At 45.5% G+C, this 60,948-nt stretch overlaps 3 protein-coding genes across 5 annotated transcripts; 2 read left to right on the forward strand and 1 right to left on the reverse strand.

Annotated features, from left to right (window-relative positions):
- Positions 1-20,892: 20,892 nt before the first annotated feature.
- LOC149441881 (uncharacterized) lies at positions 20,893-25,529 on the forward strand. The gene is made up of 7 exons (XM_089656799.1): positions 20,893-21,039; positions 21,126-21,249; positions 21,366-21,463; positions 21,552-21,779; positions 21,859-22,065; positions 22,164-22,298; positions 23,831-25,529. Exons 1-7 carry the CDS (start codon positions 20,935-20,937, stop codon positions 24,608-24,610), a joined length of 1,677 nt encoding a protein of 558 aa, XP_089512925.1. The 5' UTR covers positions 20,893-20,934; the 3' UTR covers positions 24,611-25,529.
- Positions 25,368-34,779, forward strand: LOC149441882 (uncharacterized). The gene is made up of 3 exons (XM_089656800.1): positions 25,368-25,487; positions 33,657-33,720; positions 34,646-34,779. Exons 1-3 carry the CDS (start codon positions 25,368-25,370, stop codon positions 34,777-34,779), a joined length of 318 nt encoding a protein of 105 aa, XP_089512926.1.
- A 2,235-nt stretch (positions 34,780-37,014) lies between these two features.
- On the reverse strand, positions 37,015-56,530 carry LOC149441883 (uncharacterized). Of its 3 annotated transcripts, XM_089656792.1 has the most exons (8): positions 56,456-56,530; positions 46,922-46,974; positions 44,417-45,214; positions 44,234-44,323; positions 44,079-44,144; positions 38,363-38,427; positions 38,200-38,265; positions 37,015-37,821 (listed from the first exon to the last, which is right to left on the reverse strand). In XM_089656792.1, the coding sequence occupies exons 3-8, from the start codon at positions 45,117-45,119 to the stop codon at positions 37,321-37,323; spliced, it is 1,491 nt and encodes a 496-aa protein (XP_089512918.1). In that variant the 5' UTR covers positions 45,120-45,214; positions 46,922-46,974; positions 56,456-56,530; the 3' UTR covers positions 37,015-37,320. The 3 variants fall into 3 exon arrangements, with proteins under 3 accessions (XP_089512918.1, XP_089512920.1, XP_089512919.1); XM_089656794.1 differs by lacking the exon at positions 38,200-38,265; XM_089656793.1 differs by lacking the exon at positions 56,456-56,530 and having other exon boundaries at positions 46,922-47,342.
- Positions 56,531-60,948: the final 4,418 nt, after the last annotated feature.

The raw sequence follows: 60,948 nt of genomic DNA on the forward strand, positions 1-60,948 counted from the left end.
CCTCAGTGGTGTACCCCGAGATTCAGTGTTATTAGTGGGGTACCCCAAGGTTCAGTGTATTAGTGGGGTACCCCAAGGTTCTGTGTGATTAATTGGGTACCCCAGGGTTCAGTATTATTAGTGGGATACCCCAAGGTTCAGTGTTATTAGTGGGGTACCCCAAGGTTCAGTGTTGGGACCCTTATTTTTAATATATATATATATAAACAATATGGGGTGTGAGATTATAAATCCCATTTCAGTCTTTGCAGATGACACCAAGCTGTGCCGGGGAATAACGTCCTTACAGGATGTCTCCAACTTACAAGCCGACCTCAATGCTCTGTGTAATTGGGCTATTATGGGGCCAATGAGGTTTAATGTTGATAAATGTAAGGCTCTGCACTTGGGGGCTAAGAATATGCATCATACATACTAGGGGGGGACAACTGGGGGGGTCAAAGGTGGAGAAGGATCTGAGGGGGTCAATTGTGGAGAAGGATCTGGAGGAGTCAATGGTGGAGAAGGATCTGTGGGGGACAATGGTGGAGAAGGATCTGTGGCGGACAATGGTGGAGAAGGATCTGTGGGGGACAATGGTGGAGAAAGGTCAGGGGGACAATGGTGGAGAAAGATCAGGGGAGGTCAATGGTGGAAAAGGATCTGAGGGACATTGGTGGAGAAGGATCTGGAGGTCAATTGTGGAGAAGGATCTGGGGGGGTCAATGGTGAAGGATCTGGGGGGCCAATGGTGGAGAAGGATCTGTAGGGGTCAATGGTGGAGAAAGATCAGGGGGACAATGGTGAAGAAAGATCAGAGGGGTCAATGGTGAAGAAAGATCAGAGGGGTCAATGGTGGAGAAAGATCAGGGGGTCAATGGTGGAGAAGGATCTGGAGGGCAACTGTGGAAAAAGATCTGGAGGGGTAGAGGTCAGTGGTGAAGATGGATCTGAAGGGGGTCAATGGTGGAGAAGTATCTAGGGGGGTCAATGGTGGACAAGGATCTGGGGTTCTTGTAGATCACAAGCTTAATAATGGCATGCAATGCAAAGCTGCGGGTTCTAAAGCGAGCAAAATCCTCTCTTGTATAAGGAGAGTTATAGACTCCAGAGAGAGATATCACCCCCCCTCCCCCGGGTACAAATCATTAGTAATACCTCATCTGGAATATGCAGTTCAGTTTAGGACACCAATTCACAAAAAGAACATTGGGGAACTGGAGAAAGTACAGAGAAGGGCAACCAAACTGATACGAGGCATGGAGGAGATCAGCTATGAGGAAAGATTAGAGGAACTGAATGTATTCTCTACTGAGAGGAAGAGATTAAGGGTAGATATGATCTCCATGTATAATACATAAGGGGGATATGATCTCCATGTATAATACATAAGGGGGGATATGATCTCCATGTATAATACATAAGGGGGGATATGATCTCCATGTATAATACATAAGGGGGGATATGATCTCCATGTATAATACATAAGGGGGGGGATATGATCTCCATGTATAATACATAAGGGGGGATATGATCTCCATGTATAATACATAAGGGGGGATATGATCTCCATGTATAATACATAAGGGGGGATATGATCTCCATGTATAATACATAAGGGGGGATATGATCTCCATGTATAATACATAAGGGGGGATATGATCTCCATGTATAATATATAAGGGGGGATATGATCTCCATGTATAATACATAAGGGGGGATATGATCTCCATGTATAATACATAAGGGGGGATATGATCTCCATGTATAATACATAAGGGGGATATGATCTCCATGTATAATACATAAGGGGGGATATGATCTCCATGTATAATACATAAGGGGGGATATGATCTCCATGTATAATACATAAGAGGGGATATGATCTCAATGTATAATACATAAGGGGGATATGATCTCCATGTATAATACATGAGGGGGGGATATGATCCCCATGTATAATACATAAGGGGGGATATGATCTCCATGTATAATACATAAGGGGGGATATGATCTCCATGTATAATACATAAGGGGGGATATGATCTCCATGTATAATACATAAGGGGGATATAATCACCATGTATAATACATAAGGGGGGGGATATGATCTCCATGTATAATACATAAGGGGGGATATGATCTCCATGTATAATACATAAGGGGGGATATGATCTCCATGTATAATACATAAGGGGGGAAATGATCTCCATGTATAATACATAAGGGGGGATATGATCTCCATGTATAATACATAAGGGGGATAAGATCTCCATGTATAATACATAAGGGGGGGTATGATCTCCATGTATAATACATAAGGGGGATATGATCTCCATGTATAATACATAAGGGGGGGATATGATCTCCATGTATAATACATAAGGGGGGGATATGATCTCCATGTATAATAAATAAGGGGGGATATGATCTCCATGTATAATACATAAGGGGGGGATATGATCTTCATGTATAATACATAAGGGGGATATGATCTCCATGTATAATACATAAGGGGGGATATGATCTCCATGTATAATACATAAGGGGGATATGATCTCCATGTATAATACATAAGGGGGATATGATCTCTATGTATAATACATAAGGGGGGATATGATCTCCATGTATAATACATAAGGGGGGGATATGATCTCCATGTATAATACATAAGGGGGGATATGATCTCCATGTATAATACATAAGGGGGGATATGATCTCCATGTATAATACATAAGGGGGGATATGATCTCCATGTATAATACATAAGGGGGGATATGATCTCCATGTATAATATATAAGGGGGGATATGATCTCCATGTATAATACATAAGGGGGATATGATCTCCATGTATAATACATAAGGGGGGATATGATCTCCATGTATAATACATAAGGGGGATATGATCTCCATGTATAATACATAAGGGGGATATGATCTCCATGTATAATACATAAGGGGGGATATGATCTCCATGTATAATACATAAGAGGGGATATGATCTCCATGTATAATACATAAGGGGGATATGATCTCCATGTATAATACATGAGGGGGGGATATGATCCCCATGTATAATACATAAGGGGGGATATGATCTCCATGTATAATACATAAGGGGGGATATGATCTCCATGTATAATACATAAGGGGGGATATGATCTCCATGTATAATACATAAGGGGGATATGATCACCATGTATAATACATAAGGGGGGGGATATGATCTCCATGTATAATACATAAGGGGGGGGATATCATCTCCATGTATAATACATAAGGGGGATATCATCTCCATGTATAATACATAAGGGGGGGATATGATCACCATGTATAATACATAAGGGGGGGTATGATCTCCATGTATAATACATAAGGGGGGATATGATCTCCATGTATAATACATAAGGGGGATAAGATCTCCATGTATAATACATAAGGGGGGGTATGATCTCCATGTATAATACATAAGGGGGATATGATCTCCATGTATAATACATAAGGGGGGGATATGATCTCCATGTATAATACATAAGGGGGGGATATGATCTCCATGTATAATAAATAAGGGGGGATATGATCTTCATGTATAATACATAAGGGGGATATGATCTCCATGTATAATACATAAGGGGGGGATATGATCTTCATGTATAATACATAAGGGGGATATGATCTCCATGTATAATACATAAGGGGGGATATGATCTCCATGTATAATACATAAGGGGGATATGATCTCCATGTATAATACATAAGGGGGATATGATCTCTATGTATAATACATAAGGGGGGATATGATCTCCATGTATAATACATAAGGGGGGGATATGATCACCATGTATAATACATAAGGGGGGGATATGATCTCCATGTATATTACATAAGGGGGGATATGATCTCCATGTATAATACATAAGGGTAGATATGATCTCCATGTATAATACATAAGGGGGGATACGATCTCCATGTATAATACATAAGGGGGATATGATCTCCATGTATAATACATAAGGGGGGATATGATCTCCATGTATAATACATAAGGGGGGATATGATCTCCATGTATAATACATAAGGGGGGATATGATCACCATGTATAATACATAAGGGAGGATATGATCACCATGTATAATACATAAGGGGGGATATGATCTCCATGTATAATACATAAGAGGGGGTATGATCTCCATGTATAATACATAAGGGGGATATGATCTCCATGTATCATATATAAGGGGGGGATATGATCACAATGTATAATACATAAGGGGGGGATATGATCTCCATGTATAATACATAAGGGAGGATATGATCTCCATGTATAATACATAAGGGGGGATATGATCTCCATGTATAATACATAAGGGGGGATATGATCTCCATGTATAATACATAAGGGGGGGGATATGATCTCCATGTATAATACATAAGGGGGGATATGATCTCCATGTATAATACATAAGGGGGGATATGATCTCCATGTATAATACATAAGGGGGGATATGATCTCCATGTATCATATATAAGGGGGGGATATGATCACAATGTATAATACATAAGGGGGGATATGATCACCATGTATAATACATAAGGAGGGATATGATCTCCATATATAATACATAAGGGGGATATGATCTCCATGTATAATACATAAGGGGGGATATGATCACCATGTATAATACATAAGGAGGGATATGATCTCCATATATAATACATAAGGGGGATATGATCTCCATGTATAATACATAAGGGGGGATATGATCTCCATGTATAATACATAAGGGGGGATATGATCACCATGTATAATACATAAGGGGGGATATGATCTCCATGTATAATACATAAGGGGGGATATGATCTCCATGTATAATACATAAGGGGGATATGATCTCCATGTATAATACATAAGGGGGATATGATCTCCATGTATCATATATAAGGGGGGGATATGATCACAATGTATAATACATAAGGGGGGGATATGATCTCCATGTATAATACATAAGGGGGGATATGATCTCCATGTATAATACATAAGGGGGGATATGATCTCCATGTATCATATATAAGGGGGGGATCTGATCACAATGTATAATACATAAGGGGGGATATGATCTCCATGTATAATACATAAGGGGGGATATGATCACCATGTATAATACATAAGGAGGGATATGATCTCCATATATAATACATAAGGGGGATATGATCACCATGTATAATACATAAGGGGGGATATGATCTCCATGTATAATACATAAGGGAGGATATGATCACCATGTATAATACATAAGGGGGGGTATGATCTCCATGTATAATACATAAGGGGGGATATGATCTCCATGTATAATACATAAGGGGGATATGATCTCCATGTATAATACATAAGGGGGATATGATCTCCATGTATCATATATAAGGGGGGATATGATCTCCATGTATCATATATAAGGGGGGGGGGATATGATCACAATGTATAATACATAAGGGGGATATGATCTCCATGTATAATACATAAGGGGGATATGATCTCCATGTATAATACATAAGGGGGGATATGATCTCCATGTATATTACATAAGGGGGATATGATCTCCATGTATAATACATAAGGGGGGATATGATCACCATGTATAATACATAAGGGGGATATGATCTCCATGTATAATACATAAGGGGGGATATGATCTCCATGTATAATACATAAGGGGGGATATGATCTCCATGTATAATACATAAGGGGGATATGATCTCCATGTATAATACATAAGGGGGATAGGATCTCCATGTATAATACATAAGGGGGGGATATGATCTCCATGTATAATACATAAGGGGGATATGATCTCCATGTATAATACATAAGGGGGGATATGATCTCCATGTATAATACATAAGGGGGGATATGATCACCATGTATAATACATAAGGAGGGGATATGATCTCCATGTATAATACATAAGGGGGGATATGATCTCCATGTATAATACATAAGGGGGGGGATATGATCTCCATGTATAATACATAAGGGGGGATATGATCTCCATGTATAATACATAAGGGGGGCTATGTTCTCCATGTATAATACATAAGGGGGGCTATGATCTCCACATATAATACATAAGGGGGGATATGATCTCCATGTATAATACATAAGGGGGGATATGATCTCCATGAATAATACATAAGGGGGGATATGATCTCCATGTATAATACATAAGGGGGGGATATGATCTCCATGAATAATACATAAGGGGGGATATGATCTCCATGTATAATACATAAGGGGGATATGATCTCCATGTATAATACATAAGGGGGGGATATGATCTCCATGTATAATACATAAGGGGGGATATGATCTCCATGTATAATACATAAGGGGGGATATGATCTCCATGTAGAATACATAAGGGGGATATGATCTCCATGTATAATATATAAGGGGGGATATGATCACCATGTATAATACATAAGGGGGGATATGATCTCCATGTATAATACATAAGGGGGGGATATGATCTCCATGTATAATACATAAGGGGGGATATGATCACCATGTATAATACATAAGGGGGGATATGATCACCATGTATAATACATAAGGAGGATATGATCTCCATGTATAATACATAAGGAGGATATGATCTCCATGTATAATACATAAGGGGGGGATATGATCTCCATGTATAATACATAAGGGGGGGGATATGATCACCATGTATAATACATAAGGGGGGATATGAACTCCACGTATAATACATAAGGGGGGATATGATCTCCATGTATAATACATAAGGGGGGGGGGGTATGATCTCCATATATAATACATAAGGGGGGATATGATCTCCATGTATAATACATAAGGGGGGGGGTATGATCCCCATATATAATACATAAGGGGGGATATGATCACCATGTATAATACATAAGGGGGGGTATGATCTCCATATATAATACATAAGGGGGGATATTATCTCCATGTATAATACATAAGGGGGGGATATGATATCCATGTATAATACATAAGGGGGGATATGATCTCCATGTATAATACATAAGGGGGGATATGATCTCCATATATAATACATAAGGGGGATATGATCTCCATGTATAATACATAAGGGGGGATATGATCTCCACGTATAATACATAAGGGGGGATATGATCTCCATGTATAATACATAAGGGGGGATATGATTTCCATGTATAATACATAAGGGGGGATATGATCTCCACGTATAATACATAAGGGGGGGATATGATCTCCATGTATAATACATAAGGGGGGGGATATGATCTCCATGTATAATACATAAGGGGGATATGATCTCCATGTATAATACATAAGGGGGGATATGATCTCCATGTATAACACATAAGGGGGTGATATGATCTCCATGTATAATACATAAGGGGGGATATGATCCCCATGTATAATACATAAGGGGGGATATGCTCTCCATGTATAATACATAAGGGGGGATATGATCTCCATGTATAATACATAAGGGGGGATATGATCTCCATGTATAATACATAAGGGGGGATATGATCTCCATTTATAATACATAAGGGGGGGATATGATCTCCATGTATAATACATAAGGGGGGGATATGATCTCCATGTATAATACATAAGGAGGATATGATCTCCATGTATAATACATAAGGGGGGGGATATGATCTCCATGTATAATACATAAGGGGGGATATGATCACCATGTATAATACATAAGGGGGGATATGATCTCCATGTATAATACATAAGGGGGGATATGATCTCCATGTATAATACATAAGGGGGGATATGATCTCCATGTATAATACATAAGGGGGGATATGATCTCCATGTATAATACATAAGGGGGGGATATGATCTCCATGTATAATACATAAGGGGGGATATGATCACCATGTATAATACATAAGGGGGGGGATATGATCTCCATGTATAATACATAAGGGGGGATATGATCTCCATGTATAATACATAAGGGGGGATATGATCTCCATGTATAATACATAAGGGGGGGATATGATCTCCATGTATAATACATAAGGGGGGATTGCTGTAGGAAAGTCCTGGATTCTTTCTTGGATACACAGAATATAACTGGATAACATTTATAGGGATGGTTGATCCAGGGAATATCCGATTGCCTCTCGGGGGATCAGGAAGGAATTTTTTCCCCTGCAGGAGCAGATCGGATCGTGCTTTGCTGGGTTTTTGCCTTCTGGTGGATCAGCTGTGGGTGTCGGATTATATCTTTTATTTTTATTGGTACAACTAGATGGAATGTCTTTTTTCAGCCAGACTAACTATGTAACTATGTAGGTCCCACACCGCTGCCTCCCATCTCCTGAGACTGCACTCAGTGACTTGGGTCTGAGACACTACAGACATATCCCTCCACCCGGCACAGCCAGCAGATAACAGAGAAGGTCCCCTGGAGGAGTCAGGCACAAGGCAGGAGACCCCAGTCACATGTCCTGGGTGCTACATTATGCAATGCTTAGAGTAAAAATGAACATTTTTCTGCCAGCTGAACCCCAGAACCTCCATAAATCCAGTCTAGATACATAAATTGTGTCTGCAGCACAGAGAAGGAAGATTATCCGAGAGAAATCCAGGAATACAGGACGGGGAACACAGCTCAGGAAAGTGACCAGGGGATTACAGGCTGATATCACCCAGTCCCCGCCCTACTCTGGACCAATCAGTGAGCAGTATGGGTGGAGGAATGGATTTAGTGTTCATGACCCACCTGTGCTGATCTCTGTAGGAGTGTCCTCCTCTATAAATGTCCCCGTTATTCCATCCTCCTCCATAGACTGCTGATCATCCCTCACATACGCCTCTTCTTCTTCTGCTTTCACCTCAAATTCTATATCGATTGGATCTCCACTCTAAATCAAGGAAATGAGAGAAAATATCATCTGTAAAATGTAAGGTCACATAAACAATCCACACATTGTCTCTATGAGTCCATGTTCTAGATGCTCTATCCAACCAACCTTGTAATGGTGAGGGATGGTGTGACCTTCCTGTGTGGAATCCCGGGAATACAGAGGACGGGGACATCTCTCTGGTGGGTTCCTGGTATTAGGTGGCTCCATCATATCCTTGTGTCCTTCTGAAAACTCCTCCATCACTCCATACTCCTCATCCTCCTCTTTATACTCTTCTTTAACATCAATATTATCATCCCCGAGGATTCCACTCTGAAAGATATAATAAAACATTCATTGTAACAAACATGCTGTGTATAAATCACAACTACCAATAATTGTCATCATCTACCTGATGACGGTGAGGGATGGTGTGACCTTCCTGTGTGGAATCCCGGGAATACAGAGGACGGGGACATCTCTCTGGTGGGTTCCTGTAGCTGGATGACTCCACCATGGTGTCTTGGTACAGATCTTTGTGTTCTTTTAGAAGCTCTGACTCCTCCATCCCCCCATCCTCATCCTCCTCCTCTTTTATCTCTTCTTTAACCTCAACTTTAGAATCTCTCAGGTTTCCACTCTGAATATATAATAAAAATGACATCAATGGTAACAATGCAGATAATGTACAGATCCTAATGATACTATCAGTGATTGTTCCTCATCTACCTGATGATGGTGAGGGATGGTGTGACCTTCCTGTGTGGAATCCCGGGAATACAGAGGATGGGGACATCTCTCTGGTGGGTTCCCATGACTGGATCCATCTACCTGATGATGGTGAGGGATGGTGTGACCTTCCTGTGTGGAATCCCGGGAATACAGAGGACGGGGACATCTCTCTGGTGGGTTCCCATGACTGGATCCATCTGTAGGAAACACACACACTGACTGAATCCATTGTTTCTATGTGTTTATCAGATGATGGGGGATCTAGGTGGATCCTCCGTACTGCTCTCTCCTTTACAATAAAGTCTCCTCTTACCCGGTGATGTGAGGGGCGGCTGATTGTCCATCATGACGTCCTTGTAGAGATCCTTGTGTCCTTCTAAATACTCCCACTCCTCCATGGAGAAATAGACAGTGACACCCTGACACCTTATAGGAACCTGACACACACAATGATACAGTCACCATCCAGACACATCCCTTGTCTGTTACTGGAGAATGTCCCAGAATTCCCGGCACCGCTCACCTCTCCTGTCAGCAGCTCAGTGATCTCTCTGGTGACTTCTAGAATCTTCTTCTTCTTTCTCTCTTCTATCAGGGAGGGAGGTGGAGGCAATGTGATGTCATATGATCTCCAGACTTCACAGGAGGAAAACTCTACATCTGAACACAAATAGTCACATCAAATGATATTCCCAGAATCCTCCTCACCTCTCCATTCAGGTCTCCATTTATTATAGCCCCACTTGACTCTGGATGGAGGGACATTGGGAGGAGGAGCTGTGAGGAGGAGCTGTGAGGTCAGTGTGATGTCATAGGATTCTCTGACTCTGGATGAAGGGACATTGGGAGGAGGAGCTGTGAGGTCAGTGTGATGTCATAGGATCCTCTGACTCTGGATGGAGGGACATTGGGAGGAGGAGCTGTGAGGTCAGTGTGATGTCATAGGATTCTGCTTCTGGATGGAGGGACATTGGGAGAAGGAGTTGTGATGTCAGTGTGATGTCATAGGATTCTCTGACTCTGGATGGAGGGACATTGGGAGGAGGAGCTGTGAGGTCAGTGTGATGTCATAGGATTCTCTGACTCTGGATGGAGAGACATTGGGAGGAGGAGCTGTGAGGTCAGTGTGATGTCATAGGATTCTCTGACTCTGGATGGAGGGACATTGGGGAGGAGCTGTGATGTCAGTGTGATGTCATAGGATTCTCTGCCTCTGGATGGAGGGACATTGGGAGGAGGAGCTGTGAGGTCTGTGTGATGTCATAGGATTCTGCCTCTGGATGGAGGGACATTGGGAGGAGGAGCTGTGAGGTCAGTGTGATGTCATAGGATTCTCTGACTCTGGATGGAGGGACATTGGGAGTAGGAGCTGTGAGGTCAGTGTGATGTCATAGGACATAGACTCTGGTTGGAGGGACATTGGGAGGAGGAGCTGTGAGGTCAGTGTGATGTCATAGGACATATAGACTCTGGATGGAGGGACATTTGGATGGGGAGATTTGAGGGGTCCCCTATATGAGGCTCCTGTATAAACCAAATCATAGTTCCTGGGTGCGTCCTACCTCTCCTAAACTGAAGAGTGAACTTTGACCTTACCATCCAGAAATCTGTCCGGAATCTGTGGAAGTAAGCTGTCATGTGATCAGGTGACGTGCGGAGGAACGGAGTGTAAATAGCAGACAATTGTCTCCAGAGCCCCTAATGGTGGGGATGGATTTGGCGGCGTGCTGGTGCCAAGTTTCCTCCCCCCAGGGTCACTGCAGGTGTGGAGAAAAGCTATGTAAGAGGATATGGAGGAGAGATGAGGAGGAGATCCAGGAATCAGGAGAAAGGTCAGGGCAGGCAACAGACAAGTATGAAGACGAGGCGGTTGGCTGCACAAGCAGTGATGTAGGGGATAAAATCCTTTATTGGAATCCTTTACACACAATGTAGTAACACATGACAGCTCCAGGACAGAGCAGAGGAACAGAACACGCGTGTCACACCAATACATGCTTAGTCATTACTGATTCTTATTTGTCCAGAACAGCTTTAAATAACATGTAACAGCTGATAAGGATTTGTCTGGAATCCGGGATAACAAAGTATACAACAACATGACATCATTAATATCATGACACATAAAGTGACAACAATCCCTGTAATATATGTGGTTCCTCGGACAGGTCACAGATACAGTCATGGCCGAAATTGTTGGCACCCTTGATATTTTTCCTGAAAATCAAGTATTTCACACAAAAAAGGTATTGCATTAACACATGTTTTGCTATACACATGTTTATTCCCTTTGTATGTATTGGAACAAATATAAAACAGAGGCAGAAAAGCAAATATGACATAATGTCACACAAAACCCCAAAAATGGGCTGGACAAAAGTATTGGCACCCTTAACTTAATATTTGGTTGCACACCCTTTGGAAAACATAACTGAAATCAGTCGCTTCCTATAACCATCAATAAGCTTCTGACACCTCTCACCCGGAATTTTGGACCACTCTTCCTTTGCAAACAGCTCCAGGTCTCTCTTATTGGAAGGACACCTTTTCCCAACAGCAATTTTAAGATCTCTCCACAGGTGTTCAATGGGATTTAGATCTGGGCTCATTGCTGGCCACTTCAGAACTCTCCAGCGCTTCTTTGCCATCCATTTCTGAGTGCTTTTTGACGTATGTTTGGGGTCATTGTCCTGCTGGAAGACCCAGGATCTTGGACGCAAACCCAGCTTTCTGACACTGGGCCCTACAGTGCGACCCAAAATCCTTTGGTAATCCTCAGATTTCATGATGCCTTGCACACAGTCAAGGCACCCAGTGCCAGAGGCAGCAAAACAACCCCAAAACATCATTGAACCTCCACCATATTTTACCGTAGGTACTGTGTTTTGTTCTTTGTAGGCCTCATTCCGTTTTCGGTAAACAGTAGAATGATGTGCTTTACCGAAAAGCTCTATCTTGGTCTCATCTGTCCACAAGACGTTTTCCCAGAAGGCTTTTGGCTTACTCAAGTACATTTTGGCAAACTGTAGTCTTGCTTTTTTATGTCTCTGTGTCAGCAGTGGGGTCCTCCTGGGTCTCCTGCCATAGCGTTTCATTTCATTTAAATGTCGACGGATAGTTCGCGCTGACACTGATGCTCCCTGAGCCTGCAGGACAGCTTGAATGTCTTTGGAACATGTTTGGGGCTGCTTATCCACCATCCGGACTATTCTGCGTTGCAATCTTTCATCAATTTTCCTCATCCGTCCACGACCAGGGAGATTAGCTACAGTGCCATGGGTTGCAAACTTCTTGATAATGTTGCGCACTGTGGACAAAGGCAAATCTAGTTCTCTGGAGATGGACTTGTAACCTTGAGATTGTTGATATTTTGCCACAATTTTGGTTCTCAGGTCCTCAGACAGTTCTCGTCTCCTCTTTCTGTTGTCCATGCTTAGTGTGGCACAGACAGACACACAATGCAAAGGTTAAGTGAACGTCTCTCCTTTTTATCTGCTTTCAGGTGTGATTTCTATATTGCCCACACCTGTTACTTGCCCCAGGTGAGTTTACAGGAGCATCACATGCTTGTAACATTCTTATTTATCCGCAGTTGTGAAAGGGTGCCAATACTTTTGTCCAGCCCATTTTTGGAGGTTTGTGTGACATTATGTCGAATTTGCTTTCTTTCCTCCCTTTTTTTGTTTTGTCCCAATACACACAAAGGGAATAAACATGTGTATAGCAAAACATGTGTTAATGCAATACGTTTCGTGAGAAATACATGATTTCCTGGAGAAATATCAAGGGTGCCAACAATTTCGGCCATGACTGTATATGAAATGGAAACCAGCATGATAAGGAAGGATGAGTGACACCTTTTATTTGTTCAGTCCAAGCAGGGAGGTGGAGTCACCCACAATATAATGAGACAATAAATGAAACAATCCTACATAAACATGATAACATCCCACTCGGCACTCAGCCCTGGAGGGAGGTGTCTGCAAATGACAAATCCAAATCCTTCCATTTACATAGAACATGAAAGCCTGTATTGGTGTGACGCGTCTTCTGTTCCTCTGTCCTGTCCTGGAGCTGTCATGTTATTACTACATTGTGTGTAAAGGATTCCAATAAAGGATTTTATCCCCTACATCACTGCTTGTGGGGCCAACCGCCTTGTCTTCATACTGCCCCTGTGACCACGGATCGGGCCGGCACCTACGTGTCTGTGGAGGGGTCATACACATTCCGCACTCACTTACAGGCGTCTTTTTGTTTTTCCTGTAAGTCAGCTTTGGGAGCAAAATATATTATCATCAACTCCTCCCCCTGAAGGGGTTCATCTACGTATTACCTCCTCTGCCGCCAGATCCAGGAATGTCTCCTCTCTGCTTCCTCATTCATGGAACTTCCTGTCTGTACCTGACATCACTTCCTGTCTTTACCCAACATCACTTCCTGTCTTCCATAGACTTCCTGTCTGGGTAGAAGTGAGATCCCCACCTTGTGGAGCTCAGAGAGGTCCAAAATCCATCCCCCGAGCAGTCATATATTTCTGTCCCCCTTGGTGGGAGTGGAGGTGACCCCTCTATAAGGATCTACAGTCCATACACACCCAGCACAAGGCCGGGGTCACACTACCAGACGCTTCTCCGGGCTGCAGTTCCTCTGAGCTCCACAAGGTGGGGATCTCACTTCTACCCAGACAGGAAGTCTCTATGGAAGACAGACAGGAAGTGATGTCAGGGACAGACAGGAAGTGATGTCAGGTACAGGCAGGAAGTAGAGAGGAGCCATTGGTGGAAGTGGCAGCAGAGGAGGTAATAAGATGTTATGTTCTATTTACACCCAGTAACGCCCCCATCATACCCATCCTCTTCCTCCATAGTCATCTCCGTCCTTTTCCTCCATAGTCACGTCCGTCCTCTTCCTCCATAGTCACGTCCGTCCTCTTCCTCCATAGTCATGTCTGTCCTCTTCCTCCATAGTCACGTCCTTCCTCTTCCTCCATAGTCATGTCTGTCCTCTTCCTCCATAGTCACATCCGTCCTCTTCCTCCATAGTCACGTCCGTCCTCTTCCTCCATAGTCACGTCCGTCCTGTCCTAATCCTGCGGGGTGTCCTAATCCTGGGGGGTGTCCTAATCCTGGGAGGTGTCCTAATCCTGGGAGGTGTCCTAATCTTGGGGGGTGTCCTAATCCTGGGGGTTGTCCTAATCCTGGGGGTTGTCCTAATCCTGGGAGGTGTCCTAATCCTGGGAGGTGTCCTAATCCTGGGAGGTGTCCTAATCCCCCCTGTGAAGGGACATCTCTCTGATGTACAGAAAGGGCTGCAGCAGCGCTGACACTTACAAAGGAAATAGTGTTTAACCATTTGTCTACCAGCACCTTCCTGGTTTACAGGAGTGCACGCCGCCCCTTGCTGCTCACGCTGTGGTTGGACACAGCATGAGTTTGTCATCAGGCTTGCAGCCAATGATTTTAGCTGTGAACCTGCTGATAACTGTGGCCAACCACAGCACAGAGATCAGGGTGTTAGTGATCACACATGAAGATCTGGCTGCTTCTTCTCCCTGATCTCACTTATCGTTCAGAGCTGAGATCAGGAAGAAAATCCATCCAGTCTGGGAGTACAATCAGCACACATACACTTGTTAGGCGCACAGTGAACCCCTTGATTGCCTTCCTGATCACCCATCACCCAGCCAGTGTCATTAGTAGAGTGACAGTGTACAGTATTATCAAAGATCTCGGTATTAGTGTCATTGGTGACATCAGTTAGTGTCCCCCCCAGTCAGTGTCAGTTACTGCCAGTCTCTGATTGGCCGCCACATTATCACAGTTACACTATAAATCGCTGATCACTAGTATAGTGTTTCTCTGGACTGGTATCCTGGTCACGGTCAGAACTATACTACTGTCCCTGATAGTATGGTGTCCCCATAAATGCAGTGTTAGCAGGATCAGCCCCGATCACTGCCACCACTTGCGTTTAGCCCCCCTTCCCCAACAAATGCAATGTCAGTATCATTTTTCAGATCACTGCCATCTCTGATACATTGTCTGCAAATCACAGTGTTAGCAACATCTGAGCCTGATCTCTCCTACCACTAGCAGATCATTTCATTTCTAGCACACAAGCAGTCCCTGATTGCTAGCCAGGAGCTCTTTTTCCCATAGTCACCACTAAGTACCTGTAAATTTAGTGCCCAAAATGTCTAAAAAAAAGGTTCCCTAGGGAGGCGTACAGGATTCCCAGCATGACAGATGAGAGCGAAGGGGAAGCCTCACTATCAGAATCCGGCTCAGATTATGAACCTGTAGAGAGCAGTGACACCCCAGCAGGTAGGTCTGATGATGGTGAAGAGGTCCCTGCTAAGATCAGGCACACCCAACCCCATTCCCAGGTTTCTGAGGTGTTAGAAATGCAGGATTATTCTCATATGCAGCACAGTGACAGCACTAACACTGCACTACATTTTGGTGGATTGACAAGCACCAGTGGCCTAGTACTTCCTAGCCTTTTATACATCAGCTCTGCAGTATTTCATGGTGACGTGGTGAGTCCCAAGTGCAGTACAAGCTGGTGAGGCGGCTAACACTCATAACATTATGCAACGGCATCCACCAAGAGTGCAAGCACAGGCCTGTAGAGCCCATAGTGTCCTTCCAGAGGTGCCTGTAAACCTTAATTGGCTTCCCCCAGATTCAGCAGCATCCATCATCCCCCCATTCACTGCCCAGGGTTCAGGTGGAAACAGCAAACTTAACAACGCCCCTTGATTTATTTTAGCTGTTTTTCACTGAAGACCTCTACAATTTGATTGTGAACAAAAGCAATCTTTATGCCCAACAATACATCTCTGCCAACGCAAATTCAAAGTTTTCCAGCCTATTCGAGTTCAAACCTGTCACGGTTTCTGAATTTAAAGCTCTTTTGGGCCTAACCCTTAACATGGCCCTTACAAAGAATGAATTGTGCTCATATTGGTCCACAGATCCGATTCATCATATGCCTGTGTTCTCTGCTGCAATGGCCCCCGATGTCCAGACTACATGGAGAGCAGTGGTTAGATAGTGTGGGACTTGTCACCCTTGTTGAATATGGGGTACCATTTGTATGTGCACAACCTTTATGCTAGCATGCAACTTTTTAGACATTTGTTCCTTCAAGAAATTGGCTGCTATGGCACCATGCGATCTAATCACAAAGGCTTTCCCCAGTGGCTTGGTAACACCCCACTTAGAGAGGGGAAGAATTCTGCTTTTGCATGAAGAACTACTCGAGTAAAATGGAAGGACAAATGTGATGTATTTATCCTGTCTTCCATTCACTCAGACACAACGGTCCAAATTTACATGGCCTCTGGTGTTGTTGAAAGGCCTATCTGTGTCAGCGTCAGAATACACCGATCAATGCTGCAGCTGACTGGTGTTCCTGCAAAGCAAATAACAGTTAACAATAACACAGTAACAATATAACATTAATTAAAAATAAATATATATATTTTTCCTGACTACCTATGATCTTTAGAGACCTGTCATGTGCTGAATTGTGTGGCCCCTATACTGTGCCATGCTGTACTCTGGAGTTTCTCCCCTTATTCCATGTTTACCACAGACACATCATTTTTGGGGCGACTTTTGTGTTGAGGTAGGTGGGAGGACAGAACAATGCCTCTCATGCAGCCGGCTAACTGCATCTGGATTTGGGCTTTGGGCCGCAGTGCCTTCTGGATACAGAAGGGCCTTGATGATCTCTTCCTGATATTTTAGGAAGGATCTGGTTCTTCCAGTAGCTTTGTAAATAACAAAAGCATTGTATAGAGCCAATTGACATTATTAAATGTCATTATTTAATGATAAATATATAGACACTTTTTTATGCCAATGTCTAGCTCTGCAGGTGGTTAAAAATGGCTTCATCATTTGGTAGTTGAAGTCTACACCTCCCAGGCTTTTGGAAAATGAAGAAAAAAAAAATATTTTTTATTTTCATCTTTCATTCCTCAAAACCTTGTGACAATAAAACGAGATCTGCAAAATACTCAGCATGCCGCTGGTTAAATACCTTGGAGTGTCGACTTTCCAAAAAAGGGTCATTTAGGGGTGTTTGTACTATTGGGGCATTTTAGAGTCTCTAAAACTGTGATAAGTATTCAGGACATCCAATGAATAATTAATGCCCCTTGAAAGCCTGAAGGTGCTGATTGGATTTTGGGCCCTGTACGTGGATAGGCTGTACTTGTTTGGGGCTGTAATTACACATATACCCATGGGATGTGTGAGAAATATCTCATTAAAGTGACAACTTTGTGTAAAGAAAAATACAATTTTTGTCATATCCCAAATACTTGTGGCAAAAAATAAAATCTTCCATGGATTCAACATGCCTCCCAGAAAATACCTCAGACTGTCTACTTTCCAAAAATGAGGTAATTTAGAAACATAGAAAAGTGAAGCAGAAAAAACTGTGTGGCCCAGCAAGTTCTTTTGGGGGGGAGGTGGGTGGGGGTTTGTTTGGTAACGTTTTGTCTGAGTATAGAGCTCTGCTTATCCCAAGCATGTTTGAATCTATTTACTGCTGACTGGCTCACTACCTCTGCTGGAAGTTTACTCCAAGCATCATCTACCCTTGTGTGTACTGTCCTGGCATTTTAGCACCTCAAGAAATGTGATAGGCAGTAGGAAAGTCAGAGCTGCTTAAAAGCTGCGTAGATTCTAGTATATATCCCGTAGTTTGTAGACTCTATAACTTTCACACACAACAATTAATATACACTTACTGGGGATTGTTTTCCAAAGACATGTAGTGGAATACATTTTGGCCTAAATTTACAAAGAAATGAGATTTGGTCAGGTATTTTTAATAACAGAAAGTAGAAAATATTGTTTTTTTTTAATGTTGGTCTTTCTCATTTATATGTAGCACTACCCCCTCAAGAGCCGCTGAGTATTTTGGGTTCCCTGTTCACTTCTGAGCCCTGGCAGGTGCACACCCCCTGCTGACACCATTGTAATACCTTGGTCAGGTGTCCCCCCCTGGCTATAACACACAATAATCACATAGCATTGAATGAATAGTAAATCAGTCTGTATTAGAGTCAGATTAGCAGCAATATACACACAAAGAATCGACTGATGTGAGAAACTATGAACCGTTCAGGAGAAATAAACAACATATTACAGCACAATACCACGTTAAATAGACCAAATTGTCCTCCAGGACTCAGAGTTTTATTGTTTCTCTCCTACCCAGAGAACTTTCCCCAAACAGGCAGAAAAGGGGAGATTAGGAATGTTAGGCTCGCTCCCTTGTGGGCTCCCAGTAAACAGAGCCAGTGCTTAACTCTCTGAGGGTTTCAACAAGCAGAAAGTCCCATATAAACCCCATCACCCAATGCAGGAATGACTCTTCTGCTGGTTTGGTGGAGCTCTTTACGTTGGTGTACAGTGGAGGGGTCATCCCTTTTCTTCATGAGTAAATGTCCCTTCCCTGGTGATGAGGACACAGCAAGCAGAGTTCCCCTTCAATAAAGGCAGCAATCTAGGAGTTTACTTGGGTATGGTGGTTACTCAAACTGAGGAGGGTGAGAGCAGACTTCAGCAGAAGTATGTCCCTTTAGTGTGAGACTTGGCTGGTGGAACTTTGTGTAGAACAGGCCGGAGGTAATATTTTACTTTTTCCCAGTTCCTGCCAATCAGGCAACAGAATCTATTAGGGCTGATATACTGTGTGTGATACTTCAATGGGCTTCTGGTGTAGATAGGCCGCAGCACTGATTGGGCTACAGAGACTGTGTCTCTATGTGGCAGTCTGCATTGTAAGAATCCTGGACTTAGTAACCGGCAACAACAACTATGGAACCTGTATCACATGGTGGTGTGGTGTGGGTTAGGAACTCTCTCACCAGTCCTTCAAAGTAGTGGTGTGACATGATGTCCTTGTTGCTGGGGGGCCCCTTTTCTGGCTGTCTTCCCATGGAGATAGTGGTGCCAATAAAGATGACTCGATCCACCTACATGCAGGATCGACTATCCTGCCTCTCAGTACGATCAACAATCTGGAAATTCCCTTCTCCATCCTCTGATTCGGTCTGATCCAGCCTGACACCTCCTGGATCGGCACTCTGTTCTCACACGCACCCTGCCTCTCTTCTCCTCTCCTCCTGGGCTTTTCTCCTTTTATACACTCCAGCCCCTTTACTTACTGACTTGGGATCTGCAGTTCTATGTCAGAAGAACTGAATGAAGAAATCCTGCTTGCAGCATACAAGTCCCAGCATTCTCAGCGTTGCTGTACAATTTCCTGTGTCAGCTGAACTGCAGAGCACAGCCATCTTGTGGCCATTTAACAATCTGCCATTAGTAACAATGCAGTGTGTTACATACATAAAAAACCCCAGTGATGATCAAATACCACCAAAAGAAAGCTTCATTTGGGTGAAAAAATGATATAAATTGCATTTGGGTTCAGTGTTGCATGACCGAGCAATTTGCCGTTTAAGTAGTGCAGTGCTGAACAGCAAAAAATAACCTGGTCATAAAGAGGTAATACCTTCTGGAGGTCAAGTGGTTAAACTGTGTGTTAGGTTCTTTACTGTTGGAGCAGTAAGGATGTGGAACTCCCTTCCACAGTTGGTGTGTCAGCGGGGAGTGTAGATACATTCACAAACCTTTTAGATGTGTTTCTTAGGGAACACAATGTAAAGGGATATGGAAGAGGATGGTGCCATAGACACGCAGATACACACGATGCGGCTGAACTGGAGGGACGAGTGTCTTTAGTCAACCTTACCGACTATGTAACCATTTATCATTCCTTGTCTGCAGATCTAAAACTCATCAAAACCGTCTACAAGGAGACCTGTATAGATCACATGATGGCACCAATGAGGATGGAGGAGGACCGGAGTCACATGACTGAGAAGATACTAAACCTCACCCTGGAGATCATCTACCTGCTGACCGGAGAGGTGAGGAGGATTCTGGGAGGTCACATGACATCACTCATCTCTATTAATAAAACGCAGACCTGACCGGAGAGGTGAGGAGGATTCTGGGAGGTCACATGACATCACTCTCATTTCTATTAATAAAACAGACCTGACCGGAGAGGTGAGGAGGATTCTGGGAGGTCACATGACATCACTCTTATCTCTATTAATAAAACAGACCTGACCGGAGAGGTGAGGAGGATTCTGGGAGGTCACATGACATCACTCTCATCTCTATTAATAAAACGCAGACCTGACCGGAGAGGTGAGGAGGATTCTGGGAGTCTAACATGATATTCCTATTGGTTCCTCAATACAGAGATTTCCTCTTCTGAAGTCAGGTGACCATATGACCATCACAGTGCCTCCATGTGACTCCCTAAACCCTGAGAGACACAACATGCAGAAGATTCTAGAAGTCACCAGAGAGATCACTGAGCTGCTGACAGGAGAGGTGAGCGGTGCCGGGAATTCTGGGACATTCTCCAGTAACAGACAAGGGATGTGTCTGGATGGTGACTGTATCATTGTGTGTGTCAGGTTCCTATAAGGTGTCAGGGTGTCACTGTCTATTTCTCCATGGAGGAGTGGGAGTATTTAGAAGGACACAAGGATCTCTACAAGGACGTCATGATGGACAATCAGCCGCCCCTCACATCACCGGGTAAGAGGAGACTTTATTGTAAAGGAGAGAGCAGTACGGAGGATCCACCTAGATCCCCCATCATCTGATAAACACATAGAAACAATGGATTCAGTCAGTGTGTGTGTTTCCTACAGATGGATCCAGTCATGGGAACCCACCAGAGAGATGTCCCCGTCCTCTGTATTCCCGGGATTCCACACAGGAAGGTCACACCATCCCTCACCATCATCAGGTAGATGAGGAACAATCACTGATAGTATCATTAGGATCTGTACATTATCTGCATTGTTACCATTGATGGCATTTTATTATATATTCAGAGTGGAAACCTGAGAGATTCTAAAGTTGAGGTTAAAGAAGAGATAAAAGAGGAGGAGGATGAGGATGGGGGGATGGAGGAGTCAGAGATCCTAAAGGAACACAAAGATCTGTACCAGGACACCATGCTGGAGTCATCCAGCTACAGGAACCCACCAGAGAGATGTCCCCGTCCTCTGTATTCCCGGGATTCCACACAGGAAGGTCACACCATCCCTCACCATCATCAGGTAGATGATGACAATTCTTGGTAGTTGTGATTTATACACAGCATGTTTGTTACAATGAATGTTTTATTATATCTTTCAGAGTGGAATCCTCGGGGATGAGAATATTGTTGTTAAAGAAGAGTATAAAGAGGAGGATGAGGAGTATGGAGTGATGGAGGAGTTTTCAGAAGGACACAAGGATATGATGGAGCCACCTAATACCAGGAACCCACCAGAGAGATGTCCCCGTCCTCTGTATTCCCGGGATTCCACACAGGAAGGTCACACCATCCCTCACCATTACAAGGTTGGTGGGGCAGAGAGCATGGACTTCTGACACTATATAGATTTTTTATGTGACCTTATATTTTACAGATGACCTCTTCTATCATTTCCTTGATTTAGGGTGAAGATCTGATAGATCTAAAAGTTGAGGTGAAAGCAGAAGAAGAAGAGGCGTATGTGAGGGATGATCAGCAGTCTATGGAGGAGGATGGAATAACGGGGACATTTATAGAGGAGGACACTCCTACAGAGATCAGCACAGGTGGGTCATGAACACTAAATCCATTCCTCCACACATACTTGTCATGCTTCCCTTCACATTGATCCAGCACCGGGTTTTGCCTCCTGTCCGTGTTGCTCGGGTTCCTGCCTATCCCCCCTGAACCTAGGTATTATCAAGTCTTTGTACCTGTGTGTTAGTGTTCCAGCAACGTGTCTTCATGTGGAAGCCGCACCCCTCTGGTTCCTGTGGTGGTCACTGCCGCTTTAGTATTCCCATATTCTGTGTGCTGTTTGATCCTGTCTTTGTTCTCAGTGTCTTCCCTCTGGCTGTGCAGTTATATTCCCTTTGGTTTCTGTCCGTGGATCCCCTCATTTCCTGTTGCTGTGTGTGTCCTTCTCAGCATTGTTTCCTGTTGTTTGCCTGCAGCCCTTTCCATCTTGCTGAGTCTCTCTGTCTGCACCATTGCTCAGCATCCCTCCCTCTCCTGCATTTTACACGTGTTCCCTGCATCCTCTCCCCCGGAGCCCCTTCCTAGGTTGCTGCAGTAGGTGACCTTGGTTCCTAGTATCCTGTGTGTACCGCGTGTCCTTCCAGCATGCTATTTGGTTGCACTGTGCCTGCACGGGTGTGTTAGAGAGCCGCAACCTGGGGGCTGCCATGCAGCACAACATCCACCCCTCCAGTGGCTCTGGTGAAGACCGGATGGCCCCTTAGATCCTGCAACTCCTGTGTGCGGTCACACTGCTCCTGTATATGTGAGGACCGGTACCCAGCTACACCTGTTTAGTTGTTTCCACTGGTCCACTATAGATCCTGAGGTTACAGTCCCAGGTATTATTATTATTATTATACAGGATTTATGGCGCCAACAGTTTGCTCAGCACTTTACAATATAATGGGAGACAATACAGCAACAATACAGATCAATACAAGAGGGATAGGAGGGCCCTGATCCTGGGAGCTTACAATCTAGGTCTTCTCCACTGATTGTGACAATACTGCTCACTGATTGGTCCAGAGTAGAGTAACCACTGCAATATCATCACGTAAGACACTATTTATGTATCTAGATGGATTTATATTGATTCTGGAGTTCAGCTGCCAGCAAAGTGTTCATCTTCTTCTTAGGTGTTGCTCTACCTTGGCACTTGGGGCATGTGTCTTGGGGTTCTTACCAATGGCCGGATCTAGCAAGATCTGTGGTCTGCTGGCTGTGCCGGGTGGAGGGATATGTCTGTAGTGTCTCAGACCCAAGTCACTGAGTGCAGTCTCAAGAGATGGGAGGCAGCGGTGTGGGACCTTGTACATTCCATAGTCCTGACTTCTGCTCTCCTCCCTCCCCCCACTGCTATATATACACATAATATGGATTCTCTTTTGTTACACCCATTTCCCAGTTACCATGAGGGTGGAATTGTAAGCTCCTTGGAGACCAAGCTGCCTGATGTGGGCGGAGTCCTGGTTTGGGGGAACCAATCAGCTCCTGTCTAGTAATCCTCTTTGTCTTTGTATTTTAGTCCATGGCCGGGAGATGAGGAAAACCTCCGAGGATTGTCTCACTTTGTCTCCAGACTGGAAAGTAGAAGATGAGGACATCACACAGTATAGTCCAGGAGAAAACCCGGCTCCCTCCAATGTCCATCCGGCACCACCCAGTGTAGATGGACCATCGGATTCCTCGTATCCTGAGGAACCTCAGACTGTGAGGGACCGGGACGGCCTTCCAACAGGGAAGAGCTTCTCCTGTCCTGAGTGTGGGAAGGGTTTCAGTTTTAAATCCCATCTTAATGTGCATAAAAGGTCTCACACGGGGGAGAAGCCGTATCCCTGTCCTGAGTGCGGGAAATGTTTTTCACAAAAGTCCAACTTTCAATTACATCAGAGATCTCATACGGGGGAGAAGCCATATTACTGTTCTGAGTGCGGGAAATGTTTTTCAGATAAGTCTAATCTTTACAGACATAAGAAATTGCATACTGGGGACAAGCCACATTCTTGTCCTCAGTGTGGGAAATGTTTTTCAGAGAAGTCCCATCTTTACATACATCAGAGATCTCACACAGGGGAAAAGCCATATTCCTGTTCTGAGTGCAAGAAATGTTTTTCACAGATTTCCCATCTTTACATACATCAGAGATTGCACACGGGGCAGAAGCCGTATTCTTGTCCTGAGTGCGGGAAATGTTTTTCAGGGAGGTCCGGCCTTAACACACATCAGAGATTTCATACAGGGGAAAAGCCATATTCCTGTTCTGAGTGCGGGAAATGTTTTTTGCAGAAGTCCGATCTTTACAGACATCAGCGAATTCACACAGGGGAGAAGCCACGTTCCTATCCTGATTGAGGGAAATGTTCCTCACTGAAGTCCTGTCTTCCTGTACATCAGGGGTCCCACACAACCTTGGAGGTGTATTAGTGCCTTGAGTGTGGGAAATGTATTCTAGATGAATGTTGCTGGACATCCCAGCTCTCATGTGGGGAAGAAGCACACCCTGATATACACCTCAGATATACTCCATGGCTGATCTTCATCATGGAAGAAACAGTCCATAAGGAGATCAGAGGTCACCAAAGACATGGATGAAGTGTGGGACCGGGTTGGCCATTGATAGCAGGAGAAGAATAAAAATGGAGTCCTGACCTTTCATTGGCTGAGTACATATTTTTTAAACATTCTTTATTGAGTTTTCTAAAGAGATATACAAAGAAGCAATATGTCTGGGGTGAAAGAGGAGACGAGTGGCTCATAATTCTTGCCATGACTTCTGAATAAAAGATAAATCACAGTAACCAATGAAATAATTATAATCTCTCCAATAAAGAAAGAGGAAGGAATCTTCTGGCAGGAACTGACCTGGAGGTGTGACCGGGTGTGATACCTGATCAGAAAACATGGATGGACTCTCCTGAGACTTTGTTCCCAACTCCAATAAGTGAGAGGAGCAGAATGTCATAATGTTCCTAGATGTCATGATAAAGCCAAGGAAGTAAGGTTCGGCCATGAGTGCGCACAGACACATCAGGAGAGCAAAAGAATGACAACGTCATGAACCAGAAAACCAAGGTATACACGGCCAGATGGGGAGCAAGTAACACCTGTTATGTATGCGTGTCCTCAATGCGTGTTCCATACACGGCTGTCTAATCTCTACAATGTAACCACCTTCACCAACCCATCCATAGAAGTAAAAGAAGACAACATAGAGGATTGCTCCAAGGATGTAAGTGTTGCTGCAATAAAAGTGTCCCATCTATTATGGAAATGTCTGACTGAGGCTTGGTTGTTGAGCTCCATGTCTACCTTCTCTCTGTAAATCAGAAGACGTAGATCTTTTTCAGTGTCTGTGATGGTGGGGACAAGGTGATAGTCCATTTCTGAGGAATAGCCCTGTGGGCCACCAGTAAGCATAATAATATCCACCGCAAGCTCCTGTGGGATTTGTGAATGTGGGTTTTCTGAGCTGAATGGAGAGTTGTAGCGGAGCCGAAGAGTAGAAGAACTGGGTCCATGGGGAGTGAGCAGCCACAAACTCCTCAGATGTAGGCTAACACTTGTTCCCAATAGGTTGAGATGCAGGGCCATTCCTGAAATCGGTGGAAGAGAGAGGGCGGTGCTCGCTATATAGTGGATTTGTGGAGAGTTCTTGGTGGATAGAAATGGGATGATGGCCCCATGGAAGAGCTTACATTGAGACTCTCCAGGATTCATTCACCACAAGCCTTTGCACTTTGTTCTATCCTTCCAGTATGTTCCCCCCCGTTCTCTCCCGGTATGACCTTGCCCCAAGATTTCACAGATGTGGGATGTAGAGGTTTAGTAAAGAGAGAGTGTAAAGATCAATAGATGTCAGATATGGAGTATTTCCATTCCTGTAGGAAGCGATCCGATATGGAAGTTTGAAAACATTGTTGCTTGGCTGGGCAGCACCAGTTTATACAACCTGAGAGGTGTAGGTAGTAGAGAGAGGGATGGCTTGGCAGGGCATAAGTTGATGCAAGGGTTGGGAAAGATTTCAAAGTTCCTGATGGTTCAAATATGTGTCATACATGGAGGCAACGCAGGAGAGCCCCTTAGAACTCCAAATGTTAAAAGCCACATATTGAACAGCTTGTGGAAACATTGTAATGCCTCTTATGGGCAAATATTGGGAGACATGGGGTGACAGGCCCAGTTTGCTCTGTATGTCCCTCCATGTAAGAATCAGATCCCGTATCAGAAGGTTGTGTTGAATACTTGTGGGGAACAATTGTATTTTGCAATGCAGGAGTGCAGCTAAGTCATATGGTTGCCCCACTGCCAACTCCAAATCATAATTGGTGTATGAGGAAGCCTGAAGTATCCAATCTGTCCCTATACACAATAAACAGGCAAGGGTATACAATCGAGTATCGGGAAAGTTTGCTCCACCCTCCATTTTTTTTCTCCCCCTGTTTAAGCAGGAACCAAATTGTCTGAAGAGGGTACAATAGGCGAGCAATGCTCACCATTTTGAACAGATGGCATCCCCCAAAAAGTGATAGGAGAAGGTACATCCGTGTTTCCATCTCATTTCCTATTTTAGATATCAGTGAAGGGTAGTAATGATAGACCGAGGATGGCTCCTTCCCTATCGTAATGCCTGAATATGTGATCTGAACATTTGCTACGTGAAGAGAGACTGCTGGGCCCAGGGAAGGGTGTTGGTTCGAGATAAGGAAAGTATTCCACTCTTAGCAGAATTGATTTGAAGGCCAGAGCACTGTAGGCAGCTTGTGAAGACCTGATGGAGAATGTGAATATCTGCCACAGGATCCGCCATAAAATATAAGAATATCATCGGCAAATAGGACTACACAGAGTTCTTCTTGACCTGTCTGAATCCCATGTATTGGGGCTCTGGAGGAAAGGTAACGGGAGAAAGGTTCCAGGGCAAGGTTGAAAAGAAGAGGTGAAAGGGGGCAACCCTGGTGAGTACCCTTCGTGCAGCAATATTTCACCTGATATGAGACCTGCAGCTACCACCCTGGATGAAGGTGCAGAATCCATACTGCTGAAAAGCCCATCAGAAGAACCAGAGCAAGCCAATGATAGCTGACATTATCCAAGACTTTTCCAGCATCCAATGTAATAATAGCTCGATCCTCAGACGGGTGTACCTTGCCTTGTTCCAGCACTGCAATAACTTTCTGAATGTTGGAAGCCACTGGTCTACCATTAATAAAGCCAGCCTGGGCAGTATGGATAAGGGAGGGTAATACTGCAGCCAAGAGGGATGCTACTATTTCAGAGAGTATTTTAGTGTCCACATTTAGGAGGGATAGGAGTCGGTATGCCTCCGGTTCAAGTGGGTCCTTGCCCTTATTAGAAATCAATTTCATAGTCTTGGTGACCCATTGGAAGGTATGGGCCCCCCTCCCAAACCTCATTATATACTGTCAGTAGCTGAGGGATGAAGAGAGTCCATCATCATATAAAATGCTGGTGTGTAGCCATCAGGACCAGGTGATTTCCCACTAGGTAAGCCTTTAATCACCTCAGACTCTTCCTTTAATAAAATAGGGACATTTACAGATTACAGGTGGGAGGGGCCAATAGTGAGTAAATGAAGTGAGTCTAAGAATTTTGTGGTCACCTCAAGGTCTTGGATCTAGATATAGAGCGGCACAAATATATTCCAGTATTTTATTGGTTTCTTCTGGGGAGGAGACAAGGGCAGCAGAAGTATCCTTTAGGGAGGCTACATGAGTTGGTTGGAGAGACCCTTTGCTTACCCACCTTATCACCATATTTACACAATTGTGAATCAGCAGAGGAACAATTTACTGTATATGTTTACCCAGCCAAGTCCTTCCTGTGTTAGCGCCTCCACTCTGCTACCCAGCCGAGTCCTTCCTGTGTTAGCGCCTCCACTCTGCTACCCAGCCGAGTCCTTCCTGTGTTAGCGCCTCCACTCTGCTACCCAGCCGAGTCCTTCCTGTGTTAGCGCCTCCACTCTGCTACCCAGCCACGTCCTTCCTGTGTTAGCGCCTCCACTCTGCTACCCAGCCACGTCCTTCCTGTGTTAGCGCCTCCACTCTGCTACCCAGCCGAGTCCTTCCTGTGTTAGCGCCTCCACTCTGCTACCCAGCCGAGTCCTTCCTGTGTTAGCGCCTCCACTCTGCTACCCAGCCGAGTCCTTCCTGTGTTAGCGCGTCCACTCTGCTACCCAGCCGAGTCCTTCCTGTGTTAGCGCGTCCACTCTGCTACCCAGCTGAGTCCTTCCTGTGTTAGAGCCTCCACTCTGCTACCCAGCCGAGTCCTTCCTGTGTTAGCGCCTCCACTCTGCTACCCAGCCAAGTCCTTCCTGTGTTAGCGCCTCCACTCTGCTACCCAGCCGAGTCCTTCCTGTGTTAGCGCCTCCACTCTGCTACCCAGCCGAGTCCTTCCTGTGTTAGCGCCTCCACTCTGCAAACCCTGGGAGATGTTCACCTGTCCTTCACTCCAGGCCAGAACCCCCAGAAATCCTCCCTGTACCCATCTCAGGCTCTCTCCTTCCAGTCACAGGGCTTTTCAGAGGACATCTGACGGAATGAGGACATGTTATTACCGCCCCCCACCACCTGATTTTACCCTACAATGACTCACTACCACATTGTAATTGTGCACATTGTACGTAGTGGTGGCTTAGCCTCATTGGACCCAGTGGGGGAGCATGATAAGAGGTGCTGTTTGTCAGACTCTGCACCCCGAGCTAATAATGCTACAGACACGGCCTGTTAATAACCCCATCTGGCTGTTATTTTAGAGTTCGAGGGCAGAAACACTGTGACTCAGCTGTCCATTTTTACCGCCCCCAAAACCCAACTGAAAGAGACCAATCTCATGAGCAGTGGTATCTAAAATAAATTGAGTAACTCTAGCGCTAACTATGGTGAAATGAAAACAAAAAATGAGAATTAAATACTGTAGCCGCTAGTGCACACAACCCATGTCTCAGTGCGGGAAATTATACAATCATAATGTGAAGTGAAAAAATGCTGCGCTACATGAAACAATGGCACAATCCTTATATAACCAAAAAACAAAGTGAAAGAATAAAAAAATATATATTAGAAAATAAAATAGTTAAAAAAATATTAATATTGAAAATTTTATATATATATATATATATATATAAACAAAAAACACACAAAAAATAAAGAATATTTTTAAGTATGAATCAAACAAAAGTAATTCAAAAAATCAAGTTCAATCAATAAAGTGTTCATTCGGTGAACCTTCCTTTGGATAATGAAAAATATGTGCATCTGTCATGAATTCCCGTGCAGAGACATCCTCCACCATGTATCTGCTCACCATCCTCCACCATGTATCTGCTCACCATCCTCCACTGTGTATCTGCTCACCATCCTCCACCATATATCTGCTCACCATCCTCCACCATGTATCTGCTCACCATCCTCCACCGTGTATCTGCTCACCATCCTCCATCGTGTATCTGCTCACCATCCTCCACCATGTATCTGCTCACCATCCTCCACCATGTATCTGCTCACCATCCTCCGCCATGTATCTGCTCACCATCCTCCGCCATGTATCTGCTCACCATCCTCCACCATATATCTGCTCACCATCCTCCACCATATATCTGCTCACCATCCTCCACCATGTATCTGCTCACCATCCTCCACCATATATCTGCTCACCATCCTCCACCATGTATCTGCTCACCATCCTCCACCATGTATCTGCTCACCATCCTCCACCGTGTATCTGCTCACCATCCTCCACCGTGTATCTTCTGACCATCCTCCACCGTGTATCTGCTCACCATCCTCCACCGTGTATCTGCTCACCATCCTCCACCATGTATCTGCTCACCATCCTCCACCATGTATCTGCTCACCATCCTCCACCATGTATCTGCTCACCATCCTCCACCATGTATCCGCTCACCATCCTCCGCCATGTATCTGCTCACCATCCTCCACCATGTATCCGCTCACCATCCTCCACCATGTATCCGCTCACCATCCTCCACCATGTATCTGCTCACCATCCTCCACCATGTATCCATTCACCATCCTCCGCCATATATCTGCTCACCATCCTCCACCATGTATCTGCTCACCATCCTCCACCATGTATCTGCTCACCATCCTCCACCATGTATCTGCTCACCATCCTCTGCCATATATCTGCTCACCATCCTCCACCATGTATCTGCTCACCATCCTCCACCATGTATCTGCTCACCATCCTCCACCATGTATCCGCTCACCATCCTCCGCCATGTATCTGCTCACCATCCTCCACCATGTATCCGCTCACCATCCTCCACCATATATCTGCTCACCATCCTCCACCATGGATCTGCTGACCATCCTCCACCATGTATCTGCTCACCATCCTCCACCATGTATCTGCTCACCATCCTCCGCCATGTATCTGCTCACCATCCTCCACCATGTATCTGCTCACCATCCTCCGCCATATATCTGCTCACCATCCTCCACCATGTATCTGCTCACCATCCTCCACCATGTATCTGCTCACCATCCTCCACCATATATCTTCTCACCTCACGCAGTGTGACCGCACATTATACAATGTTACCATCTAACTGCACTTTTGGTCCCATATGGACTCAGAGGATCAGCTTGCTGAATGAAGACTCCAAAGTAATCTCCCTCCTGATAAGCGTCTTTGTATCAGCCGTATTCCTCATTAATAAGAACTCCACATGGTGCTTTATCCTTTTACACTTTTATTCATCAATTACACATAAGAAATGCCCTCACGTTCCAGAGGTGTACATTGCACCATGTATGATGAACATCCAGTGATTTACTGATCAGACACAAGGTGGCAGTATCATCTCAGCAGCAGAGTCCTGCACATGCTCAGAACAGACACCATCCATTGGAGAGGAGTGTGCGGATGACGTTGCCATTCATCGGGACAGCGGTTGTAGTACTCTACAAACGGCTCTTGGAAGGACATTACAGCAGGCAATAACATTCACTAAGGAGCCCCGTGCTTTGCCTTGCATCACATGACGGATTGTGTCTGTTCTGAGCATGTGCAGGACTCTGCTGCTGAGATGATACTGCCACCTTGTGTCTAATCAGTACATCACTGGATCTTCATCATACCTGGTGCAATATACACCTCCGGAACGTGAGAGCGTTTCTTATGTGTAATTGATGAATAAAAGGATAAAGCACCATGTGGAGTTCTTATTAACCACTTCCTGTCTGGACACTTTTACCCCCTTCCTGTCCAGGGCAATTTTCAGCTTTCAGCGCTATCACACTTTGAATGACAATTGCGCGGTCATGCAATACTGTACCCATATGAATTTTTTACCATTTTTTTGAGACAGATAAAGCTTTATTTTGGTGGTATTTATTCACCGCTGGGATTTTTATTTTTTTTACTATGTAAATGAAAAAGTCCAAAAATTTTGAAAAAAAGTGTTTTTTTTTATAAAATTTTGCAAATAAATAATATTTCATCCTAAATCTTGGCCAAAATGTATTCCGTTATTTTTTTAGTAAAAAAAAAAAATCCAAATTAGTTTATAACCAAACATTATAATTTTTAAACATTTTTTTTTACATTTTTATTTTATTTTTTTTATATTATTTTTTATTTTTTATTTTTACATACTGTCACCCTAGCAGTACAGTGTCACCATGGTGACACTGTACTACTTGTGGGGGGTGATGAAGATTTTTTTTTTTTTTTTTTTACACTGATTGCTTTTACACCCATATAGGATGTAAAAGCAATCATTTCTCTTTCTCTCTGTCTGCATTCTTGCAGTCATTGAGAAATACTGAGTGAGCTGTGATTGGTCACAGCTTGTCACATGGTACAAGGCTGTTGTGAATAGCCTTGTACCATGTGACCTCTGTGATCATTCACAGATTTCACACGTAGTAAGCAATGATGTCACAAGTGACATCTTGCTTACTACTTTGCATGTGATCACTGATTCGCCAATCAGTGATCACATGACCGGGACCTCGTACAGAGGTCCCGTCCGACGATCGGTGTTTCACTGTGTCCGGAGGACACAGCGGACACCGGATCGCGGTGGTGCGCGCTCCTAGGGAGCACGCACAGCTAGAAAAGGCGGGTGCCGTTTAGGAACGGCAACCCGACCTTGGACTGCCACCGCCCTGCCGTTTATAAACAGCAGGCGGACGGCAAGAGGTTAATGAGGAATACGGCTGATACAAAGACGCTTATCAGGAGGGAGATTACTTTGGAGTCTTCATTCAGTAAGCTGATCTGAGTCCATATGGGACCAAAAGTGCAGTTTGACCGTAACATTGTATAATGTGCGGTCACACTGCGTGAGGTGAGCAGATATATGGTGGAGGATGGTGAGCAGATACATGGTGGAGGACGGTGAGCAGATACATGGTGGAGGATGGTGAGCAGATACATGGCGGAGGATGGTGAGCAGATACATGGTGGAGGATGGTGAGCAGATACATGGTGGAGGATGGTGAGCAGATACATGGTGGAGGATGGTGAGCAGATACATGGTGGAGGATGGTGAGCAGATATATGGTGGAGGATGGTGAGCAGATACATGGTGGAGGATGGTGAGCAGATACATGGTGGAGGATGGTGAGCAGATATATGGTGGAGGATGGTGAGCAGATATATGGTTGAGGATGGTGAGCAGATACATGGTGGAGGACGGTGAGCAGATACATGGTGGAGGACGGTGAGCAGATACATGGTGGAGGATGGTGAGCAGATACATGGTGCGGGAATTGATGACAGATGCACATATTTTTTGTTATCCAAAGGAAGGTTCACTGAATGAACACTTTATTGATTGAACTTGATTTTTTGAATGACTAGTTTGATTCATGCTTAAAAATATTTTTTCTTTTTTGTGTGATTTTTGTTTATATAAATTATTTTATTTTATTTTTTTTATTTCAATATTAATAGTTTTTCTACTATTTTTTATTCTAATATATATATATATATATATATATATATATATATATATATATATGTGTGTATATATATATATATATTTTTTTTTTCACTTTGTTTTTTGGTTATATAATGGATTGTGCCATTGTTTCATGTAGTGCAGCATTTTTTCACTTCACATGATGATCATCAATGGACAGCCAGAGACTATGTCAGCATTGTAGGATATGAGCAGCTTGCTGCAGTGTGGGTGCCAACAAGTGACCAAATGAAATTGGCCTTAAGCCCTTCTGGTCATCTAGTTTAGTAGCCCAAACTGAAAGAGGACTTTGCTATGTTGGTTAGGGCTAGGACTTACTACCGGGGCCTGTACTATGTGACTGTTTAACATCCATGTGTTTCTTGAATGTCAGGGCTCGCATCTTTACTGTGTCTTTTTTTTACTCTTCATGTATTTGTACCTCAGAATGCCCGGGGTGCTATGGGGGAGCTCCAGCCCCCTCTGGATGCAGAGGCCAGCGTCCCTGAAGGTCAGTTTCTTGACTGCTTACACATATGCACATGTAATGTATGTAGAAGGCTTCCCCTCCCCCTTACTTGTCTCCATTGGTTTGCCTCATCCTGTGTTTAGGATGCCCCCCCAAAGAAATAAAACATTCACACTAAACAACACATCAGGCAGATAGGGGCTTAATCTTCACACTTAGACCTGACAGCTGAGTTGGTCTACATAGGAATACATTAAAGTGTTTTTCTAATTAAGAAAGGACAATAAACCAAGAATATGACACAATAGTCAAGCACTAACCTGACACTCCAGTGAGCAAAAACCTGCTTCCCAAGTAACAAGTGTTTGTTCCACTCTGGTCTCTCCACCATCTTAAAGAATCACTCTAATAGATGCAGCTGACACATCCAGCTTCCTGGGAGATGGACCGCCTCCCTTCAAGGACACACCTGGTTAATCACACTGCCAGATCTATAGGAATCTCTGGACCTGTGTGGAGGGAGTTGGGCCACTACCCTCCAATAGGCTCACAGAGTTTGCTCAGCTCTGTGCTCTGGCTGTGTATAATGTGTGTAGAGATCCCCTCCCCTCCCCTCCCCCTCCCTGCAGCTAATAGAAAGCTAGGATAGATGTCTTTGGGAACTCTGTGGAGGAGATAGGTGTGCCAAAGTCATCTGTTGTCTTTACTGATGAGATTGCCCTTTTCACCGTTGCCCACAGATATATTTGTAGTCAGTGAGCAAACACTTTAATCTAGGCCTAAGGATTCCAAGATCACTCCTTGGGCCATGAAATCCTCCCAGGCAAGAAATGTAAGCTCTGTGTTCCAGTTATGAGGTGACAACAGCATAGAGTGCTTTCAGGATAATGGACAAAGGTAGACAAGTATTGCATGTTGTTGTTGGTTTTTATTGCAGCTAATACATTTTGTTTGGCTTTTTCTACAGTGTTCAATGATCCAGACATTCATGGCCTCATGTGCTGTGTGTGCCGACACATCCAGACCCTGGAGCAAGCCCTGGAGGTGGACCCAGCCGAGGACCAGCCTGGACTTGTGGCCTATATTAAGCAACATTTTTAGTTTTTTTTTGGTTTTAAGATGTTTTTAGATTTTTATAAATTTGTAAATAAATGTTCTATTTCTCTTGGACAGTGCCCTGTGTTGTGGCCTTCTTCAGCCTTTGCAGGTCGGCAATCTTCTTCATTGCAGTTGGAGCTGATCTGCATGTCCCTAAAGCATTGCAGGACTCTGCTAGCTCCAGCTGCACTGGACAATCTTACTTACCTGGAATTTCTGGTAATGTCCAAACGAAGTCTTTTCTGGCAAGTCCAGCTTTAGGACTGTAGCAGATAGGATTGCATGTTTCCGAGAGGTAAACCAGCTCCTTCCATCCTAAGCTGGGATACATAAGGATTGAAGTTGTGTCAAACACCGCCTGGCGGGGCCTCTAGCAACCCACAGCGCAGGGTTCCCCAGGGTGCAGGGTCTAAGTCCCAATCTGCTTATTCACCAGGGCCCCTGATGGTGGGGATGGACTTGGAGCAGACTGAGACCAGGTTGCGACCCCTGAGTACGTCCGGCAGTGGTAGAGAGCACCGTCAGGGGTGTGCAGGAAATAGAGCCTGACGTGAAGAGGCTGGCAGGCCTGGTAACAGGGACAGATCCGTGCGGGATGGATGGATTGTAAGGAGTAGTCAGGCAGTCCAGGTCAGCAACGTGCGGGCAGCGCGGTACAGAGGATCAGGCAGAAGAATGGTCGGTCAAGCAGGAGACAATCAGCAGGGTCAGGATCAATGCAGAGGTCGGCAACAGGAAGCTTCACAGGATCAGAATACAGGAACAGGACAATAAGACCAAACGGCAACTTGTGTCTGTGCAGGGCTGGTTTAAATAGCCCGCCCTGCACAGACAGGCGCCTCTGGGTCCCAGTGCCTGCCAGCGCCGTCATAGGTGACAGGTGCACCTGGGTCCTAGTGCCCGCCTGCCTGCATGTCTTGTCAGACACCTACGCATGTGCAGACTCATGCGTCACAGGGATCCCTGACAAGTTGTCTGCTTGCTGTCTGCAGCTACTCCCAATCTTGGTTTGCTTCCTTTTGTGAAATGCTGCAACAGTTTACACAGAACACTCCATTCACGTTACATTGTTCACGTTTGGAGTAGCTCTTCATTCCATCCAGAGACTTCTACATAGCTTGGTGGAGTGTAGTTTTGCAGACTGCCAAAAGGGGGGTGTAGCTAAGTAGTCAAGATGTCTCCCATCACCTCATCTCTAGTTGGGATTGGCATTACACAGAAGTCACATGACTTGAAAGCTGCTCTTGGAAGGACTATCAGTTATGGATGAGACCAGTTACATGCAATGTCCCCCAGAAAAGAAGGGGCCCTAATGGGCAAATTGTCTATCTGCTCCACACATACCACTTGGATCCAACTTGTTGCTCATTCACATGTCAGTGTTTTGACAACAAGAGGTGGGGAGGGAATGAAGTGAGGAACAAGTGTCCACTGGGCACATAAATTCCATAGGCACACACGTCTAGAATCAGGCAGCTAAAGATCCTATGCTCCCCAACCAATCTCAGGGCAAGATGTTACACGGGGTGTAAAGCAAACTTAGTCTGGGTCCAGTTAGTCCAGCATAATGATAGTCCAAACAACAGAAGGCCTTCTTCTTATTCTCCCAACTTTTCTGTGTCTCTAGCATTCCTTGGCAGGCTTACTGTGTGTAAGTTGTGTCCTGGTGTCACGCCTGGTGTCCTGGATATTACACACTTCTTGTATAGTGTGTGTCAATGAAGTAGTACAGGGAACATATTTGGACAGCAGTGTCAGTCTCTGGGGAGGTGAGTGTTCCATACAGGAGTCTTGGCCAAAACCAGCACCCCAAAAAGACAAAAGCTAGCCGACACTTAGAAAACAAGCTGCAATATTGTGTGTTCCCATATTTGGGAACGTTAGCCTTGCCCACAGAGTCCACTGAGAATTCTAAGCTCCCTTGGGGCAGCCAAATGGTTAGCAGATAATGACCAACCGCTACATGTGCCAGAGAACTTGTGTGATGGGGAACAGATAAAACTATTTGCAGGACAGACCACCAGGTGAAAGCAGCAGAAAGGCCAAAGAGTCTAACCACCAATGCCTCTGGAAGGGTCACCTTTTAGTTTTCTTTCTGAAGTGCTGCTTTTTTAGTGTTCGCTATTTGGAATTATTGGTAGCCATACTCAGAAAAGCCCCTGTGTTGGATTCCCTACATGACCAAGCCTCCATTATTACCCCAAATGCATTTCTGACAATTTGAAAGACACGTTCTGCTACTTTCCAAATAATGTTTATTACAAAAAATACATACAAAATGAATGGGGAAGAGGAGGCTGCTGCTGCAGAGGGGGTGGGTGTGAGGGTTGGGGTGGTACAGTGTGTGGGGGGGCTGGGAAAGAGTGGTGGGGAGCGAGTGCTGGGGGAGAGGTTGAATGGGGGAAATGGAAGACAGGGAGAATGTGGGGAGGGGCATTTGAGGGCTGAGGAGAGTGGGCAGGATGTGGAAGGTAAGGGTGGAAATGGGATTGAGAGGAGGGGCATGTAGAAACAAGGGGAGTGGGTGTGAAAGTGGGGGTGTGGTCAAGGGGAGTGTGAGGAAGGTGTAGAAGAGGGATCCATGGGGAAGGAGGCATACTGGTCTTCCGGTGGGGTTTCTTGAGGGGGCTGCTCCAGAGTGGGTAGTTCCAGATTCGGCACCTCCAAGGCTTGTTCCCCTGCTGCTTCCCTGGCTTTTTCTACAGGGAAACTCTGTGGCAACCTTGGCATTTGCCCCAAACAACTACTGCACGGGGGTTGGGATCCTCTGGCCGAAGGTGCATTTTGTTCAGCCCCTGCTTGACATAAGGCCCGGATATCATGACTAAGGTCCTGCAACACTGCAGTCTGCTCCCTGACCGCGGTGACAAGTCCAAGCAGGGTTTCATGTTGGAGCACCAGTAACCTTTCTATATTACTGGATGCATTAGAAAGCCTCCTTTGCTCCCATAATCTCTCCATGTTGAACACCAGCCTTTCCCCAAGCTTGAGAAGGGGGCTGGGTCCAGGTGGACGGGGTGCCGATCCAGCTGCATCCAATGTTGGCTGCAAGGAGAAACAAACAAAAAATGAAAGAGTGTTTAACACACAGCACAAGTGTACAGTAGGACAGGAGGGCTCGTCTGACACCAAACACTAGATCATGTTCTTGTCCCACCCCTAGGACCAGGTATTGGTGAATGCCTTTCCCTGACACATTACACTGGATGAACATTTGACTGAAATGAATGGTTTGGCATCTTTCCCCAGACTGATACCTTCCTGCTGATTTGTCACATGCACATCACTCCCTCCAGCTCCTGACTAAGCAACGATCCAAAAAAAGTAAGTTACACATCACGTTGCCAAGTCCTGCCCAGCCAGGAACGGAGTTATACTCTAAATGGGTGACTCATTAGGGAGAACATCTTTACCATCTCTTACCGGATGTTCAGGCAACTCAGGTGGAGGTGACGGCATTTCACACAAGTTTGGAGTGCCTGAACTTCCCTACACCACAAAACAAAAAAAACAATGCATGACATTTCCCAAATACACATGCAACATGCATTTGTACATCCCCACCCCATTACAGCAGTTCCCGTACCCCAACATCAGATGCAGATTCTTCTCCCACTCCAACAGCTGGGGCCTCCAGGGGCAAAAGATGATCTGCAAATAGAGTTCAAGATGCTGATTAGTAACAGATACTAGTTGGGCTGTATGTATGATGTGACATTTGTGACCAAGGTTTGAGGGATTGCTCATTGGTATGTTCTTCACTCATTTATCCAGACAAATAGGACACTGGCAGCCACAGCCCAGGAGACTGTTTGGGAGAAGAAAGAGGCATGGTAAGGCTCAGGAGCAGGGGCCACAAGAATGAGGGGCCACCTTTCCTGCCAAACAAGGAGGCAGATGTGTTAGGATGGCTCCATTATGCCCATAAGCTACTGCAGCCATTTTGACTATGGGCTTCAAACATGAAAACAAAATATATAACATTTGTCATTAAGGCAACATTCCAAAAAGGATTCAATAGGTTATAGAAGGGTCACCCAGGGGGAAAAAGGGGTCGGATCAAATCTAAATGTTCCCCAAAATATTTCCAAAACCAAATGCATGTAAATGCACCCAAAAGAATTGTTGATATAACTGTTGATCTGAAGAGACCAAGAGCAATGCATCCAAAACTCCTTTAATCACTTTTAAACCGCAGGCCTCCTGCAAACTCAATGTGAAAAAGAAAATAATGAACTCATGTGGCAGTCTCAGAATATCCAAAAACATTAAACAGCCTTTCCAGATGATTGGAAGCTGAGCTACAAAGGGCGGGACTACTCAATATTGAACCCTACGGACTAAGACTGGGATGTCATTGAAGTTCATGTGTGCGGAAAGGAAGTCATCCCAGCAGTGTTGGCAATATAGTGTATTTGTCAATGACCAATAGATTAGTCTTTATGATGTCTTTTGGGCTTTAGACAACTTAAATTCCAAGATTCTCGGTGGATAAGTCTGGCAAAGGAATAGATCTTCCTGCTAGTCATGTGATGTGCCAAAACAAAGCAGTCTAATTATTGGCCCCAAGTTTACATAAGAGGCCCAAAGCATTAGTTAGGTTCCATTTTTTTTTTTGGGGGGGGTGAGCACTTTAAATGATTTGCCCCTGGGAATTCCTTTTTCAAGCATTGAAAAAATGAAAATTTTGTGTAATTTTATTTGGATCTGGCTGGGTTTTTGGACTCCAGGAAAATGGCCCCAAGAATACTCAGTCATGGTACAGTATGTATTTGATTTGGCCTCTACATTTTGAACAAAGGCAAAATGGTCGCCTTCACTTGGAACTTGATGATTGGGTGAGCAGCTACATTTCTTGATGTTGACCTCAAGTTTTCCTATGCTGAAGTCCCAGATCACATGATGAAACAAGTCAGGAGAGGGGCCCACTAGATATTACTGCCAGCAGTGTCAGCACGGCTTTTTTAACCACTTGCCTACCGGGCACTTAGACTCCCTTCCTGCCCCGGACAATTTTCACCTTTCAGCGCTGTCACACTTTGAATGACAATTGTGGTCATGCAACACTGTACCCATATGACATTTTTATCTTTTTTTTCACACAAATAGTGGTTGCTTCTGGTGGTATTTAATCTCTGATGGGTGGTTTGTTTTTTGTGCTATAAACAAAAAAAAAAAGAGCTAAAAATTTTAAATCAAAAAATGTTTGTCTTTGTTTCTCTTTTTCAAACAGGTAATTTTTCTCCTTCACAGATGTGTGTCAATGAGGCTGCACAGATAGGCAGCACTGATGGACACTGATGAGGTAGCACAGATAGGCAGCACTGATGGACACTGATGAGGTGGCACTGATAGACAGCACTGACTGGCAGCACTGCTGGGCTCTGATCATTATTATTATTACTTCGAGTTTATATAGCGCCAAAGGGTTTGCTCAGCGCTGTACAATAGGGGGGGGGGGGACAATACATGGCACAGTACAACAATAACAAACAACGTACGAGGGGTAAGAGGGCCCTACTCTTTCGAGCTTACAATCTAGGAGGGAGGGGGTAAAGGTACAGTAGGAAGTGGCTGAGGGGAATGAGGGGTGGGAGGAAAGAGGGAGAATGGCCGTTAGGTGAGGGTGGGGTAGGCTTCCCTGAAGAGATGGGTTTTGAGGGAGCGCCTGAATGTGAGGAGGGAAGGCGACAGTCTGATGGATTGGGGCAGTGAGTTCCAGAGGATGGGGGAGGACCTGGAGAAGTCCTGCAGTCGTGCATGGGAGGAGGAGACCAGGGAGCAGGATAGAAGGAGGTCCTGTGAGGAGCGAAGGGTACGGGTAGGGCGGTACTTGGGGATCAGGTTGGTGAGGTAGTCAGGGGCAGTGTTGTGAACGGCTTTGTAGGTCAGGATTAGAAGTTTAAATTTGATGCGTTGGGCAATCGGGAGCCAGTGGAGGGAGAGGCAGAGGGGGGTGGCAGAGGTGGAGCGGGTGGTGAGGTGGATGAGTCTGGCAGCTGAGTTCAGGATGGTCTGGAGGGGGGAGAGCCTGCACTTGGGTAGGCCGGTGAGAAGAGAATTACAGTAGTCAAGGCGTGAGATGATGAGGGAGTGTACTAGAAGTTTGGTGGTGTCTGGGGTGAGGAAGGAGCGGATCTTGGCGATGTTGCGGAGATGGAGCCTGCATGTGTTTGTGAGTGATTTGACATGCGGTTGGAAGGAGAGGTTTGAGTCAAGAATGACGCCAAGGACTTTGGCTTGCGGGGCGGGAGTGATAGTGGAGTTGTTGGTGATGATGGATAGGATGGGGGGGGGGGTGTTGGCAGGGGGAAAGACGAGGAGCTCGGTTTTGGAGAGGTTGAGCTTGAGGAAATGTAGCGACATCCAGTCTGAGATGTCATTTAGGAGGTGAGTGATGCGGGCGGAGATAGTGGGGGTGAGGTGAGGGTGGAGAGGTAGATTTGGGTGTCGTCAGCATAGAGGTGATAATTGAAGCTGTGGGAGTGTATGAGTGTGCCCAGGGAGGAGGTGTAGATGGAGAAGAGAAGGGGTGCAAGGACAGAGCCTTGGGGGACCCCAACAGAGAGGGGGAGGGAGGGGGAGGTGGCACCATTGTAGGTGACACTGAAGGAGCGTCGGGATAGGTAGGATGAGAACCAGGAGAGAGCGGTGTCTCTGATGCCAAGGGAGAGTAGTATATTAAGGAGGAGGGGGTGGTCAACTGTGTCGAAGGCCGCAGAGAGGTCCAGGAGAAGGAGGACAGAGTAGTCGCCCTTGGCTTTGGCGTTTAGTAGGTCGTTAGTGATTTTGAGGAGGGCAGTTTCAGTGGAGTGTAGGGGACGGAAGCCGGACTGTAGTGGGTCAAGGAGGTTATTGTCTGTAAGGTGGGAGCTTAGGCGATCGTAGACTATGCGTTCAAGGAGCTTGGAGGTGAGTGGCAGCAGGGAGATGGGTCTGAGGTTGTTGGGGTCCGCGGGATCCAGGGAGGGCTTTTTGAGGATGGGGGTGATATGCGCGTGCTTTAGGGGGGAGGGGAATGCGCCAGTAGAGAGGGAGAGATTGAAGATGTGGGTGAGGGAGCGGATGAGGGAGGCGGGGGGTGACCGGAGGAGTTGAGAGGGGATAGGGTCCAGGGGGCAGGTAGTGAGGCGGGCTTCTGAGAGGACTTTGGCGACTTCCTCAGTAGTGACAGGGCTGAGGGAGTGCAGTGCAGGGGGGGTTATGGTGGGCGGGGCCTTGGGAGAGGTGGGGGGCAGTGCGGTTGTGAGGGCAGATGAGGGGGGAGATGAGGGGGTGACGGGGGTGAGGAGGCGAGGTGGGGAGGTAGATTGCAAGTTGACAATGTCCTTACAGATAGCGTCAATCTTGTTGTGGAAATGGGTGGCAATCTCGTGGGCGGTGAGAGAGGTACTGAGTGGAGGAGGGGGGGGGAGAGAGCAGGGAGTTGAAGGTGGAGAAGAGTCGGCGGGGGGAGGAGGAGAGGGTGTTTATTAGGTTAACAAAGTAGGCCTGCTTGGCGGCGTGGAGGGAGGAGGTGTAGATGAGAAATGCAGATTTGTAGAGGGAGAAAGTATGAGGGGACCTGGTTTTGCTCCATAGTCTCTCCAGCGCACGACTGCGACGTTTGAGGCGTTTAGTGCTGTCGGTCTGCCAGGGTTGAAGCAGTCTAGGTTTGATGTTGCGTGTGGTTAGGGGTGCCAGAGAGTCTAGGGCAGCTGACAGTGAGTCGTTGTACAAGGTGGTGGCTAGGTCAGGACATGACAGTGGGAGGATGCTGTCGTGTAGGCAGTCGGCGGCAGAGTCGAGGGGGGCCGGGTTCAGGTTGCGGAGATTGCGGCTGGTGATGGTTTGGCGTTTTTGGGGGGGGGAGTTGGGGGAAGGGGAGATGGAGAACGTGATGAGGTGGTGGTCAGAGAGAGGGAAGGGGGTGTTAGAGAACTGGTTAAGGGTACAGAGGTGGGAGAAGATGAGGTCCAGGGTGTTCCCTCCGAAGTGGTTGGAGGATTGAGTGTGCTGTGTGAGCGCGAAGGAGGAGGTTAGGTGGAGGAATTGGGAAGTAGCCGGGTTGTTGTCGTTGATGGGGATGTTGAAGTCCCCGAGGATGATGGTCGGTAGCTCAGAGGAGAGGAAGAAGGGGAGCCAGGCGGCGAAGTTGTCCAGGAAGTGGGGTATCATCAGGTCAATGATCATCAGTGAGCTGGTGATCGGTGCTGATCTGTTCTCTGCCAATTGTCGGTTATCTGCAGTACTTTCCTCCCACTGTGACATGAGGAAAGTGCAGCCGATAACCGGCAACTGCATTTACCGGTGATCTACCGTGATCACGTGGTAAAAGGCCGCTGTGATTGGCCTTTTACCACATCATGTGATCAGCTGTGTCCGTAGGACACAGCGACCCCTGAGATGGCTGGGTGTGCACCCCCAGGGGCATGTGGGAGGGCATGTCATAGGACGCCCTCCCCGGACTCTAGCCAAATGACAGCTACAGTGCGGGTGACAAGTGGTTAAACACTACTCTGGAAATCAGCATCCTTAAGGGGGCCAATAAACTCATTGAATGGAAATGTAAACAATCATGAGCTCTTTTGGGCTTTACTTTTAACAAGGATTTGCCTGGAGACCTGCGGGCTTAAAAGGAGACTTACTGATTCCAAGTGGAGTGGAGGAATGTTGCCAGTTCTGCCACCCATAGTGGTGACCAAAGTGTGTTTGACCTTCCCTTTGTGTGGCTCAAACCTGAAGGTGAGCGGCACGATTGGGAGGTGATGGGTCCCTGTAGTGGATCATTTCCTGTATATTGAGCAGGCATGATATATGATGTCACTAAACACCAAACACATTGGATATTCTGGGACTGTCAGAGTTGAGCATGTTGATGTTGGTCAGATTACATGTATGTGTTTACATGCGTGGAATGTTTTTGTGTCTGAGAGAACTTGTGAAGTTGCGAGGACGAGTCTGATTTGGAACGCTCGGGAGATGTCAGCTAGTTAGTGATGTTTGGACCTTTATTGCTCTCATCAGTTAGTTCCCCCATTTGGTTTGGTGGGGTTACCCGCTTTTCTTGGTCCGGGGAAACTGGTCCCAGGACATTTGGCAGGGATTAGACACATTTCTGTGTGGTAACAGGTTTTCACACGGATTTCTCTAGGGGTTTGAGCGCAATACAGTGAGGAACCCCAAAGAAATCCAGTGTGTTGTGGAGATATATTTGTGTTCACACAGAGTTTAGCATTGGTTTGTTCTGCATTCCTAAGAGGATGCTCATTGGCTGATCCTGAGTGATTATAATTGTTCTAGACAAGCACATTAATACATACCCAGATCTTCCTCCATTCCTGACTGCAGTGGGGGGAGCCGCTCCTCCTCCTCCTGCTGATGTTGTGCTGTGAATAGGACATTGACATGTGAGATGATGTCTGATGTTCTAGCAGCCTGTTCAACATTACGGGGTGCATTCCCAATGAGTACTTACCAGGAGGGAACACCTCTGGATCAGCGTATGTGTGATCTTCTGGCTTGTCCTCTGATGGGCTGGCTGGGGCTGCCCCTGCCTTGGGACTGGCTATAACACAAAACAAAATAAACAACAAATGGTAAATGTTAAAAAGATAACACAACTTTGAAGACACAATATGGACATGTGTAGTGTACTTACCACTGTGGCAATCATCATTATCTCCATGAGCCTTCACCCCAACAATCGTGTTGAGGCTGATGATCGGCAGAAGTGCCAGTTCTGTCTGAGACAGGTCCTGCAGATGGTCAGGGTCCACCCCTCGTCTTGTAACATGTCCCTGCTGAGCCCACAGAGTCAGCTTCTCCTTTAATCTCCGCCTCAGATCACGCATACGCTTCTTCACGTTCTTGAGGTTCCTGCGTAACATCCTGCCCACTGCATTTACGGCCACCGTGATTTCCTTCCACAGACGGTCCTTTGCTGCCTGACCACTGCGGGAGGACCTGTGCCCTGCGATGCATTCAGCCCGTTCTACATAAGCAACCACCAGGGCCCAGGTCTCATTGCGGGAGAAGGGTGGAAAGTTGGGCTTGGACCGGGACCTTCTACCTGCCCTTGATGTCCCTTCTCCTGGGCTCAAAGGGGAGGCATCAGACCCAGGTGAGGTACTCAGCTCAGCTTCCGCCTCTTCTCTGAAGGAAGCCTGGCCCCTTCTGCCACCAGCTTGTGACCTCCTTACATCACAGCCAGACCTCCGGCCCACCATGCCCCCCCTGGCCCTAGTGGACCCCTGGGCCCCAGTAGCCCCCCTGGCATCACGGCCAGTGGGGGGCCTAGTATCCCCCCTGGCACCATGACCCCCCCTGGAACCCTGGACTCTTTGCCTCCTTGGGGGTGCCATGGGAGGATAAGTGGGCAGTGAGTCTGACTAGGTGCTGTTTGCAGCAGAAGCAGCAGGTCCTAAGTGGCAGGATGTCCGTGTGTTAGGGTGAAAATCTGCAACAGAAAAAAGGGACATACAGTTGTGTCCAAAATTATTCAACCCCCAATGCTGTAAAGGGGTTTAGGGACTATAGTGTACATTTGGAATTGTATTCAGAATCAAATCCTACAAGGACGTTGTAACTACCCAAATGCAACTAAAATGACATCAATTGTTTATGTAATACAGTAGTAAATGGTTCTTATGTGGTTTCTTCATTGCCACAATTATTCAACCCCTTAAAGACTACCACTCTGAAGAACAGAGGTTCATACAGGTGCTTTCCATCAGGTATTGAAAACACCTGTGGATGTCACCGAGCAGCAATCAAGCATAATAAGCACCAATTAGGCAGCTTTAAAATGACTGTGATACTCAGCTCCTTCTAGACATTTACTGGTGTGGTTACAAACATGGTGAAGGCAAGAGAATGGTCCAGGAAGACAAGAGAAGAGGTGATTTCTCTTCACAGGAAGGGCAATGGCTATAAGAAGATTGCAAAGATGTTAAACATACCAAGAGACACCTTAGGAAGCATCATTCGCAAATTCAAGGCAAAGGGCACTGTTGAAACGCTACCTGGTCGTGGCAGAAAGAAGATGCTGACTTCGACTGCTGTGCGCTACCTGAAGCGTAGAGTGGAGAGAAGTCCCCGTGTGACTGCTGAGGAACTGAGAAAAGATTTGTCAGATGTGGGTACAGAAGTTTCAGCCCAGACAATAAGACGCACACTGCGTAATGAAGGCCTCCGTGCCAGAACTCCCAGGCGTACCCCCTTGCTGTCTCCAAAGAATAAGAAGAGTCGACTGCAGTATGCCAAAAGCCATGTGGACAAACCACAAAAGTTGTGGGATAGTGTTCTGTGGACTGATGAAACAAAATTAGAACTGTTTGGGCCCATGGATCAACGCTATGTTTGGAGGAGGAAGAACAAGGCCTATGATGAAAAGAACACCTTGCCTACTGTGAAGCATGGTGGAGGGTCAATCATGCTTTGGGGCTGTTTTGCTTCTGCAGGTACAGGGAAGCTTCAGCGTGTGCAAGGTACCATGAATTCTCTTCAGTACCAGGAGATATTGGATGGAAACGTGATGCAGTCCGTCACACACCTGAGGCTTGGGAGACGTTGGACCTTTCAACAGGACAATGATCCCAAGCATACCTCCAAGTCCACTAGAGCATGGTTGCAGAGGAAAGGCTGGAACATTTTGGAGTGGCCATCGCAGTCACCAGACTTAAATCCGATTGAGAACCTCTGGTGGGACTTAAAGAAAGCAGTTGCAGTGCGCAAGCCTAAGAATGTGACTGAACTGGAGGCCTTTGCCCATGAAGAATGGGCGAAGATACCCGTAGATCGCTGCAAGACACTTGTGTCAAGCTATGCTTCACGTTTAAAAGCTGTTATAACTGTAAAAGGATGCTGTACTAAGTACTAAGATTGAATGTCACTTGGGGGTTGAATAAAACTGATAATGCTGTGAGCACAGAAAAGACATTTGTGGTTATTTCATTATAACTGTTATGTTATATTTGTCTGACCTACAAGTGCCTCTTTAATGTAAATGTAAGCAAGATGACTGAATGATCAAAAGCAATGTCAAACTGGCCAAAACACTCAATTTCAGTGGGGGTTGAATAATTTTGGACACAACTGTAAGGGCAAGGGTCAGTTGTCTGGGCTCCAAAGACAGCACATGCCCTGGAGGAAGGGCCACACTTACCAAAAGAAACAACCGGCCCTCTTGGCCCAAGGGGGGGCAGAAACGTCAAAATCCTGCAATGAGAAAAAAGACAGAAGGGCAATAGGTGTCTGGGCTCCAACTACAGCACATGCCCTGGCAGGGGCCACACTTACCAAGACAACCAAATGGCTCTCTTGCCCTGGGATGGAGGGGGGGCAAAGTATTCCAAAATCTGCAATGGGGAAAAGGACATAAGACATATGGCCTCCAGAAAAAGCCCAGGGCCTGCTTGAGGGGGACCCCAAAGCCACGTAAAAAATGCCAACACAACCAACGTGGGGGGTGATACATTAACAGGTCTAGAGGAAGAAATACTAGGTTTGGCCAGACAAACGCCACATTAAGATAATTAGAATATGGACAGAGCCACAAAAAAATCAATCAACCAATCAATGTGCAAATTAATATGCAAATGTGAAAAGCAGCTCACCTAACCCTTAACCAGGTGTGCATATAAATAAAAAAAAAGGGCAGCGCTCCTTCTTACTAGATGACCACAGTGTTTAACCAATCATATGTTAAAATCAATAAGAATAAAATAAATAATCAAAAAATATTCAAAAAATAAATTATCCCCAACAAAAAGTGTCCTTATATGACTTTTTTTAATAAACTCAGAGTTGTGAAAAAAATGTTTTTATAAAATGTCGGCCAGTGGCGTACCTTTCCAAACTGGACACTAGGCTCAAGGTTGGCCACCTTGGCTGTGGGCTATCTCAGCAACAGCCCTCTTGGTGGCCGAAGCTGACAAGTTGTCACTGGGTCAAGAGATCTGTGTCAGGAGTTCCACACCACATTCAGGCATTGATGGATTATAAGGGAAATCACTGGTTTACTAACAGCCGGATGGTCAAATACCAGGCCATGCTGTATGACAATCCTCAAATCCATTTAGAGACTGTTAACACTCTGAACCCCACCACCCTGCTCCCCACCTCAAAAGAACCCCTAATACACGACTGCCTCCAGGTAATGGATGAAGTCTATGCTAGACTTGAGAGACAGTCCCTTGGGAAAGCCAGATGTTGAATATTACATTGATAGCAGCAGTTTCGTAAAGGATGGAATCCGCTATGCCGGTTATTCAGTGGTCACACAGGAAACAGTGATTGAGGCAACAGCCCTACCACAGGGGACCTCTGCACAAAAAGTGGAATTAATTGCCCTGACCTGAGTGCTACAACTAGCTGCAGGCCTAAGACTGAATGATTATGTGGGCTCTAAGTATGTCTTCCTGACTCTTCATGCTCATGGAGCCCTGTACAAGGAAAGAGGACTCATCACATCCAGGGAAAAGAGCATCAAGTATGGGACAGAAATACTAGAACCTTTGGAAGCAGTATGGGCCCCCTCGGAAGTTGCAGTAATACACTGTAGGGGTCATCAAAAGGGAGACTCCCAGGTGGCCAAAGGCAACAGAAAAGCAGATCAAGCAGCCAAAGGGGCAGCACTTCAGCGGTCCCCACAACAGATTATGGCCCCTCTGTTCTCAGTACCACTCTCTGAATGGGACCCAATCTATACAAAGGCAGAACAAGAATGGACAGAGACTGAACCTGGAAAGTACAGGAAGACTGGTGGTATCAACTGCAGGATGGAAGAATTGTCATTCCAGCTACTGTAGCAACTGAATTAGTGACAGAATTCTACAAGGGAACACACACAGGCAAAACAGCCATTGAATAGGCCCTAGAGAGATATTTTTACATTCCCTGTCTATCCACGCAAGCACAAGCAGCAGCCAGTAGATGTGTGGAATGTGCCAGAAACAATCCAAGACAAAGGCCTGTACCAACTCCCAGAGTACAAGCAGTAGGGCCTCACCAATGGAAGAATTAATGGTCAACTTCACTGTTATGCCCCCTTCAGGAGGATATAAATATCTGCTGGTGGCCGTCTGCACCTATTCAGGCTTGGTGGAAGCCTGGCCTATACGAACTGAAACTATCAGAAGTGGTCAAATGCCTAATACAGGAAATTATCCCCAGATATGAAGATCCCTCCTCCATAGGCTCAGACAATGGTTCTGCCTTTGTTCACAAGTGCCTTCAGATATTTGCAGCCATACTCAAGACCACTCGGAGACTACACACTGTATACAGGCCTCAAAGATCTGGAAAAGTGGAAAGAATGAACCGCACCCTAACGTTACAACTGGCAAAACTCTGTCAGGAAACCCAAATGAAGTGGACCTTGATGCTGCCCATTGCCTTGTTGAGAATCTGGAGTACTACAACAAAGAGGACAAATTTATCCCCTTTTGAAGTACTATATGGTAGGCCCCCACCCATCATTGGAGGTATCAAGGGAGACTTACACCAGATAGGAAGGGTGGTGAACCGTGAACTGTTACAGAAATTGGGGGAGAACATGCAGGATATAGGGAAGTGGGTTCAAGAGAAACTCCCCATACGCCTGTCCAACCCCGTCCATCCTTTTGCACCAGGAGATGCAGTGTGGGTAAAGGAGTGGAGCGTAATCCCTTTAGGGCACAGATGGAGGTCCTTACACTGTTCTGCTATCCACTCCCACAGCCATCAAGGTGGCCAAGGTGACCCCCTGGATACATCACTCCAGAGCAAAGTGAGCTGCTCAGCCATGAATCTGTGGTATCACCACAGATTCCTGGCTGAGTAAAGCAGACCCTCAAGACCCCTTAAAGCTGAAGCTGACCAAAGAGATCAGAAGGAAGGACTCCAGCCCTGCTCTCAGCACATACCTGGAAGCTGTTGAGTCTACGCATGGTGGAAGAAAAGGTTACATCTGACCAGAAGGAAGAATTCCAGCTCTGCTCCAGTCATACCTGGAAGCTGTTGAGTCTACGCATGGTGGAAGAAAAGGTTACATCTGACCAGAAGGAAGAATTCCAGCTCTGCTCCAGTCACACCTGGAAGCTGTTGAGTCTACACATGGTGGAAGAAAAGGTTACATCTGACCAGAAGGAAGAATTCCAGCTCTGCTCCAGTCACACCTGGAAGCTGTTGAGTCTACACATGGTGGAAGAAAAGGTTACATCTGACCAGAAGGAAGGACTCCAGCTCTGCTCCAGTCACACCTGGAAGCTGTTGAGTCTACACATGGTGGAAGAAAAGGTTACATCTGATCAGAAGGAAGGACTCCAGCCCTGCTCTCAGCACATACCTGGAAGCTGTTGAGTCTACGCATGGTGGAAGAAAAGGTTACATCTGACCAGAAGGAAGAATTCCAGCTCTGCTCCAGTCACACCTGGAAGCTGACTGGCCAATGCACAGCACAAGATGGGAATATACACGGATAGGATGCCTGATAAAAATGTTTTAATAAAATGCTGGTAGCCATAGTAATAACCCTGACTAGAACGATAGGGAGGAGGGCAGATCATGTGACCCATGTATGGAGACTACAAGAGTAGGATCTGTAACCACTAGAATGTTACTATGGCATTCTCATTATCAAGGTGAGGGAACAATGACTGACACTTGTGTACATAATGAAACAACGTATTCAATGTGCACGGTAGGGAACCAGGTAACCTGTTATGACCCCACCTATAGACCCACTAAAACCTGGTTGACCATATGGAGCTACAGCTCCACAGGCAAGCTGGTAAACCGTACCCTGATAACCAATCCCAATGCTGCAGCGAGCCGGATCTTTGATGTATGCTCTGCTATTAACCTAAACTATTCCCCCAGGAAAGGTTGCGGGGGGGGGGTTAGAATGGGAAAGGGAGTACCTAGCAAATGGTAAGTATATTTACTTAGGGAAGCGAGGAAATGGCTGCAATAATGAATTCTGAAATGACTGTCCTCAGTGGAGTTGTGTAGCATGGGGAACATGGGGAGAGGAAAGTCATGACGCCAGCCTTTAGTCCTTGCCGAGCTTATCCAGCTGTCCAATAGTAAGACTGCAATCCATGTAATGGCCATGTGGTAATATCAACCCCTAGCTGTCCAAGATCAGTAAGTCTGCCCTTAGACCCGTATGATTTGGGTAGTTAGTGGTTAATTGGTGATGCTTTATCTCATTCAAACTTTCGCTACGATAGCATCAAAGGGGGGAATGTGGTAGCACCCAGATATGGCAGAGTTCCCCTTTAAACCGTAACATTTCTAACAGGATCTGCTTGCAAGTCAGAAGTGGTATCGCGCTCCACTACCAATTGCAAAAATGTGAATAAATAAATATTAAATAAATAACAGTCCAGCTTCGAAAGTGTGCATAATATACACTCTATTGAAGCTGGACAATTATTTATTTATTTCCATTTTTGCAATTGGTAGTGGAGCGCGACACCACTTCTGACTTTATATTCTATGACACAATGGTATGAGGATGTGTATAGTGTAAGCGAACCACTCATTTTCTCATATTTCTTTACACAATTTTTCTGATAATCTCATTATTGTATCGATTTTACCACACAGTATTGGTAATCTTTAAATATTTTAGCATACACCATAGTAGCTCACAAGACCCCACACTTCAGTATCTGCTTGCAAGGTTTTTGGCTCATAGTCCCTCCTCCCTTATTTCCTGTGAATACTGTGTACCGGCTCCTAGCTGGTATTCTTATCTGCAGCTGCTGTCCAAGGTTATTCTGCAGAGTTTAGGAGTCCTGTTGAAAATATAGGAAGTGAAAGAGGAATGTATGTATTGTGACGTAATCGTTGGTATATACGCTTGTAAGAAGTTTTCTATAACTCACTCAGCTTTGCAGGCTTGTGCCCGGCTGGGTCAAAACAGCACTGTTTTTAATAAATCATTTGTATTCCTCAAATCCATGTCTGGAGTTTTCTGGTTTGCCATAATTGCTACTACAATGCTTTGTCCATTAGTTTCAAAACACAAGAGCCGTGATATAAGTTTTTATCTAGGTGGTACAGGACACCTTCTCGGCTAGCTAAGATTTTCCCTGGGTCTGATAATAGATGATGGCAGGGGTGTCCTCAGGAAGGCACCTTTTTACATCTTTGGTGGCATTGCCCCAAGATTCAAAAGTATTTGAGGGATATTTCCCCCTGGATCCAGAAAACGACCCTTCAACCTATTGATTTCACCCCTCTACACTATCTGTTTCATGGCACCCCTTCCTCAATCAAAATGTATAAACATAGTGTTACTCTGCATCTTTTGTATGCTGCTAATGCCTATGGAAGCAGAGTAGATGCCCTACAGTAGCAGAGTGGAAACAAGAGGTTGAAAGGGTCTATCAGGCCGAACGCTGGAACCATACTGTCAAAAACAACCTTGAGAAATTTCATGGCATTTGGGATCGGTGGTTGTACTACTCTATGGAATTAGAGGACCCAGTTGACTCTCCTCCAGATACGGGCTCTCTACAATTCTCAATCCTTTCCTTGGGTCCCCCATCTGGGCTTCCAAACCCCCCCCTCCACCAGCTGGTGTCCCTCTGCATGCCTAGACCCAGAAACTCTATGGCCAGCTTGCCATGTGGTGGGTCTCTCCAAGGTTCTGCTCCCTGAATTGTCCCCCTCTTGTTTTAGCATGAGCATCGTGCCCTCAATCCTGTGTTACTATTCCTATTCTACTGGCCCTATACGGCCTCTAGTACTCTCTTTTGTTCCCTTCTTTTATTTTTCTTTTCTCTGGATTATTTTTATATGCTTTGCCTTCTCACATGAGTGCTGAGTTTCTGCAAATGCCTTTTGTGCTATATAATGGTATTTTTACTGTCTAAGTTTGAAGCTTGAAGTATACGGGGGGGGCATGTTTGATCCTTCGCCCTGAGATTGGCTGGCCTCGAGCAGAGACGTAGCTCCTGCGTGGCGGTCAGATCTATGGGTGATACGTTTTGTGAAGCTTCTCGCTGCCATGACAGCGGGTGGGGGTATGTGGCATGTCATCTGTACTGTACCATGTGCTGGACCTATACTTGTATTACATCATTGTACGCTGGGTCTGCTATTGGAACCTTTTCTAATATTGATATCTGCCCTATATGTTTCTGTGTGTCTTTATTATTACTGTTTCTTTACCTTCTATTTTTAAAATCTTTAATAAAAACAGATTATACAAAGAAAAGAAAAACATAAAAGTGGATGACCAGCAAGGCATGCGTATCATAGGTAAATATTCAAATCAATCAGGGCAGAGTTTCAACATCATAAAGAGATATTGGACCATTTTGTGTGAGGACAAATATCTATCACAGATCCTATCTACAGACCCCAAGATAACCTACAGGCGGGGGAGGAATTTGAGAGACATGTTAGTACATAGTCATCTAGAAAAACCTCTAATACATCAATGAAACACACTTGGCTGCCTGAGAAACCAAAAGGTAGTTTCAGGTGTGGTCACTGTAAGGCACGGACTTTCTTCAGCAATACCAAGGAGTTTGTTACTCCTAAAAATGGGGAGATTATTAAAATAAGAGATTGCTATAATTGCAGCGCAGAGGGGGGGATTTATGCTTTACAATGCCCATGCCCCCTAATATATGTAGGAAAAGCAATTTGCCCCTTTAGGAGAAGAGTTCTTGAACATGTGAATGATATTGCTCCAAACAAGGGTAGACCAGTAGCAGGACATATGATACAAAAACATGATGGATAGCCTGATCTCTTAGACTTTTGGATTATTGACAAATATAATCTGGGTCCTGGAAAAGGGGACCGAGATAAATGTCTTTTGCAGAATGGATCTTCCGTTTAGGATCAAGGGCACCTCATGGTGTAAATGAAGGATTTACCTTCCTTCCTTTTGTGTGTGATGGGGGGGCATTTTGATGATCATCTCTATATATAGAGGTGAAACAAATGATAGGTGCCATTGTGCCACCGTGTGCAGCTGAGCACAACTTCCACCCACTATGTGACCTATTTTGGTTCTTTGTATCCCTGACAAAGCTGTTTTCTGGAGTGAAACATGTAGAGATTCTTTTTTTCTTTGGGAACACTTTTTCAATGCACATGGTAATCACTCCGCTCCCTTTTTTTGGAGAGGTTTGCATTTTACAAAGCATCATTTGCATTCCTCAAGACAGAGAGGTATTTTGTCTGGATATGGTGATGTATGGGGCTTATCCACGAGAGGATGACATTCAGGCCTGTGGATGAGTGAACCCATATTACATATATGTTACAAGATAGATTATACAATCCAATTAGTTTTGTCCAGGGGGGGGGAACTCCATTTCCTCAACAGAGATTATAGAGTCAAGCTGATAGGCTTCTGATCAAACTACAGGACCTCCTTGTATGCCGTCACTTCATCTAAAATGGGATTATATAAAGCCATTAATTACAGCTGAGCATACGTTGTTTATATGTTTGAATAAAGGTTATATATTTTAGATTCATCAATTGGCCAGATGGTGCGAAGGGGAACATACCTTCATCCAGTATAGATTTTTTAAACTCTAGATCTGAACACAAATAGTAAAATCAAATAATATTCCCATAATCCTCCTCACCTTACCTTTCAAGTCCCCATTTTATTAAAGCCCCATTTCAGTCTGAGGTATAATTCACCCACACAGGACCCCCACATTCCATAGGTTAAAAATGTGTCAATTCTGGCGTCATTACATACAACACGTGACAAGCAGTGCTACTGAGGATGCTAAGGGCCCCCCACATCCTAAGAGCTATGAGGTCAGTTTGATGTCATAGGATCCTCTGACTCTGGATGGAGGGACATTGAGAGGAGGAGCAGTAAGGTCAGTGTGATGTCATAGGATTCTCTAACTCTGGGTGGAGGGACATTGGGAGGAGGAGCTCTGAGGTCAGTATGATGTCAAAGGACATATAGACTCTGGATGGAGAAACAATGGGAGGAGGAGCTGTGAGGTCAGTGTGATGTCATAGGATTCTCTGACTCTGGATGGAGGGACATTGGGAGGAGGGGCTGTAAGGTCAGTGTGATGTCAAAGGATTCTCTGACTCTGGATGGAGGGACATTGAGAGGAGGAGCAGTAAGGTCAGTGTGATGTCATAGCATTCTCTAACTCTGGGTGGAGGGACATTGGGAGGAGGAGCTCTGAGGTCAGTGTGATGTCATAGGATTCTCTAACTCTGGGTGGAGGGACATTGGGAGGAGGAGCTCTGAGGTCAGTATGATGTCAAAGGACATATAGACTCTGGATGGAGAAACAATGGGAGGAGGAGCTGTGAGGTCAGTGTGATGTCATAGGATTCTCTGACTCTGGATGGAGGGACATTGGGAGGAGGAGCTGTGAGATCAGTGTGATGTCATAGGATTCTCTGACTCTGGATAGAGGGACATTGGGGGGAGGGGCAGTGAGTTCAGTGTGATGTCATAGAATATATAGACTCTGGATGGAGGGACATTTGGATGGGGAGACTTGAGGGGTCCTCTAGATTAGGCTCCCATGCAAACCAAATCCTTGTTCCTGGGTGCGTCCTACCTCTCCTAAACTGAAGAGTGACCTTTGACCTTTACCATCCAGAAATCTGTCCGGAATCTGTGGAAGTAAGCTGTCATGTGATCAGGTGACGTGTGGAGGAACGGAGTGTAAATAGCAGACAATTGTCTCCAGAGCCCCTAATGGTGGGGATGGATTTGGCGGCGTGCTGGTGCCAAGTTTCCTCCCCCCAGGGTCACTGCAGGTGTGGAGAAAAGCTGTGTAAGAGGATATGGAGGAGAGATGAGGAGGAGATCCAGGAATCAGGAGAAAGGTCAGGGCAAGCAACAGACGAGCGCATCCAAGAGACCAAGCCGGGGTCACTACACAGAAAATCAATCCAAGGAAACAACAGGCAGGACGAGGAATAGCAAGAAGGAGCTGAGAGACAAATGAGAATATTGCTCAGCCAATGGGAGATGATCTCAGCATGACTTCCATCATGAAGGAGATGAGGGGGAGGGGAGGAAGTCACTGAAGGTGACCATAGATCCATGAAAATTCAGCTGGTTCAGCAGGGATCGCTCACATTTCCATCCATGTGTGGCCACTGCCAGATAAAAGCCACTCCCCCAGTGGCTACAGCCAATAGCTTCAGTGCTGATCTGTGTATTCTAAGAGCGGAGGAGTCCCCCCATTGTCAGAATACAAGAGTGCAGCAGGGAGGATTCCCCCATCCACCTCCAATGTGTGGATGGGGGAATCACTTCAGTTTTTATGGTCATCCCGCTGGCTGAACGATAAAACTGAACCATGTAGGCCAGCTTTGGGAGCAAATATATTATCATCAACTCCTCCCCCTGAAGGGGATCATCTGGGTTCCCACACTATATATGTGTGTATCATCATCTGCTGGATATAAAAGACATCACAGTGACTATGGAGGAAGAGGACGGACATGACTATGGAGGAAGAGGACGGACGTGACTATGGAGGAAGAGGACGGACATGACTATAGAGGAAGAGGACGGACATGACTATGGAGGAAGAGGACGGACGTGACTATGGAGGAAGAGGACGGACGTGACTATGGAGGAAGAGGACGGACGTGACTATGGAGGAAGAGGACGGACGTGACTATGGAGGAAGAGGACGGACATGATGGGGGGGTTACTGGGTGTAAATAGAACATAACATCTTATTACCTCCTCTGCTGCCACTTCCAGGAACGTCTCCTCTCTGCTTCGCTTCCACACTGAAAGTCTTGTCTGTACCTGACATCACTTCCTGTCTGTACCTGACATCACTTCCTGTCTTTCATAGAGACTTCCTGTCTGGGTAGACGTGAGATCCCCACCTTGTGGAGCTCAGAGGAACTGCAGCCCCGAGAAGCGTCTGGTAGTGTGACCCCGGCCTTGTGCTGGGTGTGTATGGACTGTAGATCCTTATAGAGGGGTCACCTCCACTCCCACCAAGGGGAACAGAAATATATGACTGCTCGGGGGAGGGATTTTGGCCCCTTTGATTCTGCAGTAACATTGATGGCAGATTTAGTCCTGTAGAACATCTGGTATAAGGTATATTTCTGGGGTCACACTACCAGATGCTTCTCGGGGCTGCAGTTCCTCTGAGCTCCACAAGGTGGGGATCTCACTTCTACCCAGACAGGAAGTCTCTATGGAAGACAGACAGGAAGTGATGTCAGGTACAGACAAGAAGTAGAGAGGAGATGTTGGTGGAAGTGGCAGCAGAGGAGGTAATAAGATTTTATTTCCTATTTACACCCAGTAACCCCCCATCATGTCCGTCCTCTTCCTCCATAGTCATGTCCGTCCTCTTCCTCCATAGTCATGTCCGTCCTCTTCCTCCATAGTCACTGTGACATCTTTTATCTCCAGCAGATGATGAACATATATAGTGTGGGAACCCAGATTAACCCCTTCAGGGGCAGAACATTCCCCCACTTCATTTTTTTGACTATGGGGGGACTCCTCCGCTCTCAGAATACACAGATCAGCACTGAAGCTATTGGCTGCAGCCGCTGGGGGAGTGGCTTTTATCCGGCAGTGGCCACACATGGATGGAAATGTGAGCGATCCCTGCTGAACCAGCTGAATTTCCATGGATCTATGGTCACCTTCAGTGACTTCCTCCCCTCCCCCTCATCTCCTTCATGATGGAAGTCATGCTGAGATCATCTCCCATTGGCTGAGCAATATTCTCATTTGTCTCTCAGCTCCTTCTTGCTATTCCTCGTCCTGCCTGTTGTTTCCTTGGATTGATTTTCTGTGTAGTGACCCCGGCTTGGTCTCTTGGATGCGCTCGTCTGTTGCTTGCCCTGACCTTTCTCCTGATTCCTGGATCTCCTCCTCATCTCTCCTCCATATCCTCTTACACAGCTTTTCTCCACAACTGCAGTGACCCTGGGGGGAGGAAACTTGGCACCAGCACGCTGCCAAATCCATCCCCGCCACCCAATGTTCCTCCACCCAGAGTCAGAGAATCACCGCCATACACCATACCAATGTCCTTATCACCACCATACACCATACCAGCATCCTGATCACTGCCATACCAGAGACCTGATCACTGCCATACACCATACCAATGTCCTTATCACCGCCATACACCATACCAATGTCCTTATCACCGCCATACACCATACCAATGTCCTTATCACCGCCATACACCATACCAATGTCCTTATCACCGCCATACACCATACCAATGTCCTTATCACCGCCATACCCCATACCAGTATCCTGATCACTGCCATAGACCATACCAGCATCCTGATCACTGCCATACCAGAGACCTGATCACTGCCATACACCATACCAATGTCCTGATCACTGCCATACACCATACCAATGTCCTGATCACTGCCATACACCATACCAATGTCCTGATCACTGCCATACACCATACCAATGTCCTTATCACCGCCATACACCATACCAATGTCCTTATCACCGCCATACACCATACCAATGTCCTTATCACCGCCATACACCATACCAGCACCCTGATCATCCCCATACACCATACCACTGTCCTGATCACCACCATACACCATACCAATGTCCTGATCACCACCATACACCATACCAATGTCCTTATCACCGCCATACCCCATACCAATGTCCTTATCACCTCCATACACCATACCAGCATCCTGATCACCTCCATACACCATACCAATGTCCTGATCACCCCATACACCATACCAATGTCCTGATCACCACCATACACCATACCAATGTCCTGATCACCACCATACACCATACCAGCGTCTTGATCCCCACCATACACCATACCAATGTCATGATCACTTCCATACTCAATACCAGTGTCCTGATCACCCCATACACCATACCAGCATCCTGAACATTGTCATACCTCATACCAATGTCCTAATCAGTGCTATACGTCATACCAGCATCTGGCATTTTAGGGTCTCAACTGATCAATTTTCAGACATATATCCCATAGTTTGTAGACTCTATAACTTTCTCACAGACTAAATAATATAGACTGTTTTGGATTATTTTTACCCCCAGAATGTACCAGCATACATTTTGGCCTAAATGTATGAAGAAAGATTATTTCATTGCAAAATTTTATAACAAAAACAAAGAGAGCAAATGTTTTTTTTTTCAATTTTTTTGTATTTTTTTTATTTATATAGCAAACAAAAAAACAAAAACAGTGATGATCAAATACCTTAAAAAAATCTCTATCTCAAAAAATATAAAAAACATTCATGTGTAGTATTGCATGACCGCACAATTGTCATTCGAAGTGCAACAGTGCTGAAAGATGAAAATTGGCCTTAACTGGGAGGGGGTGAAAGTGCCCGATATTGAAGTGGATAATAGATAGACATGACTGGAGAGGTGAGGAGGATTCTGGGAATATCATTTGATGTGACTATTTGTGTTCAGATGTAGAGTTTTCCTCCTGTGAAGTCTGGAGATCATATGACATCACATTGCCTCCACCTCCCTCCCTGATAGAAGAGAGAAAGAAGAAGAAGATTCTAGAAGTCACCAGAGAGATCACTGAGCTGCTGACAGGAGAGGTGAGCGGTGCCGGGAATTCTGGGACATTCTCCAGTAACAGACAAGGGATGTGTCTGGATGGTGACTGTATCATTGTGTGTGTCAGGTTCCTATAAGGTGTCAGGGTGTCACTGTCTATTTCTCCATGGAGGAGTGGGAGTATTTAGAAGGACACAAGGATCTCTACAAGGACGTCATGATGGACAATCAGCCGCCCCTCACATCACCGGGTAAGAGGAGACTTTATTGTAAAGGAGAGAGCAGTACGGAGGATCCACCTAGATCCCCCATCATCTGATAAACACATAGAAACAATGGATTCAGTCAGTGTGTGTGTTTCCTACAGATGGATCCAGTCATGGGAACCCACCAGAGAGATGTCCCCGTCCTCTGTATTCCCGGGATTCCACACAGGAAGGTCACACCATCCCTCACCATCATCAGGTAGATGATGACAATTATTGGTAGTTGTGATTTATACACAGCATGTTTGTTACAATGAATGTTTTATTATATCTTTCAGAGTGGAATCCTCGGGGATGATAATATTGATGTTAAAGAAGAGTATAAAGAGGAGGATGAGGAGTATGGAGTGATGGAGGAGTTTTCAGAAGGACACAAGGATATGATGGAGCCACCTAATACCAGGAACCCACCAGAGAGATGTCCCCGTCCTCTGTATTCCCGGGATGCCACACAGGAAGGTCACACCATCCCTCCCCATTACAAGGTTGGTGGGATGGCGCATCTAGAACATGGATTCATAGAGAAGATGTGTACATTTTTATGTGAGTTTTTATTTTACAGATGATATTTTCTCTCATTTCCTTGATTTAGAGTGGAGATCCAATCGATATAGAATTTGAGGTGAAAGCAGAAGAAGAAGAGGCGTATGTGAGGGATGATCAGCAGTCTATGGAGGAGGATGGAATAACGGGGACATTTATAGAGGAGGACACTCCTACAGAGATCAGCACAGGTGGGTCATGAACACTAAATCCATTCCTCCACCCATACTGCTCACTGATTGGTCCAGAGTAGGGCGGGGACTGGGTGATATCAGCCTGTAATCCCCTGGTCACTTTCCTGAGCTGTGTTCCCTGTCCTGTATTGCTGGATTTCTCTCGGATAATCTTCCATCTCTGTGCTGCAGACACAATTTATGTATCTAGACTGGATTTATGGAGGTTCTGGGGTTCAGCTGGCAGAAAAATATTGATTTTTACTCTAAGCATTGCATAATGTAGGCACCCAGGACATGTGACTGGGGTCTCCTGCCTTGTGCCTGACTCTTCCAGGGGACCTTCTCTGTTATCTGCTGGCTGTGCCGGGTGGAGGGATATGTCTGTAGTGTCTCAGACCCAAGTCACTGAGTGCAGTCTCAGGAGATGGGAGGCAAGCAACCCTTTAAGGACCTTTAATTACTGAATAACAATATTATGAGTCCTGGCCCTTACACTGTATACATTATTATTATTATACAGGATTTATGGCGCCAATGGTTTGGTCAGCGTTTTACATTATAGTGGGAGACAATACAGCAACAATACAGTTCAATACAAGAGGGATTTGAGGGCCCTGCTCCTTCGAGCTTACAATCTAGGAGGGAGGAGTGAATGGTACAGTAGGTGGTAACT

The sequence above is a fragment of the Staurois parvus genome, unplaced genomic scaffold (assembly GCF_062004578.1).
Source record: "Staurois parvus isolate SC_StPar_1 unplaced genomic scaffold, SC_StPar_1.0 ptg000940l, whole genome shotgun sequence".
Taxonomy (NCBI): Eukaryota; Metazoa; Chordata; class Amphibia; order Anura; family Ranidae; genus Staurois; species Staurois parvus.

Excerpts from the sequence above, each read along its gene's own strand:
- LOC149441881 (XM_089656799.1), top strand. The coding sequence starts at position 20,935 with ATGACCATCACAGTGCCTCCATGTGACTCCCTAAACCCTGAGAGACAC. Across the intron at positions 21,040-21,125 it reads CTGAGCTGCTGACAGGAGAG|GTTCCTATAAGGTGTCAGGG; the intron begins GTGAGCGGTGCC and ends TGTGTGTGTCAG. Across the intron at positions 22,299-23,830 it reads AGGACACTCCTACAGAGATC|TCTCCAGACTGGAAAGTAGA; the intron begins AGCACAGGTGGG and ends TGTCTCACTTTG.
- LOC149441882 (XM_089656800.1), top strand. The coding sequence starts at position 25,368 with ATGTATGCGTGTCCTCAATGCGTGTTCCATACACGGCTGTCTAATCTC. Across the intron at positions 25,488-33,656 it reads TAGAGGATTGCTCCAAGGAT|AATGCCCGGGGTGCTATGGG; the intron begins GTAAGTGTTGCT and ends TTTGTACCTCAG. Across the intron at positions 33,721-34,645 it reads AGAGGCCAGCGTCCCTGAAG|TGTTCAATGATCCAGACATT; the intron begins GTCAGTTTCTTG and ends CTTTTTCTACAG.
- LOC149441883 (XM_089656792.1), bottom strand. The coding sequence starts at position 45,119 with ATGGCACCCCCAAGGAGGCAAAGAGTCCAGGGTTCCAGGGGGGGTCAT. Across the intron at positions 44,324-44,416 it reads TAATGATGATTGCCACAGTG|CCAGTCCCAAGGCAGGGGCA; the intron begins GTAAGTACACTA and ends TTTGTGTTATAG. Across the intron at positions 38,266-38,362 it reads AATCTGCATCTGATGTTGGG|GGAAGTTCAGGCACTCCAAA; the intron begins GTACGGGAACTG and ends TTTGTGGTGTAG.